Here is a 70,465-nt window from a genome sequence, read left to right on the forward strand (position 1 = left end):
AGGGTGTGGTTTAGTGGAGGGGGGAAAAGAGCCTATTTTCGGTTTCCAACCAGGGCCTCTTTTAGGGAAATGCTTTGCTGGGATGGCATTTTTCCCAAAAGAGGTGGTAGACCGCTGAGACCGCTCAATGCATGCTAGAGAGGTAGGTAATGAGAAACCCCCAAGCCTTATCCATTCAAACAAAAAGGAAAGGCTCATAGCAAGATCAAACAAAAGGGAAATTTGTCATGTAACAAGTAGTGGAAGAAAGAGAATACACTGGGCATGTTTAGTAGTGGTAGCGGACGGGCAACCAATGGGTTGATGGGTAACTCTGAAAAGGTGTCCATCGTAGACAAGAAACAATTGGTGACGTCCTAGGGGTAAAATAGAGAAATCCCATAAGATCAGCCCAGTATAAATAGTGGCGATGGCCATGGATAAGGGGGAGGAACCCAAGGCAAGAAAGCAGGAAAAAAAAAAGTGATAAGAAAAGAGAGAAGAATACGGTAGAAAGGCATGCATCAATAGACAATCTTTTCTCTCTCTCTTCATTAAACCCACTCTTTGAAATCCCAGAAGTAGTAACAAGTAGTCATTTAGGCCCATTCCCCAGAATGCACAACTTTGATGGTATAGTCCAATAGTAACATTGTTCAAATTGGGGTTTGGGCTCTTTTTGGTTCACTTCCTGCGGGAAGATTCAATATCTCTCTATCATTACAAATGTTTGCACACATAACTTTATTTGCTGTATAGTTGTTCTGCTTTAGCATCTTCATTATATTTGTTGTATAAGTGTTTTGCCATAGAATCTTCATTATATTTGTTGTATCGATTGTTCTGCCGTAGCATCTTCATTATGTTTGCTGTATCAGTTGTTCTGCTAACTTAATTTCTCTGCTGTAACTAACCCATTTGCTACGGCTAACTTTCTACCATAAGACATTTACTCTTAAGTCCATAAAAAGTGTGCTAATGTCTATGAAGTAAAGTGAATATGTATTTGTTTATCTTTCTTGTCTCTATTATTGGATGCTATGCTTATGCATAGATGAGCCCACAACATGGTCCTGCTAGAATATTGGGCCAAGCCCAACTTCCCGACCCACAGTGAAACGGACCTAGGCATAGCAAGGCAGGCCTCAGCCCGTTGACACAAAAAACCCACCTACAAATTTATTAAGAGAATTGTATTTGGTCGAAATGAAAAGTTGGTGGATGAAAAGAAGAAAAGGAAAAATGGAGAGAGCACTTGCATTTTTCATCCTTCAGTAACATTAAAAAATGGTGAGGAAAATAAATAGTACTGGATATTTTCCGCCTACATCCACTAAAATCCAATATCTTCGATTCAAAGAGAAGATGAAGAAGGAACAAGGGGTATTGATGTTATATTAATATAACTTATGTACCCCTTTTATTAAAAGGAGAAATTACACTTTGGCCACCTATGGTTTGCCTGAAAAACACTTTGCCTACCTGTGGTTTAAAAATTGGCACTTTATCTACCTGAGGTAAGCTTTGTTTGTCTCTCGTTACCCATATTTGTTAAAAATAGAGGTAAATTCATATTTTTGCTACTCTTTTATATCTTTCTTCTCTCAAAACATAAAAAAACTAAAAAATCAAGAGAAAAGAAGATCTAAAAGCTAGGTTTTATAAAATTTAAGAATGATCATAATATTTACCCCTGTTTTAAGAAGGTGAGTTAAAGGCAAAGCAACATCGACAGCCTATTATCTAAGGGCCCTTTATAAACCTACAACTTTATGGGTGTTATTCTTAGAAGTAATTAAACTGAAATATTTTTTTCTTAGTTGTGAATTAATCTGAAACTTTAAACATGCATTAAGAGCCAAAATGGTCATATACCACTGTTTTGGAAAATTGAGTGGATCTACCACTATTTGTGAAATATTTAACAATCTACTACTTTTTTGAAATTTGATTTTGTGGAAATCAAGTTTTCCCCTTCTTTAAAATTGTTCCATGAACTCGAATACCATGGAAAACTCGATTTCCACAAAAATGAGTTTCAAAAAGGTGGTAGATCCTTACATATTTCAGAAACAGTGGTAGATTGGAAAATATTTTCAAAAACAGTGATATTTGGCCATTTTGACCTGCATTAAGCATAAAGATAAAGTTTCTATATATATATATATATATATATATATCACTTCGTACACATTGTTTCTATATATATATATATATAGCTACTAATGGTTGATGTGAATGATTTACTAATACTAAAGTTGTTACCATATGCGTTGTGGAGCACTCTTCACTGTTCGCCTCATGGAAACATGACCACCGGCAAAGCTCCCAACCTTACGGAGAAGTTTATTAGACTGCTTCAAAGCAAGCTGGCCAACGAATGCTAATCATTGAATGGTGGAGCTTGCCATGATTTACTACGACAAGCTTCTTCTTGTTTCTTTTTTTTTTTTTTCTTTTTTTGGGTATGTTGAAAGTTTAGAAGATGGTGTGGAGAAGCCTATGGAAATGAATGAGAACGGGAATGAGAAGATGTTGTGGATTAGAATAATCTACACGTTGTTTGATAGGCCAAGAATGTATTAATCCCTTGTGATGAATTAACCAATTAATTAGCCAAGTTAATTAATTAATTCAATTAGCATGCAATATGCGTGGTAGCACAAACAAATCACCAACTAAGTAAATATGCAGCGGAAAATAAATTGACACAGTAATTTGTTTACGAATGTGGAAAACCTACTCGGCAAAAACCCTATTGGGTGATTTTAGGTCACCACTCCCAAGAATTCACTATTATCACAACAAGCGGTTACAAGTAAATGAATCCCAATACCTTATACCAATCTACAGTTGAACTCTTACCCCAATACCTAATTGGGCTTGTTCTGTAGTGACAATCTCTCCTTTCAATGCACAGCTCCCAGTACGTGACTAACCAATTTGATGCATGGATCCTAGCACGCGGCTTACTCACCAACTTGAGAAGGATGTTGGCTGCAAAGTTTTTCAATTCATCATACAATGAAGATCATGAAGCTCCTTGGTTACAAAACCCTACGGTGTACAAACACAGCAACTTCTTGAAAAGAAAGATGAACTGGGCACATGTCTCCAGTTTACAATATGCTTGTGAAAAACTTTTGCATTGAGTTGCATCAGCTGTGGCGGCCCTTAAAACAATCTTTATATATGTTTAGGGTTATGAGAAAAGAAAGCCCAAACATCTATTCACGAATTGGAGTGAAATCAGATCTGAAAAACTGATTTTCATAAACCTCGACAAATACCCTATCTATCGAGCAACTGTTGAGCATCAAGCTTAAACAGCTATTTAAACCTCAATAGATACTAGCTGTCAAGCTTTAAAATCCAGAACTTCTTCACTTGATTCTTGGACAGACTTACATGACTTTAACACTTGAAGTTGAAACCTTGTTCCTTGAAGTATTAAACACATTCTAGATCTACCTAATTACAAGTAAAGTGCATTTTGTCAAAGGATTAGCCAATTTTACATTTACATATGTCCTAACATTGTTGAGGGTTCTTTTTACATTTCTTGTACCTGAGACACATGTCTTGATGTTATTAGAAAGAGTTTTGTCTAGGCTTTTTCTAAGAAGGAAGTTGAGGTTGACGCTTTCACAAAATGGGCTCCAAGATCCCATTCTGCAGCTGCCAGTTTATGCGCAAACATTGAGTCCAAAACCCAGGGGATGACGCTGCAAATTGGGCTTATTCTGCCATGCAGTAAAGTTTTTTGCAACGTGAGTGACTTTCCTTCATTTCTACTACAAAATGAAGCTTTTTCCAGATCTGCTGTGGAATTAACTTTCCTTAGCTTTCTGCTGTGTAGTAAAATTTTCTGCACTTTTTAGCAATGTGGATTACTTTTCTCCATCTTTACTGTAAAAGGAACATTTTTCCAACTTTTGCTGCGAAACTAACTTTCCTTAACTTTCTGTTGTACAGTAAAGCTTTTTGCTGCGCAGTAAAATTTTCTGCACTTTTCTATAACGTGAATGACTACTCTTCCTTTACTATTGCAGAAATACTTTTCTGCTTCCGGCACATAAACAAATCTAAAACCTAAAGAAAATACTTATCAAGCAAATGTTAGTTTACATGGGTTAGCATATTCTCAAATACATATACATACATATATGCGTATATATACTTATATGTATTAACATATATATATATATATATATATATAGGGCAGAATAATAATTAGTTTGTGTTAAAAGAAAAACGCGTAATAACAAATAAATAAGAAAGTTTCAGCAGAAAAGTTTAGCTAGCATAATTGCTAACACGGTAAATATGATAAAAAATGTGCTACAACAGAATAATTAATACAGCAAGTAAAGATACCACGACAAAGTAATAAATACAGCAAATATAGTAAAAGATGCCACAACAGAATGGGTAATACAACAAATATAAGTTCTAACAAGTGAAAATCAAATGTATTTGCCACCAACATTAGGTGTGGAATCTTTCTGTGGAAAAAGTGAACCAAGAAGGAACCTGAACTCCAACTTCAACAACCTTGTCATAGGCTTTTGCCATCAAAGTTGTGCATTTTAGAGAATAGGCCTAAATGGCTACTAGTTGTTACTTTTAGGGAACTTTAAGAGTGAGGGAAAAAATGGTCTGTTAAGAGTGAGGGAAAAAATGGTTTATTGATGCATGCCCCCAATTCTGCTGTGTTTTCTATCTTCTTTTTACCATTTTCTATCTTTCTTTCTTTTTTTTTTTTTTTTCCTTTTCTCTATTCTTTCTTTCTCAGTTTCTTTTTTACTACTGTTTTTGCCATGGGTCTCTCTTCTCTCAGTTTTCACTACCTTTTTCCCTTAGGTCCTTCCTCTGTCCCCCATAAGTGCCTCCCTTTTCATCTATGTCTACTGCCCTTCTTTATAATGGGTTAATTCCATGGGATTTCTCCATTTTACCCCTAAGGCTTCACCAATTGCTTTTGGTTGGTTATGGACATCCCTTTAAGACTGCCCACCAGCCCATTGGTTGCCCGACCACTACCACTACTGGGTAAACCCAGTGCATTCTCTTTCTTCCACTACCCATTCCATGGAAAAATCTCCCTTTGTTTGTTCTTGTCGTATACCTCTACCTCTGGGTTCAAATGGATAAGGATCAAGTTACCTCACCACCTACCTCTATGGTATGCATCAAATGATTCCAACCATCTACTACCTCTTTTGAATAAGCTACCATCCTAGCAGGGTATATTACTAAAAGAAGCCACGGTTGAAAACTAAATATAGACCCTTTTTGCCCCTACCACCAAACAACACCCTCTGAGTTCCTTGACTGTGGGCCCACCTCCCTTGTATTGGCTGGGTACAGGTTGGTGATGCTCCGGTCCTTGTGTGTTTGCTCCACTATCTTCTGTTTTTGTCTTCTTTCATTCCCAAGCCGTTTCTGTTGTAGCAAATTGGTCTTGTTTCATCCTGCTGCATGTCTCTTTTGCCCATGTTTATCCTTTATGAAGGAAGGTATGGGTTTTTGAGCTTGCCTTATTTTCTTTTGTTTTTTCTCTGATTTTGTTTTCTTTCTCATTCACGCACTTTCTACTGCTGGCTTTGTCATATTTCTTCATGTGTTTCTTGCTATGTTTGTCATTTCTTTTAGTTTGGCTTTTCTTTCCTTCACACAGTTTTTACTACTGACACTTTTTGTTGTTCCTTGTTTTTTTTTTTCATCATGTTTCTTCATATTAGTTTTCACTCATATCGTTTTATATAAAAGGATTTGGACCTTTGTAGGCCAAATAGTGTTTACTGGATCAGAGGGTATTAGATCCAATTGGCCTTATTTTACCAAAGTCATTCTGCTGAAGAACTGTATTCTGTAGTAGAACTGTATTCTGCTACAGATCACTTTCCTTGCATTTCTTTCTTAGCCTAGGCATAAGTCTAGGCTTTTGTTTCTTTTCAGTTTTTCTTTGGGCCTTTCTTGCTCTTTGGTCTTTTTGGTGGGCCTTTGGGCCTTGTTTTTTATTGGGCTTTTTTCCTCATGGGCTTTTGGGTACAGCTTTGCAAAAAACGAGCATCAACACATGTCAGCACCATCCTATTGGTCCTTATATTGGATGTGGTCCTTATAAAATTTAAGAACAATCTTAATTTTTACAAAACCTAGAGACAAACAGAGCTTACCTCAAGTTAGTAAAGTGCCAATTTTTAAATCACAAGTAGACAAAGTGTTTTTCGGGCAAATCACAGGTGGGCAAAGTGTAATTTCCCCTTAATAAAATCAGTCGTGTGATCTAGGCTTCTTCTTCTTCTTTCTTCTTATTTATTTATTGAAGAAAATGATAAGAGCTTTTCTTTTTATAGTTTTTTTTTTTTTTTTGGTCCTTTTACTTGTTGAATTTATTTATTTTTTCCTTTTTTTGTTCATTTAGTCGCTCTTCATTTTTTTCTCTTTTGGTTCTATTAGTTGTTTTTGCTTTTATAGTGAATTGTGTGTGTATCTTATATACTATTAACAAAAGCAATTCTTTCTAACTTTTTCTCAAAAAAAGAAAACAAAAAAAGAAAAAGAAAAAGAAAGAAAGAAGAAGAAGAAGAAAAAAAAAAAAAAAAAACATCTTATGTAACCTTGCTATAAAACACACGTTGTGGGAGACAATTATCCTACCAATTTTCTCTTCACTCAAAAATTTTCATACTTCCATTTTGTCAACTTTCCAATAATTACAATCTATAAGAGAAAGTCTATGAAAACAATTTTTATGCCACATGTGTAACAGTAAATAATGGAGAAAAAATAGTAAATTTATAAAAAGAAAAAAAATGAAAGTTACGTAATTGAACATGTCATTAAATTGCAGCGAACTGTGTGGTCCTAAAACAACTTATGCCTCTTGTTAGTTGGTAATTGGGTACTCTTTCACAGCCATTTATGAATAAGACAGTTGTCATCAAGATACACAAATAGGCCAATAAAGTTATAATAAGACTCATTCTCAAAAAAAAAAAAAAAAAAAAAAAAAAAGTTTTGTAATAAGACAGAGGGTATGAACAGAGGATAAGACAAAAGTTAGAACAGAGGGTATTGTCCACAGTTCATTGTATTGTCCACAGTTCATTATGAACTGTGGACAATAGCACCTCATTAGTGGATAAGACAAAAGTTAGAAGGCAGATGGAGAACAAAACCTCAAAATCAAAACCAGAAAAAATGTATTGTTAATCTCAAACACCCTCCCCAATAGATCAGCAAGCCATCTTTACAATCCCAGTTAAACACAAAAAACACAAGCCACCCTCTCTCTCTCTCTGTTTGCAAATTGAAATTAGATACTATTAAATATCAGTATTTTTCCCCCTTTCTCTTGGTGTGTTGTTTACTTGTTTTCCAGCTCAAGTTAAAGAAACCCAAAATCAGGCCATTAGAAAAAGTTGTAAAGCCAATCTCCAAAGAGGGAATAAAGCAGGTTGACACCATTCAACCAACAGAACTTGATGGTTGAAGTTGCTTCGGCTGAACCCAGAGAATGCAAAAAAGAATTATCCTCCAATAAATCAGACTCTGAGAACAGTGGAGAGGGACCATTTCAGAATGACTCTACAAATGAAGGTACGGATCTAGACCAAGATCACAGTTTAAGGAATATAGAAAATAAGTGCAACGTTTTAATAATGATTATGTTTTCTGGGCTTCTTCTTTTCCCATGGATTTTCTATTACATATTCACAGAAAACAATGTCCTCTCTGCAGTTTATTCACAAGGGGGCATGTCCGTTGTAAGGATATATTAGTAAATTGTCAATTGGGGAGTTACTTTGTATTTGTAATTTTAAATATCTGCATGCATGACACCATATTAAATCATGGTTATTATTTTAAGGGTAAAAGCCAAGTGTCTTTGGCCTACTGATATGTTTCAGATTCAATTAGAACTTCGTCTTCTATCCAAAAAAGGACAATAGAACATATTTAATTCTGAACAATATCCACTGGCCAAAAAAAAAAACCTAAACAAATGATTTTATGTTATAGAGTAGCCTGCTATGGAATGAAACCCAAGCAAATTGGCAAATTGCTAATGGGATTTGTAAATTACCAAGATATTAGAAAATGTGTAGAGAACTTTGCTTAAGGTATCTGTAAAATAGTGTTCTTTGGAATAATGAATTCTTTAAAAGTTGCCTCTAAAAGCGCATCTGAATCTGTTAAAATGGAAATTGTTAAGCTCTTTCTTAATCAGTGTAGGTGCTCCAAAGAAGGGACGGTCAAAATCACAATTGTATGAGATTTGTGCTGCAAACTATTGGAAACCACCTTTATTTGAATGCTGCAAAGAAGAAGGGCCAAGCCATGCAAAAATGTATGTTTAACGTCTGTTACTTGAAAACACAAATCCAAAATCATGCGAGAATGGTTTCAAATTATACTATAATGTGATTAATTCTAGAATTATAGTTGTCTTATTTAGCATCAATCCTGCCATAAGCAATTCTACTATTGGGAAAATTCATGAAAGAAAGTTTTTACAACATACTACTTGTCTTAGAAGAAAAAGGAACTAAGAAATGCTTGGAGTTGCAACTAAAACCTAATCTTTAGTTGAAGGGAGCCATTAAGTTTAGAAAATGCAGATACATCAAACTAGTAGGTTGTTGTTTTTTTTTTTTTTTGAGGGGGTTCAAAGTAGTAGTTATATCCATAACGGATATGTATCCAAAATAGATACTCCAGATACGGCAGATACTTCATTATTTTTTATCTAGTTTTTCTCTCCCTCTCACAAATTCTCTCTATGTGAAGCAAATAGTTTCTTAATTGGTTGTATTGTTAATATATTGTCTTTTATCACCTTTTCTATCTTTTAAAATGAAAATGAGCACAATCTGTATGAGATGACAATTAGTGGTGCTTCCCTGTATGATGTCCTAAATTTTCAAGAATGTCACATGGGTATCTTGTACCCATTGTGGTGCTTCCTAATGAGATGACAATTATTGCTATTAGCCCCTCACATCGAAACTAGGAGTGAAAGCAGAATTAATTAGCAATAACTGGTATATGATAGAATATTACTTCCAAGGAAGCGTACATTGTTATTGACTAATTTATTGTTCTAAACAGGTTCACCTACAAGGTTATTGTTGAAATAAAAGAAGCCTCAACTACGGTTTTGGAGTGTTTTGGTGCCCCCCGATTGAAAAAGAAAGAAGCAGCAGAGCATGCAGCTGAAGGGGCACTATGGTACTTAAAGCATATTGGTTTCTCTCCAAAGGACAATTAGACTAGCTCCTAATATGTGTGCGCCTTGTCCATTCCCATTACTAAATGGAAATCACATTGTGATTTTAAGCTCTGAAATTTTAAGTTTTGGAATTCCACATTGAAAAGTAGAAAAGTAAAGAGGAATAATGCTTCCTACATAGTACAAGAAGAGGGTTTATAGTTGAAGCCTTATAGGGTCTAACCAAAATGGAAGTTTTGATATAAATGTTGATTTCCATCTAAGTCCTCCCATATGAGGAATAGTGTAATATTTTTAGGTTGAAATACGCCTACACAAAAATATATGCATAGTTACGATTTAGGTTAGGATGAAATTTAGTTATAAAATTGGTTGTAGCTTTATGTTACAATCTTACTCAATATCTTTTTATTAAGGTAAATTTTGATAAATCCATATTTTGATTACATTTTCTTCTTATATCCTTCACACTTGCAAAATTTCTAGAAAATTAAATATCAATAGCTATGTCATCAATAAATTATTTAAATTGCAAGTTTTGTAGTGTTATTTTATTTTATTGTTTTTTGAGAGACAAGTTGAGTTTGTAATTGTTTTGTGTGTGCAATGATGGTTCTAGAAATTTTCTCGAGAGTGGTTATTATAAAACTTAAATTATACAAAATCTAATAAAAAGATAATTTCATATATTGACAACAAAAACAAAAAAACAAAAAATATGCAAATACAAATAATCTTACAAGTTCGTTCTAAGAGTTTTCTTATTTTAAAATTATTGCATGATAGTCTTATTATCAATGTTACAAACTACATATTTTTCAAAATTTTAGTTCAATATAATTTTTCAATGCTATGTCAATTTGGTCAATTAGAATTTCACATTAAACATTTGATTAATGATATAGCTATTGATTTTTTATTTTATTGATATTTTTTAAGTATGGAGGATATAAGAAGAAAATGTAATCTAACAATGGATATGTCAAAATTCACATTCAATAAATTTATATATACATATATATATATATATATATATATATATATATATATATTAAGTGGAATTACAGCCTTAATCTACAACTAAGTTTATTGTCAAACTTTGTGTAAAGTTTATTTATGTTGGGCCTATAAAAATTTAGGGTAGGCACAATTTTTTTTTATAGCTAAAAAATAAAACTAAATTTTATATATAATAATAATAATAATAATAATTCCAAATTAAGGTAGTCTTGTGACCACCCTAATTTAATGTACAGCAGCCCTGTGTGTGTGTGTGTGTGAATTAATCAAGTTTTTGTAATTCATGTCATCTTCAGTAGATTTTAGTTAATGTCACATATGAATATGTGTGTGAATTAATCAAGCTTTTGTAATCCATATCATCTTCAGTAGATTTTAGTTAACGCCACATGAATTTATGTATCCCATATCCTAAAACATGATACTAAAGCCTCTGCCCTTAGAACAAGAAATATATTGCAACCATAATCTTGGTTCTTTTCATATGAGTTTAAATTCAATAAGAATTTATGTAAAACTATATGTTATCATGATCAAGATTCTACGTGGGATCAATGAGAGGGTTGGAGGATCAACAAGAGGGTCATAAGATCCTACTTTCCATTTAAAAAAATTACTAAAAAATACCATAATTATAATTCATAATTTATATTAAAGAAATATTGAAAAAAGTAATTTTTGACACAAGTTAGTGAAATTACTAATAAAAGGCAAAGCACCAAATTTAAAATACATAAATAAAGTTCAAAGTTCAAAATTTACAACTCACAAATACCAATTTCTAAGTTAAACAACTCAAAGCATACATAATGTCTCTAATAAACAACTCAAAACAAATAACAATGTTAGTACCTAATGTCTCACATAAACAACACAAAACAAATAACAATGTTTCGAACAACACCACAAACACACTCAATCATCAGGACCAAAGTTTTTAGTTATCTTGGATGGGTTCCTCAAATTATAGTTGATTAATATAAACAAAATTCTTGTTATTGTTAGTGGAATCACACAAAAATAAAAATCACCTTTGTTGTCGATGGTCTCTCTCACAGTGGTGTCACCATCAGATTTCTCAGCTTCTCATGCTTGCCTTCTACTCGTTTATTAGGTTAAGGTGGTGATTGATGTGAGCTTTAGGAATTTATTTTTATTTTTTATCAATTTGAGCTAGGCCAACTGGGCTAATCTATTTATTAGATTATATATATATATATATATATATATATATATGTAATCAATTTGTGACCTTTGGGCTCTATTTGAAAGCCCGAAATAAGAAAAAGAAATTTGAATTATCCTTTATAGCACAGGATCTTTAGTATCACTATGGGATCGAGATTCTATAAGATTCTAAGATCCGGATCGGGATCCCACAAGGATTTCACTTAAATAGAGATCTTAGTGAGATTCATGACATTTTAGGAATGCAAGATCTTTGGGTTTTGAGATCCTAAGATCTAGATCAGAATATTGATAACCAGTTATCCCCTTCAATAATATTTGGCCACATTAGATTTGTTTAAATCAAACAATAGACACTATCCCACTCATTTCTATTATAGAGATTAATTAAAATAATAATAATCATATTATTCAAACCCTAAGATTTATTGATTATAAATTTTAAAATATTAAAAATAAATAAACCCTTTATAGCTCTTTCAATTTCTCTGTCGACAAAAGCTAAAATCTTCCTCCCTAATTTTAGTGTTGAGACTTACAAACCAATCTTTATTGATCTTTATTATAGCCCTCTATAATCCTTATACACTCTGTTTGTTTTAAAATAAAATATTTTATATGTAAAGAATTTTACATGTAAAACATTTTCAAATAAAATATTTTTAAGTGTTTGTAATGACAAGTAAAAATTTTCAAGTAAACCACTAAAACGGATGGCTCAACATTGAAGTTGTTGGTGTTAGAGGTCCAGTGACTGGACCGTTGGAACCGGCAATTAGAACGGTGACTCCTGTGACCAAACTACCAACGATCACTGTTGGAGCAGTATCTCCAATGATTAGATCACCAACGGTGTCTTTAGTTACCAACCTCCAACACCAATTGTAGTGCAGCGCCTTCGGCCATCAAACCACCAACATCAATAGCAAGTAAGGAGTCTCTTGCCATCTAACTATTTGCACCAGTCACGAAGTGGAGTCACCGTCAACCGAACCATCGGCACCGGTCATGGAGCAAAGTCATCGGACAACGAACCAACGACACTAGTTGTAAGTCGGTGGAATAGAGCCTCCAGCTACTGGACCACTAGCACTGGTTGTTTGAACGATGTCTTTGGCCACTGGACCAGTGACCTAGCGACTAGATGGGGAAGGGAAGCCTCTGTGTGTTTTTGGAAAATGTTTTACCAAATTTTCAAATGTAAAACATTTAACAACGTTTTATAAAGAATGTTATTGTCAATGGAAAATATTTTACAAGTTTGACTATTTTTTACCTACAAACATACACATGAAAATAAGATAACATTTTTCAGAAAATATTTTACATCAAAACAAATTGAATGGTAAAAGCAAATATGCAAAATTTGCAATGACTCATTTTAACTTAGAAGCAATCCAAAGTAGTTTCTCTTCCATTATTAATCTAAAGTCATGAATTCACTTTATTATCTTTTATTACTCTTAAATTGATATATGTTTAAAATTATATGAAAAAATAAATGTTTAATAATGTGAGGATGAGGATCCCAAATCTAATTTAAACGGGCAGTCAAGGTTATTTCTAAGGATGCACCTCGGACCTCGGGGATAAGCACTAGTTATGTGAGATGCATAAAGTTAAAACATCAAAAAGGAAAGAAAGCAGACTTAGTACGAAATATGAGAAGGATGAAGAAAGAAGGGTATAGAAGACATTCCCTCTGCATTAAATACAAGACAACCACTCCTCTAGCCACATTAATGAGGAAATGACCATGAATAGTGGTGGCACAACTAAGATTAGGGTTAAGCTTACCGGTATGCTCTAGATGGGATAGGAGTCCTAGGAGTACAATCTCAAACCTCCAAGTGTAAGGTTCAGATGATTTGTGGCTGGATATAAAAGGAAAAGGAAGATCCAAATGCAGAGGGAGGAGAAAGAAGGAAGAAAACCATTCTGTAACCAAGAACTTGAACATTTGTACAAGTCTAAGAGGGAGATAAATATAAGAACATTCCATCCTCGGACTTGACCAAGAAGTGTTTTTCCTTTCAATTTGTTTGTCTTAGTCATTCCAGCACCAACTAACCTATTGTGACTTACGTTTTAACTCATTGAACGTTCAGTAACAAACCCACTCTCTAACAAATTTATTGTTGTGGGCTTATTGGGCCATTGTCCAAATCTTTTGGTCCGTGGATCGAAACAAGCCCTAACAATTGGTGCTGTCTATGGGAACTTGAACGCTCTTAAGCTCGTTCAGTCATGGTGGGTTCAAGGCCAAACCGAGAAGAATTTATGGGATCGCAACGTCAAGACCATTTTCTTAATCTTCAGCGAAGGAAAGATCGTGAAGTTAGTGTGCACACGACTCACACCAGTGGTAGTCATTCTAGAACTGGGAGTCATATTTCGCATGGAGAAGATACTAGGAACCTGCAATTGATGATAGATCATTTACGTAGAAAGTTACATCGTAAGCAAAGGAGGGGGTCTCCATTGAGCTCAAGGTCCCAGTCTGATGATAATGACAGTAATAGACCTAAATCAAGGACCCCTCCTAGTGAGTCTTTCTCTTATAATGAAGAACACCATCATAAGCAAAGGAGTAGAAGCCCGACCTATAGGTGCTTAGGGAGTGATGCTTTAAGCAAGGCTTTGCGTCAAATCTCAAAGTCACCGTTTACAATGAGGATTGAGAGGGAAAAGCTTCCACAGCAGTTCACATAGCCAACGTTTACCATGTATAATGGTAGGATGGACCTGGTGGAGCATGTCAGTCATTTAACCAGAGAATGGCTGTTCACTCGAGGAATGAGGCCTTGATGTGCAAAGTATTCCCATCTAATTTGGGGCCAGTTGCAATAAGGTGGTTTGATGGGTTGGAGGAAGGATCAATTAGCTCCTTTCAAGAGCTTACTAGAGCCTTCGGGGCCCGATTCGACACTTGTAGTAGGGTTCCTTGTCCCCTGGACTCTTTGCTATCTATGGCTATGCGATAGGGTAAGACTCTGAAGACTTACTCGGATAGATACTAGGAGATGTTTAACGAGATAGATGGAGATTTTGAGGATGTGGCAATAAGGACGTTGTCAGCCTACCCACTAAGCACAATTTGAGAAAATCATTAACTATGAAGCTTGCTCGAAGCATGCGTCAATTGATTAATCAAATTGATGAGTATAAATGGGTTGAAGAGGATCAGCAGTAAGGAAAGGGGAAGGCGAAGGTAATCCCCACTGACCAAAGAGACTTTAGGTCAGAGAGATATAATTACAATCAACCCAAAAAAGATTTTACTGGACATATTGGGCACATTACTGCCCAGGTAGTTAGCATAGTGTTTAGGGAGCCTATACACCAAATCCTCGAGAAGAATAAGAATGAACCATATTTCAAGTGGCCGAATAAGATAGGAGGAGACCTTATGAAGCATAATCAAAGCCGTCATTACCAATATCATCAGGACCGAGGACACACTACAGAAGATTTTAGAACTTTACGTGACTACCTAGAGCAGTTAGTCAAAATTGGGAAGCTGAAGCAGTTCATATACCAACCCTCTAAACAGGGGAGTCAGGTCGGGTTGGCACATCAAAGGGACGCTTCCTCGAAACCGCCCCTGGGAACGATTAGTGTTATTCTCACCGCCCTAGGTTAGACTAGCGCATATCTATCAGGGGTTATGTCCATAGCAAAATCACACACTAAGGATTCGATCCCTGAGTCTAAGTGAGGAAGAATGGAAGTCCAACCAGTTTTGAGCTTCTCTGATGAAGATAAAATTGGAACTTATCAACCACATGACAATGCCTTAGTGGTCACCCTTCAAGTAGGGGGGTATGATGTGATAAGAGTCTTGGTGGATTAAGGTAGCGGGGTAGAGATTATGTATCTTGACCTATACAAGGGACTTACGTTGAAACTTGAGGATTTGGCTAGCTATGATTCCCCTTTGGTGGGGTTTGATGGGAAAACAATTCTTCCAAAGGGCCAGATCAGATTGTCTGTTCAAGCAGGGTCAGAAGTTGTTGAAGTAGATTTCATTATGGTTGACGCGTATTCCGCCTATACTGCTATCATGGCAAGACCTTGGATTCATGCCATGGAGGCTGTCTCTTCAACTTTGCATTTGAAAGTGAAGTATCCCTCAGGAGACTAGGTTGAGGAGTTGATTGGAAGTCAGGCTATTGACAAGCAATGCCTAGTTGCAGCTATTAGACACTAGTCTGAGGGTGAATCCTCGGCCACCTAGAAAGGGCTTTGTAGAAATCAAAGGAAACAAAAACATTCTCGAACGTTGTAGCTGAAGAAGTGAGGTGTGAGGAGCTGAAGAAGGTTATTATAGATATTGATGTCGACAAATATTTTCAAGTGGGAGTTTAGTTGCCTGCTCGAGAGAAGGAGGAGTTGTTGGCTTTCTTTAGAAAGAATGTTGATGTGTTTGCTTGCCGAATTTCATTTGTCATCATCTGAATGTCAATGCATTTGTTACTCCTAAGAAACAATCACCTCGGCACTCTTCTAAGGAACATTCTGAGATTGTTAAAGAAGAGGTGGTAATGCTTAAGCGTGTAGGGGCAATAAAAGAAGTTTTTTACTCAGAATGGTTGGCCAACATGATGGTGGTGAAGAAGAAGAATAGGAAATGGTGAGTGTGTGTAGATTTCACAGATTTAAAAAAAAAACTTGCCCCAAGGACCCCTTCCCAATACCCCAAATAGACCAGTTATTGGAGACGGCAGCTGGTCATCTTCAGATGAGTTTTATGGATGCCTTTCAAGGGTACCATCAAATACCATTGGCTCTAGCCGACCAAGAGAAGACTGCTTTTGTAACGCCCACTAGGAATTATCATTATAAGGTGATGCATTTTGGATTGAAGAATGCAGGGTCTACTTACTAGAGAATGATGACTAAAATGTTTGAATCCTAACTTGGCAAGAATATTGAGGTCCATATTGATGATATGGTGGTGAAAAGCAAGGTAGTGGCCGAGCATGTGGGTGACCTTGGAAGTGTCTTTGAGGTGTTAAGAAAGCATAAGTTGGGCCTTAATGCTTCTAATTGTTCCTTTGGCATTGGCTCAAGCAAGTTTTTGGGCTATATGGTCACCCACCGTGGGATTGAAGTTAACCCTAATCAGATTAAAGCAATCAATGATTTCCAGCCTTCTAGGAATCCCAAAGAAGTGCAAAAAATGACTATAATGACCACAATCTTGAACAGATTTATCTCTCAATCCTCAGATAGATGTAGGCCATTTTTCCAGCTCTTGCACAAGTGGAAAGAGTTTGAATGGAGTGAAGAATGTGCCCTCGCTTTTCAGCAATTGAAATATTACCTTTCTCAGCCACCCATAATGTCCAAGCCTGAAGAGAAAGAAGTCCTTTTTGCCTACATTGTTGTGGCCTCTCATGCAGTTAGTCTAGTATTGGTGAGGGTAGAAAATGAAGTACAGCGGCCGGTCTATTATGTGAGTAAGTCGCTACATGAAGCTGAAGTTCGTTACTTACCCTTGGAGAAAGCCATTTTGGCTGTGGCGCATGCTATGCAAAAACTCCCCCACTACTTCTTGGCCCATACAATTGTGGTTTTAACTCAACTCCCTCTACAATCGTTGCTACGAAAAGCTGATTATACTAGGAGAGTTTCCAAATAGGGGACGATTTTGGGGGCATTTGACATAAAGTACATGCCTTGTACCTCAATTAAAGGACAAGTTCTTGCGGATTTGGTGGCAGAGTTTACCGAGTCTCCAGTAGAGGTAGAAGTCGAGGAACACAGACTAGAGGAAAAGCAAGTTCTGGCAATTTCTCTATAGGGGCCCTCAACCTACTATATGTTGATGGTGCGGAAAATCAAAGGGGATCCAGGGTGGGTCTGGTAATAGTGTCCTCAAACAAGATCACCATTGAGAAATCCTTGAGGTTGGGCTTCTAATAGGGATATGAGGCTCTACTAATAGGGATAGCTATGGTTCAAAAGATAGGAGGAAAGGTTGTTGAAGTGTTCTCAGACTCAAGGTTAATCATAGGACAAGTAAAGGGAGAATTGGAAGCCAAGGATTTGAGAATGCAGAGGTATTTGAGTCAAGCTCGACGTTTGCAGTCAGGTTTTGAGTTTTTCACTACACAACAAATCCCGAGAAGTAGAAATACACATGCTGACTCTTTGGCAACTCTGGCAACCTCTTTTGGACAAGATCTACCTCGAGTCATACTTGTTGAGGATCTATATAGGCCTGCCAAGGAGAAGAAGGAGAAAGTCCAAGTTCACCAGATCAAGGTCAGACCCAGTTGGATGGATATTTTAGTTCTATTTCTAAAAGAGGATGTTTTGCCTCACTAAAAGGGGGAGGCATAAAAAATATAGAGGAAAGCTCCTCGTTTTTGGTTGTCCAAGGAGTAAAAGTTGTACAAACGTTCTTTCTCTAGATCATACTTGCTTTGTGTTCATCCCAATGCAGTGGAGACACTTTTGGAAGAGTTGCATGAGGGGATATATGGAAGTCATATGGCGGGCAGATCATTATCACATAGAGCTCTTACACAAGGGTATTGGTGGCCTAGTATGCAAAAAGAGGCGCAAGAGTATGTTAAAAAGTGTGATCAATGCTAGAGATTTGCTCCAAACATTCATCAGCCTAGTGGTGTACTCAATTCGTAAGGAAATGGGCAAGCTGAAGCAGTCAACAAAGTCATAGTGAATGAGCTTAAGAAGAGTTTAGATGAAGTAAAGGGTAGATGGGTGGAAGAGCTATCACATGTTCTTTGGACATATCGGACCACTCCTCGTCAGTCAACCGGGGAAATACCCTTTTCAATGACATATGGGTCCGAGGCCGTGATCCCTCTAAAGTCTAGGTTTCCAACATTAAGGACAAACTTGTTCACTCCAGACAATAATGATCAGCTATTGGAGAGAAGTTTAGATTTGGTTGATGAACAAAGAGAAGCCGTCATGGTTCAGCTGGCGTATTATCAGCAGAAGCTTAAACAAAGGTATGATACAAGTGTGAGGGCAAGGACGTTAGCACCAAGTGACTTGGTGTTAAGAAAAGTAGTGGGTATTGCAAAGAACCCATCGTGGGAAAAGTTAGGGCCCAACTGGGAGGGGCCATATCACATCACCTCGGTGGCTAGTATAGGCGCCTACTTTTTGGAAGATTTAGATGAAAATGTTGTACCACGTCCGTGGAATGTAAATAATCTACGAAGGTACTATTATTAATGAAAGGCAATCTTGCCATTTTCTATTTCTACTATTATATGTTTTATTCCAATTATTTATTTAAGTGTTAAACAGAACCTTGGTCATGCCTGGTTTCTCAGACCACATACCTTGGGTAAATTAATACTTCCACTTAGATTGTTTTTATGTTAAACAGAACCTCAGCTAGGTTCAATTCCCCGGGTCACCTGCCTTAGGTAAATTAACACTTAGATTGTTTTTATGTTAAACAGAACCTTAGCTAGGTTCGATTCCTCGGGTCACTTGCCTTGGGAAAATTAACACTTAGATTGTTATTATGTTAAATAGAACCTCAACTAGGTTCAATTCCTCGGGTCACCTGCCTTGGATAAATTAACACTTAGATTGTTTTTATGTTAAACAGAACCTCGGCTAGGTTCGAATCCTTGGGTCACCTGTCTTGGGTAAATTAACACTTAGATAGTTTTAACGTTAAATGGAACCTCAGCTAGGTTCAACTCCTCAAGCCACCTGCCTTGGGTAAGTTAACACTTAATCTGTGTTTGTGGTATTCAATCTAACCATGGTTATGTTCAATTTCTCATATGACCTACCTCGGGAAATTAACACCTCGGTACAAATACTTAATTATATATAGGTTGGGAAAAAAGGAGCGGTAATCTTCTCGCCCCTTCTGATGACGAATTTAGAGCCGTTCAATCACGATCTCACCGTAGAACGTGAGAAACAGCAAGCCGATTGTTGCATTTATTGTAGAGTTGGGGATTTCAAAGCGTCAAGAGCGAGTCACAGTTAGTTGAAAAGACATGCTCACGTGGGAACCTATTTGTGAGTGTGCCATTGTCAACAACTTTTATTAGCCAAAATCTCACTTTTCTAGGTTAGGAACGAAAAATGAGGTTCTAGGGGGCTATTGTGAGGACAAGGATCCTAAATCTGATTTAAACGGGCAGTCAAAGTTATTTTCGAGGATGCACCTCGGACCTTGAGGACGAGCACTAGTTATGTGAGATGCATAAAGTTAAAACATAAAAAAAGGAAAGAAAGCAGACTTGGTACGTAATACGAGAAGGATGAAGAAAGAAAGGTATAGAAGCCATCCCCTCCGCATTAAATACGAGACAACCACTCCTCTGGCCGCAGTAATGAGGAAATGACCATGAATAGTGGTGACGCAACTAAGATTACAAGGTAAAGCTTACTGGTATGCTCCGGATGGGACAGGAGTCCTAGGAGTACAATCTCAACCCTCCAAGTGTAAGATTTAGATGATTTGTGGCTGGATATTAAAGGAAAAGGAAGATCCAGATGCAGGGGGAAGAGAAAGAAGGAAGTAAACCATTCTGTAACCAGGAACTTGAATATTTGTACAAGTCTAAGAGAGAGATATATATAAGAACATTCTGTCCTCGGACTTGACCGAGGAGTGTTTTTCCTTTCAATTTGTTTGTCTTAGTCATTCCAACACCAACTAACCTAATGTGATTTACATTTTAACTCATTGAACGTTCAGTAACAAACCCACTCTCTAACAAATTTATTGTTGTGGGCTTATTGGGTCATTGTCCAAATCTTTTTGGCTGTGGATCAAAATGAGCCCTTACAAATAATATTCAAAAATAGAAATGAAAATATATTGGGTAAACTACGCATTTGGTCCCTATCTTTAAAACCATATTTCAATTTTGTCTCTAACCTTTCAATTGTATCAATTTGGTCTCTAACCTTTCAATACCGTATCAATTTAGTCAATGTCGTTATCTTTTAGAAGAAAATTGTTGATCTGCAAACAACTAAAATAAAAAATTAGTTTATTGTCACATCGACAGAAAAAAAAAAAAAAAAAAAAAAATGGCCGTTAATCACGTCACCAATTTCCATCTAAGAAATAATGACTAAGTTTAAATTGACATAACACTGAAAAGTTAGAGACCAAATTAAAATATAATGTACTAGATAGAGACTAAATACGTAATTTACCCAAATATATTTAATAATTAATTAATATGCTCATCTCCATCACACCCGTGCCCTAAATTTTCAAATATTTCTATGTCACTATGTCGTACTCGTGCCCGTACCAGTACTCGAGCTTCATAGTCTCTGCTCTTCTTCAATTATTGTAGCTAGCACCTGTTGTAGGGCCCACCAAAAAAGTTCCTTGCATAACCTCTATAAAAAGTCCTTTGCCATAGAGTCCAGGATGAGATGGTACCATGTGTACTAAGTGTATGCATAGAGATACTTGTGTGTGGGGTTCACAAGCTGTTAAGAGGTTTGCTACATATATCTGATAGGTCGATACACATGATACTTTTTCCGCCAAGAGTGGAGAGGGCTATAATTATTTTTTAATTATTATTATTATATTAATCTGTTAATAGAATAGAATTTTGTGAGAATGTATGTATTGCTTAATTTAAAGAAATCTTATGTGAAAAAATGTTATTGGAGATTGTAAACATAGAATTTTACACTGAATCTATATTGAATTTAAACTCTTTTCATTTTCACTTTTGCATCATGTTAAACAAATCAGTAGTGAAAAATGCGTTTAGCAAATCCAGTACACGCATTAAGAGAGCATAGTTTAGCCAAATGAGCTAATGATTGTTGTAACTGGGTTCAACCGAATCATAACTCTTGCTTACTTGAATCAATGTGCTTTGAAGATGATATGTCTCTTCTTCTTCTTCTTTTTTCTATTCTTTTTTTTTTTTTTTTTTTTGGTTTCTATATGTTAAAATAGTGAGGCATTATTCAAAGCATAAGAAAAGCCTCCTTAAGAAAGTTGAGAACGAAAATGTCTCGCGAGCATTAGATTTGTCAAAATTGGACCTGGGCCTATTAACCTACTCAAACTCAAACTCAAAAGGAAATATGGTTATGGATCAGAATTTGAGTAAAATGAGTGAAACAGCTACCCGATCCTTTGAATGTCCAAATCAGGTTGATCTGTTTATTTTTTATGGAAGGGAATTTTTGTTTTCACTTTTGCTTCTTCTTTGTTTTTTTTTTTTTTTTTTGGAATCATCTTCTACGTCTATGACGCTATGTAATTAATGCGTTTCAAATTACACTTTATATTCACTCACAATAATAGATCTCGATTTGTTGTTTATTTTCCTTCTCACAGAATTTAGACACTACAGAGTCAAGACACAAACTAGCTTCTTCCTAATTTGATCTCTCTTCTTTTGCGGCTGAAAATTGATTACATTAAATATGATATGGGGATATCCGGTTGACTTTTTGTTTGGTCGTATGAAACGGTGGGTTAAATTTGTGGACGAGTTATTTGATTTGGTGTAGGGATGGCAATGGGGGGTAGGTCCGAAAGATGGGGTCTTCGTCCCCACCCCGTATGGTTTTGTCTTCCCCCATCCCGCTCCTTGGGGCCCTGTAAAGTCCCGCCCCACCTCATAAAACTCTACTTCTTGTTAATTTGTCCACAATTATTACAATTGTTTTTAATAAAACTTGTTTCGTTAATAAAAATATACTTGAAATTACAAATAAATTTATCTCATCAAATCAAACTAATTTTTAGCAAAAATTGAATAATATAATTAAAGTGTTTAACAATATAATATCACAACAAAAACAAAAATCTCATAATACAAAATCAATTATTCAATAGTATATAAATTTGTTTATAATAAAAACAAAAGAAAATGTTAAAATTGGTACCTTATTTCCAGCATTGCTAAAAAAAAAAAAAGAGGAGGCAGAAAGCTTTGTTGGGTAAAATAAAATAAGATGATGATATGTTTGTTTAAATAGTAGGGTTATAGGGCATGAAAAATTTACAATTTATCCCTTATCAATGCGGGGCGGGGATGGGGTGGGGTGAGGCAAGTTGGGTCTAAAAAGTTTAAGGTACCAATTATTTTAGGTGTGATATACTACTTAGTTGCTGTTTCATTCATAAACTTATATAATAATATACTACTCTCTGAGCACGTATGTGCTTAAAGACTCTTTTATTATTTTAGGAAAAAGTTAATAATTTGCATTCATTATAATTTGAAATTACTACATTTTCCAATTACAAACTACCCAGAGGCGTGATGAGTATTATGGGTTTGTGGGTAAAATAATTTTTTCATCACACCTATAGGTATTTTGTGATTGGAAAACGTAGTAATCCCAAATTGTAACGGATGCAAATTATTAATTTTTTCCCAAAATAATAGAAGAGTCTCTAAGCACGTGCTCAAATGCTAGTATACATTTGTGTATTTTTTGTTGTGCATATGATTTTTTGTTTGATTTAATTTGTATAGCAATTTATTTAAATGTTTGGTAAGATTAAAATTGATTGGTAGCTGATTTTGAGTGTTAATATGTAATTTTCATTGTCTTTCACATCCTCAAATTTAATTTTCACAAAGATGGAAATAGGATTAAGGCTCAGTTAAAGTAAAAGAAAATTTAAGTAGTATTAATTTCTTAAAACACCAAGAATACAGTTTGAGAAGTCCACCTATTCTGTAAGTTTAATATCAAGCAATGTATTTTTTTTTTTTTTTTTTTTGAACCCTAGCCCAAAGTTTAATGAATGAAATTTATTCATTTTGTGTTGTGAACTTTGTAATGACATAAAAAGATATATTGGTCATAGAGTGTCACAATTATCATTTTTTATTTAAATGAGAGTTATCAATTTTTTTTCTTTAAATCCTAAAAGGTAGCTAGTTATTGCTCATCCATAAAAAAATTTTCAAATGCAAGAGACTCTAACGTTGTAAACTCAGAATTTTTTTTTTTTTTTAAATGGTAGTTATTTAATTTTAAAAGATAGGCACTTAATACACATTCATAACTAAAGTTTAGGATGCTTAAAAAAAAAACTAAGAAGGGCTGTAAATGTTACCATTGCTTTAATTTTAAGAAAAAATGTATTTTCTTTTTAATGAGAGTTATCAGCTTTTTTTCTTTTTTAATTCTAAAAGGCAACCACTTAGTTCTAAAAGGTAGCTAGTTGTTACACATCCATAACCATAACAAAAATTTCAAGAGCTAAAGACTCTCACATTGTAAACTTAGAATTTTTTTTTTATTCAATTTTTTGAAAGCACATGTCGTGCCCATGTAAACTCTAGGGTACAAAAGCATTGGAGGAGTCAATTCAAACCTAATTTTTTTAATAAAAAAAATCTATATTTAAATTAGGGAGGAATATCAAGGGTTGCTTGTCGTTCCAAAGAATTTTCATGCCTGCATTCATACTTGGAATAGTCTTTATTGATAAAATACTATTATGAATTGTATAATTCTAGATTCGTCCAATAAAAAAAACAATGTATTAATGTTATATATATATATATATATATATAAATCATGAATCGTGACCATAATCTAAGCGAGGGTGTTTCACTATTTCTCAAATATAAATTCATCCAATGTGTCTACTATGCAATTTAACAAAATTTTTGATATGTTACCCTAAAAAAAAATAGAGAGTAAGGCTTAAATGTAAGAAAAACAATAGAAAAAAAAAAAAAAAATTCTAATGAAGAGAGAGCACCACTTAAAACACATATACTAAAATAATTAGTCAAACCCGAGTTCATTCATTAATACATAAAATGATCTCACGTGTTGCGCGGGTTAAAAGCTAGTATATACAAAAGTGGAGACCTCATGAGAGAGAGCATGAGGTTCTGCTAGGTGGAACATTCTTCATTTACGCTTCCACCTCAACAAAATTACATTTATGTCAATTTAATTATGTATAATATTAGTTCATTGCATGTGTTCCAGGATTAAATGCACATATTAATTATTGACCATTTTTTTATATAAGAAACAAAAAAAATCTAATGTGGGAAACCACAAGGTTTTATCATGTGGCACTCTGTTACATTATTTTTTTTTATTTAGCCTTCCATCTAGCATTTTTTGCACTGTTCTCCAAAAAAATTTACAAAAAATATATATAAACTTAAAAAAAAAAATTGATATTTTCTTTCAAATCAATATATATTTATATATATATATATATATATATATATATATAAGTAGACAACACATGGGAGAGAGTATGAGGTTTTGTCCAATGACACATTCTTCATTTAGGCTTCCACCAAAACAAAAATTACGTTTATGTCAATTTAATTATGTATGATATTAGTTCATTAAATGTGTTCCTAGATTAAATGTAGATATAAATTATTGATCATTTTTTTTATATAAGAAAGCAAAAATCAAATGTGGGAGACCATGAGGGTCTATAATGTGGCACTTTACTATATTATTTTTTTTATTTAGCCTTCCATACGGCATATTTTGCACTATTCTCCAAAAAATTCACAAAATATATATAAACTTTAAAAAATTGATCTTTACTTTCAAATCAATATATATATATATATATATATATTTATATTTATATATATATATATATATATATATATATAACACCTCATAGGATTATAGGAGAGAGCATGAGGTTCTATCCAGTGGCACATTCTTCATTTAGGTCTATAATGTGGCACTTTACTACATTTTTTTTTTTTTTAGCCTTTTATCTGGCATGTTTTGCACTATTCTCCAAAAATTTTCACAATATATATATATATATATATATAAACTTAAAAAAATTGATCTTTTCTTTCAAATCAATATATATATATATATATATATATCAATCAATCAATCAATCAATCAACATTAATATATATACAAAAGTAGAGATCTCATGAGAGAAAGCATGAGGCTCTGCTAAGTGGAACATTCTTCATTTACGCTTCCACCTCAACAAAATTACATTTATGTCAATTTAATTATGTATAATATTAGTTCATTGAATGTGTTCTAGGATTAAATGCGCATATTAATTATTGATCATTTTTTTATATAAGAAAGCAAAAATCTAATGTGGGAAACCACGAGGTTTTATCATGTGGCACTTTGTTCCATTATTTTTTTATTTAGCCTTCCATCTGGCATTTTTGCACTATTCTCCAAAAAAATTTACAAAATATATATATAAACTTTAAAAAGAAATTGATCTTTTCTTTCAAATCAATATATATATTTATATAAGTAGACACCTCATGGGAGAGAGCATGAGGTTTTGTCTAGTGGCACATTCTTCATTTAGGCTTCCACCACAACAAAAATTACATTTATGTTAATTTAATTATGTATGATATTAGTTCATTAACTATGTTCCTAGATTAAATGTAGATATAAATTATTGATCATTTTTTTATATAAGAAAGCAAAAATCAAATGTGGGAGACCATGAGGGTCTATAATGTGGCACTTTACTATATTATTTTTTTTATTTAGCCTTCCATCTAGAATTTTTTTTGCACTATGCTCCAAACAATTTCACAATATATATATAAACCTAAAAAAATTGATCTTTTCTTTCAAATCAATATATATATATATATATATATATATAAACAGAGACCTATTGGGCGAGAGCATGAGGTTCTACCATGTGGAACATTCTTCATTTAGGCTTCCACCTCAACAAAATTACATTTATGTCAATTTAATTATGTATAATATTAGTTCATTGAATGTGTTCCTAGATTAAATGCACATATTAATTATTGATCATTTTTTTTTATATAAGAAAGCAAAAATCTAATGTGGGAGACCATGAGGTTCTATCATGTGACACCATGTTACACTATTTTTTTATTTAGCCTTCCATCTGGCAATTTTTGCACTCTTCTCCAAAACAATTTACAACATATATATATATATATATATATATATATATATATATATTTAAACTTAAAAAAATTTGATCTTTTTTTCTTCAAATCAATATATATATATCAATCAATCAATATATATGTAAATGCGGAGACCTCATGGGAGAAAGTATGAGATTCTGCCAAGTGGAACATTATTCATTTATGCTTCCACATCAACAAAATTACAATTATGTCAATTTAATTATGTATAATATTAGTTCATTTGATGTTCTTGGATTAAATGCACATATAAATTATTGATCATTTTTTTTATATAAGAAAGCAAAAATCAAATGTGGGAGTCCACAAGGTTCTTTAATGTGGCACTTTGCTACAGTAATTTTTTTTTATTAAGCCTTCCATTTCGTATTTTTTGCACTCTTCTCCAAAATATTTTAATATATATATATATATATATAAACTTAAAAAAATTTGATTTTTTCTTTCAAATCATTATATATATATATATATATATATATAAATCAATATCATATATATAAAAGCAGAGAGTTCATGGGAGGGAGCACAAGGTTCTGCCAAGTGGAACATTCTTCATTTAGGCTTCCACCTCAAGAAAATTACATTTATGTGAATTTAATTATGCATAGTATTAGTTCATTAAATGTGTTCCTGGATTAAATGCACATATTAATTATTTATCATTTTTTTATATTAGAAAGAAAAAATCTAATGTGGGAGACCATGAAATTCTGCCATGTGACACTTTGTTATATTATATTTTTATTTAGCCTTCCATCTGTTATTTTTTGCACTCTTCTCCAAAAAAATTTACAAAATATATATAAACTTTAAAATAAAATTGACCTTTTCTTTCGAATTAATATATATATATATATATATATATATATCAATCAATCATCAATATTCAATATTATATATAAAAGACCTGATGGGAGAGAGCATGAGGTTCTGTCAAGTGGTACATTCTTCGTTTAGGCCTCCACCTCAACAAAATTACATTTATGTCAATTTAATTATGTATGATATTAATTCATTGAATGTGTTCCTAGATTAAATGCACATATTAATTATTGATCATTTTTTTATATAAGAAAGCAAAAATCTGATGAGGGAGACCATGAGGTTCTATAATGTGGCACTTTGCTACATTAATTTTTTATTTAGCCTTCCCTCTTGCAGTTTTTTCACTCTTCTCCAAGAAAATTTACAAAATATATATATAAACTTAAAAAAAACTGATCTTTTCTTTCAAATCAATATATATATATATATATATATATACTATTATTATGCTCGTGCGTTGCACGGTTTTAATTATAAACTTTTAGTATAATTTTATTAAGAAATAATAAATTAATAATCACTTGAATATAGATTATATAAATTGCATATAAATTATTGTTCTTAAAAGTATCAAGCAATCACACAACATATTTATATGAAAAAATTCATAAATTTAATAATTAAAAACCTATGGAAACTTAACCAAAGCTATTTCATTTGCCAAAAAAATAAAAATAATTCTCTTCTAATCAATATAAGAATACACTAAAAAAAACTGTATATATAGAAAATTTTCAATTGTGAAGATGTTAGATTTCTAATCAATTTAGGAATTATAAGAGAAATAGAATTATTAGGAAAAAGATATGTATTAAAAAAATTATCACAATTAACATTTTATAAAAAAAAAAAAACGTAAAACTCATCACTTAGGATGCATATTTATCCAAAAAACTTGGAAGTTAGGACTTGGGAGAGTTCTATTAGACATAGAATTTCAAAATATATTGAAGTTAAATTATAAGAGAAATTATTAGATGGTTTGGAATTAAAGAAACACCTATCCTAGTGAAATTCTAATCAATTATATATATATATATATATATATATATAATATTTTGTTAAAATATGTTTCTATCCAAAAAAAAAAAGCGTATATTTTTTTTTTAAATTATTTTTTATCTATAATTTTAAATTTTAAATAAAATACTAATGGTTACACGATCTTAATCTAAGTAAATTAGTTATTTTATCCATGTTTCTAAGGTTTTTTTTTTTTTAATTTTTTTAAATTTTACGTGTCTTATCATTTTAAATCTTTTTTTTTTTTTTTTTTTGCTATATGGATTAGACCTTGTTTTTTAGTGTAGTATTTAAAAAATGTGAAGAATTAGATTACACTATGTCTGCATCGCTGCAATTTAAGATGAATTAGACCTCTTTTTTTTTAGTGTAGCATACGTCGCTGCAATTTAAGATGCATTAGACTTTTTTTTTTTTTTTTTTTTTATAATACACTACACGTAAAAAATAATGATTATATGGATAAGATGAAGAATTTGGATCGTAATCAAATAAAGATTTTTATCAACTTAGAAATTATAGGAGAAAAGAAATTATGTATATATATATATATATATATATTCATATCAGAGCCATGTTTTGGCTGATAGTCAGTTGTAAGTTACTGTATTTATTTTCAATCAAGTTGGCTAGTTCAACCGCCATAGTTATCAATTATTTTGTGGTTATACATTATTTTGAGTATGTTATCTCTAACAAACATTATTTTGTTTTACATCTATTTTTTGATAGCATTACCACTCCCATACATATCATTCTTCATCTATTATTTCATCTTAGTCAGTGTTTACAATTTTTTCTTTTGGTGGTAGGCTGAGCCTCCCGTTCATTCTTTCTGTTTATTATCCTGTGATTACTGTTTAAGCTAATCAATTGTTTCCCAGTTATCTTCTTTTTCCTATCTTTGTTTCTTACCCAAAGTTTGTTGCAGATGTGTACTATTGAGAAGTATCAGTCCGGTTCTGTGTTTACTTGTTGCCCAGTAAGTCTAATGGCCTAAGTGTGTTTGAACTTGAGCCTAACAGTAATTCCCGTCAAGCCAGGAGAGCGTTAGGGTATGAACGGAAAGGTTTGTGTAACACCAGAATAGGAATAAGTGGCAGTAAGTAGTAACAAGTATTCATAGAAGGCATCAGTCTCAGTGAGAACACACTGTTTCAGATCTAAGGTTAGATCTAGAAATTGGAAGATAAAGGTAGCCTAGGTTATAATTGATTTCTTAGATTTTTAATCCAGAATGATGAATAGAATGTTTAGAAGGAGTGATTCATCCTCTAGCATTAGATCTAGCAGTACATCCCTCCCTGAGATTCCTCAAGATGATGGAACGATAAACTCGGAGTCGTACCAGCTTTCAGATCTAGATCAAAAGTTAGGAGATTGGAACATACCAAAAGTACCCATAAACCAGGTCTATAAGTCATCATCGTGGTCCTTGAAAAAGACTTTCAAAACAGACTACCATGTTAGGACTATAAAACAAGTTTACAGCATCAACAAGGAGTATGAAACATGCTACTTGTTATCCCCTGCAGCAGTGAAAGCCCACAGGGAAAAAGATCACAGATTCCTCCATATTGGTCTTGTCCAAGTAGGAGTAAAACCATTGATCAGAGAAGGGTTGAACAACTCAATCCTTATGGCCCTTAGAGACACTTGTCATGTTAGATTTGATGATAGCATCCTAGGAACCATGGAATCCAGTTTTAGCGGCGGACCAGTCCACTTTGATTGTTTCCCCAATCTCACTGTAGCACTTGATGACCCTCACATCTTGAAGGTCCTCACCCTCAACATCAAAACCCATGGAACTCTCATGTTACATGGAGCCAGACAACTTGCCCTTATATATAGAGTGTATTATAAGTGCATGAGAACAAACATGTCTATCAAGGCTATAGACAAAAGAAAGGCTGGTGAAACCACCCTTATCCAAACTCTAGACGTTAGATCCAAAGTTCAAGTACCCAGAACCCTGAAATGGTCTGAAGTCACTTTCCCTGCACATTGGACTATAGATAATGAGAACCATCATCTACAGATCCAAAACCCAGTTAGAAACCCAGATCTAGATTTTGTCCAACAGCTAGCCGATGGAACGGTTAAACTTAGCTTTGACCAATCTAGGTATAGGACACCTTTAGAATATGTTGAACCCAGGCCCAGATCTTTCATAGATTTGCACCAAGATCCCAGGTCTCGATCCTCATTAGATCTACGCCAACCCTTTAGACAGCCAACTATCTTTCTCAAAGATAGGCCTTCATCCCATTGTAGTTCATCTAGAAACCTAGCTCCTAGATCTAGAAGAGACCTAGGCATGAACCAGAACTCCAAGGTATAAAAACCCATTCCCAGGTTAGTACCCTTTGTTACACAGCCAAGCAAGACTCAGTTGCTGATCAAGAAAATGACAGCACTAATCAAGATAGCCAAAAGCCTCCTTCACCATCAGGAACTGATATGAGAAATCCTATTCAGCAGGAAACTGAATATGACTATCAGCTCTTAGTGTTAAGGAAAGAGTTCACCCCTGATATGGATGCTCTAACCAAGGATTTTAATTCTAAAGGAAACAAAGTTAAAAGAGAAGCCTATAGAGCTAACCATACCAGAGAACAAAAAGAAGAAGTTTTGGAGAAATGAAAACTATTCATGAAAGAGGTATCCAGTGATTATCCTTTCTTTGAATATTTTGAGAAACATTTCAAATGGCATAAAAAGTCTTGTGTCATTTCCAAAACCAACTGGAAGTTACTCCCTAAGAAAGATGCACCAAGTTCTAACAAACCAGAAATTGTTAGGTCTAGTCATCCTCCCCAAGAAGCCACACTCTTTAACCACCGTGGTAGTGAAGATGTAATTGCCTCTCCCTTTAAGTGTGCAACCCCAGATGAAAAGGTTGTCAAGAAGGTGATAGAACAAAACAACTATACCAACCAGTGTTTAGAAGTCATAGGAAAACAGATTGATAGGATAGAAGATAGGATTGACAATAAGGTTCTCCTTCAGCCAGGAAACTCTAGCAAACCTATCCAAACTCTAGAAAAGTCTCTAGTCAAGCTCCCCATAACCAGACAAGCCAGTCTCAAGCCTAAGGACCAAACAGCCTTAGAAATAGTGGTCCAAAAGCTTGAAGAACTTGTGAAGAAGGAACCAGTCACCCCTTCACCAGATCACACCACAACCAGTAGAGACCCTAGGCTTAGAACCCTACATGCCCACACGGCTTTTAGCAGTTCTAGTAGAACCTCCTCAGAAACTGAAAAGGAGATAGAACACCTAGAATACCAATTTCGAGGATTACAGGTAAATAGGCTTTACCAACCCAAGGTAAACCCAACGAGCCTTACCAAGAATTGGTATCCCAGACCTACACCTCCTGACCTCCAGTATGAGGAAAGGGCTACCTAATTCACAGTATCCAGTGGTAAACTCTATGAATGGAACATAGATGGTTTATCCGAACAAGAAATCCTAAACAAGATCCAGCATATAACCATGGTAGCCAATAACTACCTAAATGATGGACTTCAAAATACAGAGGTCGTAGAGCTCATAGTTTTAGGATTCACAGGGAAACTGTTAGATTGGTGGAATAACTGTCTGACAGAAGAATCTAAAGAAGACATCAAACATGCTGTCCAAAAAGATGAGGAAGAGAACCCCATTTTTGATGAACTCATAGGAAGAGGAGTTCCCGACGGAGTCAATACCCTAATCTATACGATCATGAAACACTTCATAGGTAAACCCAACAACATCACATCTAGGATTTACGACCAGTTGAGTAACCTTAGATGTAAGAACCTTGGAGAATACCTGTGGTATGAAGATATGTTCACCACCCGTGTCATGCATGGAAGCGATGTAACTCTCCATTTTGGAAGGAGAAGTTCATCAATGGCTTACCCACATTATTCGGACAGAAGGTCAGAGAAACTCTTGCTAGCCCTTTAGGTGTCATAGATTATGATAACCTAACCTATGGAGACATCTCTAGCACAATCCGAAATGAAGGCATGAAGATGTGTAGAGATTTCAAAATCCAAAGTCAAGCCAACAAGAGCAAAGCCAAGTACGAAATAAGAAATTTATGTACTCAATATGGCTTACCTTCAGTCATCCCCAAAAGAAAATCCAAACACAGAGGAGAAGAACCCTCTGAGAAATCCCATAGGAAGAAAACAGCTTCCAAGTATTATAGGAAACAAAAGTTCAAGACTGATGATTTCTATAAGAAAGGAAAACCCAAATCCATAGGAAAGTTCATACTTAAAACATCAGGAAAATGTTTTACGTGTGGAAAAAGAGGTCATTACCAGAAAGAGTGTAAAGCTAAGGCCAAATCCCTTATCAATACCCTCATTAGTGACCAAACTAGTAAAGAAAAAATCTTCAAACTCTTAGAACTTGACCGCTCAGATAGTGAGTCTTCAAATAGTTCTAGTACCGAAGAGAAACACCAGTTGTATAAATCATCTTCTGAACCCTCTAGAGTCTCCTCTAGCTCCTCTAGTGGCATGGATGAAATCCTAGCCTGCACAGATAAATGTTGTAGAAACAAGACTATAAGTGTTCTTTCTAAACAAGAAGAACTGCTTTTAGATCTCATAGAATAGATCGAAGACCCAGTCACCAAAGCTCAAAAACTCAGTGAGTTCCACAAAACCCTAGTTAAGGAAGCCAGTACATCCAAAGCTAGGATTCAGGAACCCAAAGTTGATTTAGAGAAAATCTACAATAGGTTTACCAAATCCAAAAAAGAGATAACAGTCCAAGATCTCCAGAAAGAGATTAAGGATACCAAATCAGAAGTGAGAACCCTTAAGCAAGAATTAACCATCCTTAGGGTTGATCACAATCTTATAGACCAGAGAATCAAATAGTTAGAAAACACTTCTCATCAAGGCAATGAGGAAGGCACCTCATTACAGAACCCTTCTGATGAAGAAATAGATGAAACGGTTAACCCTACTGCAGATATGGAACAAGAGCCAACCAAAGCATTCTTGCAAACCATCAGTAGAATTAATTTCCAGAAATGGCACTCCAAAGTTAGGATTGTCATTAGCAGAGATTAAGGTTGTAGCCTTAATTGATTTAGGCGCTGATCTCAACTGCATTCAAGAAGGAATCATTCCCTCTAAATACTTCCGAAAAACCAAAGAAAGGTTAACTTCCGCAAATGAAGGAAAAATGCAGATTGAATTCAAAATCCCAAAAGCATATGTTTGCCAAGACAATGCTTGTTTCAAAACCACATTTGTTCTTGTCAAAAACATGACAGACAGGGTCATCCTAGGAAACCCTTTCATGTGTTTATTATACCCTTTTATCACGGATAGTGAAGGAATCACTACCCATCCTTTTGGCCAACCAGTTAGGTTTAAGTTTCTTAGAAGCCCAGAGCCTAAAGACATCAATTGTCTCCAAGAAGTCTCTATCTCTAAGACCCTTAACCTCATCAATGCCAAAATCTCTTCAAAAAATCTAAATCAAGAAAAGAACCTTGATCACTCTGTATCTTCTATCCTCCTCACAAATGATGATTTTTTGAACCTCAATCAGTTTCATAAACTTTCATCATGTCTCATTACATGCACCCAGCATAAAAGTATTTGCTCCTTGGCATCTCATGATTTTAACAAAAATGTTTTTAAAAATAACCATTTTGTTAATACATGGCAGGAAGAAAAGCAAATAACTCATTATACTTGTACCACTAGTGAGTGGAAAATGGCTTCTTCAAGCAGGAACAAAGGAAAAGCTCCTATCCAGGGTTTTCCTTATCAAAGACATGAAGGCGCTTCTTCTAGAACAAAACCCAGGGAAGCAACATCCCTTTAAGAATCTGTTCCGCTTACAATTATATTTTCCAGTGGTAATGTGGCCATCACCTTACAAGAAGTTTTATCTAGGAATTTCCAATTTACAAATGGAGTGTACACAAAACTTCCACCCTCCATCAAAATTATCCTTGATAACCTTCAAAGAGCCTTTATCCAAAGCAACCACCGCCTTTTCCAGAAAACCCTCAGAGCACTAGAAATACACCTAGTAAACCTTGAGGCAGAAATTGAAATGAGCCGGATTACTATTAGTCAACTCTTTGGCAAAGAGGAGATCCATTCAATGGATAAAACGACTATCATGGGCACCGATTATGCTAGGTTAAGTCTTAAGACTCAAAACTAGCTAAGAAGTGTCGTTGCCAACTTGCCGACCGACATACAAGTTCGTATCTTGGGAAGCAAGGCTATGTCTGAATCGTGTGACCTATGGTTCAAGCATTTCAGAATATTGGTCACCACCCATTTCCTAGTTTATGGTGAAGACTCAGATGATATTGACAATGCCTTCATCCAATCAACCTGGGAAGAATACTTTGGAAGCAGCCACAGGGTCTATGAAAAGAAACATCCCTTCCCCGGTCTAATAATCAGTTATGAAGATTGGTCCGTTGAAGAAGATCCAAGCTGGCTTTCACAGATGTTTGAATATGGCTTTATCAAGCTCATCAAGCTAACAAGCCATAATCAAATCAACCAGTTTCCCCAAATTATACAACAAGTTGTTTCAGAAATCAAAAGTCCTTTTGTCTCCATCAAATGCTAGAGTACTCTCCCACAATGGGACAGTAGCAATTGGATGATTGTTCAACCTGTGCACCATCTCGTACTCATCAATGGGTACACCCATAATGGCCCCTAGTATGAAGGAGACTCTTATCTCTCTTATGAAGACCCCTATGCTCTTGCAGATTATTGGAGAGGTTACTTCAATAATGAGATTATAGATGTCACCAGTGAGCTATGGCAGAATTACCATTTTGTTGGAAATACTGGCAGAATTTCAATATTCACCACCAGATTGTACTCCACAGCTCTCCATACCGAAAGAATTGATTACATTGAGCCCAGACAATTAGTAACACAAAAGGCAGATTTTGAACCTATCCTGTACTGTGGTTTTTGTAATCAATATGCCAAGTATCATGAGCATAATTGTGATTACGATCCTCCATGAGATCCCTTTGATGGATACCCATCCGGCCATGATACTGATTAAAGACTAAGAAGATAGAGCCAAAAGAAAAGAACTCTCCTACCTCAACGATTAAGTAATTCCAGAACAGCTCCAGGATGCTCCAGAACAGCTCCAGAAGCCTCAGAATAACTCAAGAACCACCTTAGCAACCCAGTTACTATTCCAGAAACAGTACCCGCACCAGCAAAGTTGCCGACAGACTACTATTCACCCACAGCACTAGAACACTGTGCAGAAAAGCAAGGGGACAGAACACTGTTCATGAACAGTGACCGTTACTATTCACCAAATGGTACCCCGACAAAATCCTTCAAATCACTGTTCACTTTCGGCTAAAAAGATTTTCACCTGAGAGTAAAAGCAATTCACCCTCTGTGATTCCAGCAATCTCCTGAAAGAATCCAAGGCCTCCTCCAACTATTTAAGGAGCCCTTTGCTTTAGTCTTCAGCAGGTCCAAAAATCTGGAAGGTCCAATTTTCACACTACCTCATAAACCTCCCCTCTCTTTACTATTGTAAATAGATGGCTTTCTCAGTTTGTATTCCAGTTTACACTTGTAACGCTATAGTCTTAGTCTTCACAACTGTAACCTGTAGTTTATGCTTCTGCATTGTAACGGCCTCAGTATATATATATATATATATATATATATATATATATTTATAAGTGTAGACCTTATGAGAGAGAGTATGAGGTTCTACTAAGTGGAACATTCTTCATTTAGGCTTCCACCTCAACAGAATTACATTAATGTCAATTTGATTATGTATAATATTAGTTCATTGAATGTGTTTCTGGATTAAATGCACATATTAATTATTGACCTCAACAAAATTACATTTATGTCAATTTAATTATGTATAATATTAGTTCATTGAATGTGTTTCTGGATTAAATGCACATATTAATTATTGACCTCAACAAAATTACATTTATGTCAATTTAATTATGTATAATATTTGTTCATTGAATGTGTTCCTAGATTAAATGCACATATTAATTATTTATCTTTTTTTATATATATAAGAAAGCAAAAATCTAATGTGGGAGACCATGAGGTTCGATCATGTGGCACTTTGTTGCATTATTTTTTTGATCCAAGCCAATGTGCCCACGAGGGTCTCATCAATCATTATATTCTATAAACTCTTAAGAAACCACAATCTCCATCCATATAAACCCTATCCCATTTCACCATACCTCCACCAACCCAAACCCATCCTTAATTACAAACATATAGCCTTGGCAAGTGTGTTTGAAAATGGCTCCCAAGGCTAGTGCAACCATGGCTTTTCTACTCTCTCTCAACCTTCTCTTTTTCACAATGGTCACTTCAACTAATGTCGCTTGTCCACCACCATTGAAGACTCCAAAACACACTCCACAACAGACTCCACAACACTCTGAACCCAACCTTCCTACTAATAACCCATCCACTTGCCCCAAGGACACCCTTAAGCTAGGCGTGTGTGGTAACTTGTTGAATGACTTGGTGCACCTTGTTGTGGGAACCCCACCAAAGTCCCCTTGCTGCAACCTCATCCATGGTCTTGTTGATCTTGAGGCAGCTATTTGTCTTTGCACTGCTATCAAGGCCAATGTTCTAGGCATCAATCTTAATGTTCCCCTCTCATTAAGCTTGCTATTGAATTATTGTGGAAAGAATGTACCAAAAGGCTTCCAATGTGCCAAATAATGCTAAGCTAAATCTCTCATTTTTCTACCAAGTTTCATGTTATCTAATTACTTTCACTACATCCTTTGTTGATAGGGTTTGGTTTGAGCTGATATGTGTGAGAGACCTTGAAAAAAGTGTCCCTCAAAAAAGAGATTTGGATACCTTTTAGGGCACCTCTCTTTTTGGGTAAGTGGTGTGGAATCACCACTTATTTTTTTATACAAAAAAATAAGAAAAAATGAATACATGATTGAATTGTTCTCTTCATGATTGGATAAATATTACATATTTGAAAAATTGAAAATTACATAGCTTTGGGTCCTAGTTACAATCTACCAAAAATACATGGCTTACTGTCCTAGTTACATTCTTCCTAAAATAAACAAAGACAAGGCTAGATCTACTTAACCAAAAAACCTAAATCCGGAGGCTAGGTTACGGAATGGGAAGGTGTTAGGCACCCATTCCGCCCAGACAGAGTCTGGTCTTCTAGACTCTTATGACCAACGTACCATTTTATGCATGTCATGAATGATATGTTGAACATGTGAATTAAAAATTAAATCACATAAATTTATTTATGAATGAAGTCTCTCCTTTTTTTAAAAAAAAAAATTCAGATTTGTTTTGATGATTAAAAAAATTGATTTTGATTTGTCAAAATGCCAGATTTGTTTTGTAGTATGTAGAAAAAGTGGTTTTTGGAGATAAAAATTCAGATCTGTGTTGTAATGATAAAAAAATGATCTTTAATGACAAAAAATCATATCTGTTTTTATATGTTTTAAAAGAATGAAAAAGATTTTTTAAGAAGAGAGTTTCACTCATAATTTAAATTTTTGCAACAAACACAAAAACAATCATGTTTTATCTTTTTCTTTATTTCAAAAGTTTGCATGTTCTAAAAAATTCAGATCTGTATCTAAGGAAGATACAAATCAATTTTGATTAAAAAATTCAAATCTACATCTAAGGAAGATGAGATCCGTTTTATTTTGAAGAAAAATTCAAATATGCATCTAAGGAAGATGAGATCCATTTTATTTTGAAGAAAATTTCAGATCTGAATCTAAGGAAGATGAGATCTGTTTTATTTTGAAGAAAAATTAAGATCTACATCTAAGAAAGATGCAGATCTGTTCTTATTTTAAGAAAAAGAGTTGATTACATGCAGATCTTTAAAACTAAGAAATAGATTATATCAATGAACGTATTTTCATAAACTAAATTAACAAAGTAGAATATGAATATCTAAAACAATTAAACATACATCATCATGATAAGAGAAGCATTAAAACAAAAGGGTTAGAAAGCAACCTCTTGCATGAGCACGCTTCTTCTTGAAAGAATGTTTTAGGGTTCAAAGAAATTTATGCAATTCTCTTTGAAACCTAAAAACCCTAATTTAAGCAGCAACACTCAGAGAGGGGAACAGAAAATATGAGCAATTTAAGAGCCTAAAACGTATGCCTCCTAGAGCGTTAAAAAGAGATGCTGAATTATGAAGTTCAGTCTCTATTTATAGAGGTCAGAGCACTCTAAAAAATAGGCACAGACAATTAGAGTGTGAATCCGGACGCATCCTTTTGCGAAAAGATCAAAAAGGGTATGCATTATTGTCACTTGAAGGCCGTTAGTCCAAAGCCCAACAAAGGAAAATTTGGCCCTTTTAGAGTGTCGTTTGACACTCCAAAAGTGCCAAATTGGCCTTTGGACGCCAAACACTCTTTCGTGTTCGGGTGTCGTTTGGACTCCTAGGGTTTTTTGACCGATCCTTGTTACTAGATGTGTTTTCATCTTCCATCTATGATTTTTCACCTCTTTTAGGGATAATTTAGGCTATTTAAGAACAATTATCTTGTAGATAAATACCCTAAAATAAATCTTGATAAAGTTATATTATCCACAATTTTTTTGTTGTCCAATCACCCTTTTTATTCCTATGCATGCATCCTTATTTTAAACACTAATTATCAACCAATCATAGAATTATTTAATTAATTTTAATAGTTTAACCAATTAGAATTAATTTAAACTAATCATGTGTGGTCGACCTTACCTAGACGCAATGCATGTTGACCATGCAAACTTGATCATGCGATATCTTTCGATCCAATGGTTCGATTTGGAAACCGGAAACACCGTTGTGACCATTAGAATCTCAAGATCATTTTTATAGCATGCAATGAATGAATTAATGCAAGTAATGCAAAGAAAAGTTGATGCATGTAATGCAAGAACAAATTGATGCATGTAATGCAATCATGATTTTTGAGGTACATGGATGGTCATTCAAATCATTTTCCTTCATTAAATCATGGGTGCGAAATTGAGTGCCTACAGAATGCCCCTCATTGACAGAACTTGAAAAGTGAATGTCAATATAAAACAAAGACACTGATTTTAGCGACCATGATTTAATTGAGGTTGAATTTTCAAAGATTACCTAGCCCTCGAACCTAAAATCTTGGAACATAGAACTAGCCTTATCTTTTGACAAAAAAATGAAAATACCGGACTTAGCTGGTAGTTGATGATTCTAGAAATGATTCTTGACAAGTGGGGTGACCAAGAAACTTTCAATTCTGATCTTTGAAAATGGAGTTGTCTGGGATGGTGATCAAAGGTCCTCTTCTACTTTAATCTAGAGTTTGTTGGAATGACGATCAGAGGTCTTCTTCTACTTTGATCTGGAATGGAAATGTCGATCAAACGTCTTTTTCTACTTCAATCAAGAGTTGTTGGAATGAAGATCAAAGGTCTTCTTCTACTTTGATCTGGAGTTGTTGGAGTGATGATCAAAGGTCTTCTTCTACTTTGATCTGGAATTGTTGGAATGACGATCAAAGGTCTTCATCTACTTTGATATGAATTTGTTGAAATCACGATCAAAGGTCTTCTTCTACATTGGTCTGGATTTGTTGAAATGATGATCAAAGGTCTTCTTCTACTCTGGTCTGGAATTGCTGGAATGACGATTAAATTTCTTCTTCTACTTCGATCTAGAATTGCTGAAAGGGCGATTAAAGGTCTTCTTCTACTTCGATTTGGAATTGTTGAAATGGTGATTAAAGGCCTTCTTCTACTCTAATCTGGAATTACTGGAATGACGATCAAAGGTCTTCTTTTACTTTGATCTGGAATTTTTGGAATGACGATCAATGGTCTTCTTGTACTTTGATATGGAATTGCTAGAATGACGATCAAAGGTCTTCTTCTACTCTGATCTGTAATTATTGGACTGATGATCAAATGTCTTCTTCTACTTTGATCTGGAATTGTTGGAATGACGATCAAAGGTCTTCTTCTACTTTGATCTGGATTTGTTGAAATAGCGATCAAAGGTCTTCTTCTACTTTGATCTGGAATTGTTGGAATGATAATCAAAGGTCTTCTTCTACTTCGATCTGGATTTATTGAAATGGTGATCAAAGGTCTTCTTCTACTCTTATTTGGAATTGTTGGAATGATGATCAAAGGTCTTCTTCTACTTTGATCTGGAGTTATACTGTCGATATCTAGAATTGTTGGAATGATGATCAAAGGTCTTCTTATACTTTGATTTGGAATTGTTGGAATGGTGATCAAAGGTCTTCTTCTACTTTGATCTGGATTTGTTGAAATGGCGATCAAAGGTCTTCTTTTACTCTGATCTGGAATTGTTGGAATGATGATTAAAGGTCTTCTTCTATTACTTTGATCTGGATTTATTGAAATGGCGATCAAAGGTCTTCTTCTACTCTGATCTGGAATTGTTGGAATGACGATCAAAGGTCTTCTTCTACTTTGATCTGGAGTTATAATGTCGATCAAAGGTCTTCTTCTACTCTGATCTGGAATTGTTGAACTGTCGATCAAAGGTCTTCTTCTACTCTGATCTGAAATTGTTGGAATGATGATCAAAGGTCTTCTTCTACTTTGATCTGGAATTGTTGGAATGGCGATCAAAGGTCTTCTTCTACTTTGATTTGGATTTGGAATTGTTGCCTACAAAAAGTCAAAATTTAGAATTAGACTTTAACTGATAGGTGCTTCGTGGTCCCACTATTTCTGATATGTGTGATTTTCATTTGCTCATTCTTGATTTGAACTTTATCAAGAAAAGTTTAATTGACAAAAGATTTTTCTTTTGAGAAACATTTGATTTTTTAAACTTGGAAGTTTTGAAATTTTTTTTTCAAATTTTGAGACTTTGGAACCTGGAAACTTTTTCTTGAAATTAGGAACTTAAGATCTGAAATTTTGAGCCTTAAAATTTTGAAAACTAAGGTTTGGAATTTTGATCATGAAATCCGAGCTTTGAACTTTTTCTTTTTGAAAACTAAAGATTTAAGTTTAAAATTTGGGCATTGAGAATGTGAGATTGAAAATTTGGATTTTGAAAGATACTTGAAAACATTGAAAAAGATTTTTTTTCTTTTTTTGGGTTGGTTGAGTCAACTCAATTTGACTGAGTTGACTCAACTTTGGCTAAGTTTAAGTGTGTGGGGGCCGAAATTTTGCCCCCCCCCCCCCCCCCCGGCGCACTTCCTTGTCTCCTCTCTCTTTTCTTTTTTGCTTCATCTTCATCAACTTTTCTTCCTCCATTGGCACTATTCACCTCCTTCTTCCTCTTGATTTTTCTTCTTCATCTCACCATTTCTTCTCACAAAAAACACTTTTCTAAGCTTCTCCACCTTCCCTTATCCATCTCCATCAATATTTCTTTAGATCTTTGTATTTTGAGCATTTTCATCACACAGCCATTTTTGGTGAAACCCATTTTCCAAAACCCATTTTCTTTGCATCAAAATGGCTTCTTCCTCCAAGGGATCTTCTTTTCTTGCTTTTCATGGTAAGAAATATGATCCAACATTTGAGTGGCATGATGATGATGGGCTTCTTCAAGACCCTAGGACCCATTCTCCATATTGTCACTTAGACACTAAGGTGAGTTTTTCTTTGGTTTCTTTGCTTGGAAAAATGTTGTTGCATGTTTTATTGAAAGTCTCATGGTTAGATATTGTCATTGTTGAAATTTTGGGGCATTGTGTGATTGATCATGTTTGAAAATGTTGGCTTTAGAGCATTCTTGAAGTGTTGCTTTTTCTTTGATCATGGTGCACCTTGGACAATGTTGGTAGCTTTTGGAATTTTGACAATTTAGATAAATTGTGATGTTGTTGGATGAATTTGGTTTGGATTTTGCGAGTATTGGCATGGTGAAAATTTTGGGTTAGGCTTATATGACAAACTTTTGTGGGTATGTGCGTGGATATATTTGTGGAGATGGGCAAATTTTGTGGGTATGAAATTTTGACTTGTGGAAAAATTTTGTTGGGTATGTGATGTTGATTCTTGGAGAATTTGTGTGGTTATGATTTTGGCTATACGAGAAATTATTTGTGCATGTACTTGTGGGAATTTTTATCTTGGTCATGTAGGAATTTTTCTTTTTGCATGGCTATGGAAAAATTTGGTAATTGTGTATAGATATATGAAAAAATTTGATTGTGGTGAAATTTTGGTGGGGCATTGATCTTTTGTGGTGGTGGGGCATTGGTTGTGAGAATATTTTTTTTGTATGGATTTTTTGGTCATGTGGGTTTTAGTTATGGAAATTGATAAGCTAAACTTTTATGTTGTAGAGTCTCAAGAGTTGAGGCAATCTCCAAATGTTGAAAAGTGCATGGGCACCATTGTCTCCTTGCATCAAAAACATCATCAATGAAGTAGGCTTCGGTACTTTCTTCGAAGTTTTATTAAATCATGAGACACATGAGTACAAAGATCTTCAGTTACTTCTCGCCTTGGCAGTGCGCTTTTGGGACACTACCTGTACCTTCCATTTTCCAGGCATTGGGGAGGTAATGTTGACACCTTATGACTTCTCTGTTATCATCAGTCTAAGATTAGGTGGTAAAAGAATTCTTGTCAATGATTCCTTTACTTCAACTGAGCTCAAGAAACTTCTAGGTGTAGTGCCTTCTAGAATGAGGAGTAACAACATCCCTTTGTCTTGGCTATGCGAGAATATTCCCCAATGTGAGACTGTGGCAAAGGGTGCCCGCATGTTCATGCTTCCTTTTATTGGGACCTTTCTGTGTCCGGATTTAGGCAGTATTGTGAATCTGCACTACTTGGGGAGCTTGAGAAAAATTGAACAAATCCGGAATTATGACTGGGGCGGCATGGCCTATGCTACTCTGATGCATTTCATGATGGTGGTATAACGATCAAAGGTTGATTTTAAATATAGTTTTCTTGAATGTTGGATTTACTTTTTACTTATCTCATACTTGGTATTACATTTTGTTCATTTACTGTAATCCTGTTTCAATTTGCTTTGATTTGCATGTTTTAGCTAGCTTCTGTCTTTACAAATTGATTTCTTCAGCCAATTCTCCCTTCTACTTATTTCACATCCTCACCGCTAGCTATATATAATAGTAGAAGCTGAGAGAAAGTTGATTCCTACAATTAAGGAGGTGCTACCATGTAGGATAATTGCCTATCTAAAATTCAACCATGTTTAAGTTAAAAAAATGATACATTATATTGAAATGGCGATCAAAGGTTTTCTTCTACTCTGATCTGGAATTGTTGGAATGACGATCAAAGGTCTTCTTCTACTTTGATCTGGAATTGTTGGAATGACGATCAAAGGTCTTCTTCTACTCTGATCTGGAATTGTTGGAATGATGATCAAAGGTCTTCTTCTACTTCTATTTGGATTTATTGAAATGGCGATCAAAGGTCTTCTTCTACTCTAATCTGGAATTGTTGGAATGACGATCAAAGGTCTTCTTCAACTTTGATCTAGAGTTATAATGTCGATCAAAGGTCTTCTTCTACTCTGATCTGGAATTGATGAAATGGCAATCAAAGGTCTTAAACTACTCTGATCTGATAACCACAATATATATATATATATATATATATATCATTCCCACTCTTAAAAAAAAGACTCATTAATGGGGGAAAATATTAAACACTCATCAAACTGATCAAATAAAAGAAAAGAAAAAAAAATAAGATAATGATACGGAAAGGATAATGATAATAAAGTAAGGAAACAAAATATAAACAAAATACTGGGAAAAAAAAAATACACTCATTTTAGACCAAAAGTAAAAAACCACGAACTATTTTGACCCCAACAACACCGTTCTATTACTGTGAAGAATCCCTCAATCTCTACCTTTGGTGGCATTATCGTGGTAGGAAATATTCTCCGATGACTCACTAATTGGAGTAGTTGATTGAGTTAGTGGCTTAGTGCTTAGTGTTGATTGAGTCAATGATTGGTAGAGAAGTTAGTTAAGAAGTTAGTTAGGATGACAACTGTGTACAGTAGTTAGGATGGCAGTTATGAATGAGCTAATGATTGTAATTAACTGAATTGTATATAGAGAGCAGATGTGAGAATTTGAGGGATAATCAGAAATAATACAAGAACATTCTTTGTTTCTTTTCTCCCTAATCTCTCAAAATTTTCTATTCCCTATTCTAATTCCTTAGGAGGCTAGTTCCCTCGAAGAACTACTGAATAAACTCACCACCGGCCATTAAGGTGATTCCTATCACTCACTCCCAAGGGCTTCTTTGTCGAAAAGTCCATTTCAACTGAGTATTCCCATAACTTGCTTGACTATAGTGTTGCAATGCTGAAACCATTATGAACCAATTAGTTTTGAATTTAAATAATTTAAGAGCTACCTTAAAAAAACCTGAATTTGTTGATGTAGTCAGAGTGAAAGATTTCAAACGTATTGGTTTGTAATGCATATTCATGATAAATTGGTAGGTAGTGCTTTGATGGGATAAGGAAATGGTAATTATAAGGGTGTGTTTGGATACCCCACTTATTTTACTAAAACTAAAAACTTATTGTTGAAAGTACTATAGATAAAGGTAAAAGTTAATTGAAATAGTACAGTGGGGTTCATGAATAGTATCAAAAAGTGCAGTGGAACCCATGAATAGTAGCAAAAATAAACTGAATAGTAGCAAAAATAAACTGAATAGTAAAATAATTTTAAGTTTCCAACCCTATCCAAATGCACGCTAACTGTACGCGGCTAATCCTCATTCCAAATTTGAATCGGACTTGTACGTGGGTAATCCCCATTTTGAATTCAAGTGCAGATGGGTGGGTTAATGGCATTGGGAGTGGAGGTGGGTTTGAAAGATTGAATAGGGGCAGTTTTTATTTATTTATGAATTTGATTCTTGTACTACGTGCCTATGTGGGTTTATAACATTTTCACTTTTCTTTCTTCACAATTTTTGTTTTGTCAAGGGAAACCGGGGATTCAAAAAAAAAAAAAAATTAAAGTCCTTTTTTTTTAATGCCCCAAAAAAAAAAAAAAAAAAAAAAAAAAAAAAAAGAGTAAGTCTTAATAAAGGAAAAAATATATAAAAGATAAAAATTAAAAAATAAAGATAGAAAAGTGAAAACATGGAGTAATGCTTAAATGTGAGAGTTAAACATTGCCTATTTTGTAGGCAAGGTTACAGGTGGGAGTAAAAAATATGTTTTTACTATATTATTCTCAAGTTTTATTTCTACTTAAACGTAAGGTGTAAAGGTATTTTGAAATAAAAAAAACCCGATTCAAACAAGAGAAGCCTCTTAAATAGTAATATAAACAATTGAATTGAGAAACATTAAGTAAATGAATATTAATTATTACATAATTTTAAAATTCTCATCTAACGTATCAACCATCTTATAATGACATTTGTAATTATTTGTAACAAATTTTTTGCATTGAAATTGTAAGAGAAACACTTTGTTTAAATCTGATTTTTTTTTTAAAAATACAACAACAACAACAACAACAACAAAAGCATAAAAACAAAAAACAAAAACAAAAAATTTGCAAAGTCCTACACACACCATGGTTAAATCTAGAATTAGGCTACATAATAAAAAGTAGATCATATTATCATAAATATTAAATATAATACCAGTAAAAGAAATTAAAGTATTACGTCCACGGTATAAAAGAGAAAAGTTGTGAATTTTGTCATGATTAGTTTTTAATGATGGAATACCTGCTTGTAAACAATTCATCACGTTTAGAGTTAGAATATCTGAAAATTAATTCAAAATACACAACCCATCGAGATATATCATGCATAAAGTAAGGATGAATAATACTAATAAGATGGTATAATAGTGAAACTCATTCTTTAAATCAACATAAAGTATAAACACTCATTACCATGTGGTGTGTATAAAATACTTTCTTGAATGGTTCTGATTCACGGATACTGTTTCCTCCGATTCTTTTGAAACCATTTTTTAAAATATTAGATATAGTATATAAAAACAAAAAGAGATTAATAATTGGAAACAAACCCATGTGGTGGTTTTTGTTTACTGAATAGGTTGTAGGCAACTTTGGGTATGAGTATTGTTGCGAAACCATTGATGCTATGCTTGTAACTGCAATTAAGGGAAGTCTTGGCTTTTTCCTCAATCTTTTTCACATGAGCAAATATGAATGATGTCGTCAATCAAACTCAATGATTTTTTTTTTCTTTTTTTGTGGTATGGCCAAAATTAAACATGGTGGAAAAAAAAATAGTAGAATAAATCCTAAGAAATCTCATTCAAAGGTTTTGTTACTTATTGTTAGTTAAAAGGGAAAAAATTGCCAAATGCCCTTTTCGGGCAAAAATAGCAGCTCTTTGCCCCATTTCCCAAACTAATTAAGGAAATACCCTTCTTTTGAAACTCGATTTGTGATAAATCGAGTTAGACCCTATAGAGGTGTTTTTAAGAAGCCTATAGTGACGTTTTAAGGACCTATAGTGGCGTTTTGTAACTTGACCTCTATGAAATCGAGTTATAGGTAAAAAAAATAAAAAATAAAATTGCCTATAACTCGATTTCATGGAGGTCGAGTTACAAAACACCACTATAAGTTCTTAAAACGTCACTATAGATCCTGAAAAACGCCACTACAGGGCTCCAGATTTTTTTTTTTTTTTTTTTTAACTCGATTTATCTCAAATCGAGTTACAAAAGAGGAACATTTACCTAATTAATTTGAAAAATGGAGCAAAACGCTGCTTAGTTTGGGAGAAAAGGGCATTTGCCCATTTTCTCCTAGTTAAAAGGGAAAAAGATTGTGTGCATCCAAAAAATAAACTAAACCCTTCAGCAACAAAATTTGAAGATTTCCGCCCTAGATAGATAACCGAAGTACCCAAAAAAATTAAAGCTAGAAATTTTGAAAGCACAAATTCAAAGAAATTTCAATAAATAAAAAATTATACCTCATCTTACTATTTCTTCTCAAAATTGGTTGCTTCAAAGGCTTTGCCTTTTCACCTAAAAAAAAATTAAATAAATAAAAAACCTTTAATTTTTAATTAATTGCGCAGAGTGTAATCAAGATAAAAGATGACCAATCTAGGGGAAAAAAAAGTACTTTGTTGTAGAAAGGTCCTAGAGGCTAGAGTGTAATCAAAATTGAAGACGAACAATCTTGGAAGCACTGGGAACGTCCTATTAATATTATCTGCATAGCCTTTGCCATCACATTCTCAAACCTCCCATTTCCTTTTCTTTATTTTGCAATTTAGGGTTTCAACTTTATTTATTTATTTTTGAATAAAAGGTAGAACTTTATTACAAAGAAGTATGACAAGCTTAGAACTGCAAAGTACAAGCAGTATCTAGGCTAAGTTTATGTTGAAAATATTTTAGTGAATAAACAAGTTTTTGATACAATAGATAATAACTCAAATAATTTGCAAGAACATAAAATAAAATAAAAGTTTAAAACAATCTCACAATGCTATAGAATTACGCTACAAAAGCGTTGTTCTTAAGGGTTGATCCGTACCACCCTGAATAAAACATAGTATACCTGGTTTTATTGTTTAAACAACCTCCCAAAATTAGACTATAACGTCAATTTTCGTGATGGACGACGCATTTCCACTCACGGAAATTCAAGAACAACCTTCAAATATTGCCTTTTTATAAAACAAATGAAATTGTAGAAAAATATATGGGAGAGAAAGAACATAGAGATTGTGTATTCGGAAATATAAAATAATCAAAAACTTAAATTGTGTTGTGATATGATATTATATAGGCTATTCATGACAATAATGGTCTATAGTTATTTTTATTTTTATTTTTTAGTTTTTGAGAAGGTGGTCTATAGTTATTGGTTACTAGTAACCCATGAAAGTCTAATAACTAGTTACCCATTATTGTTCAACGGCTATTTTCCTCATAATTGTTCAACGGCTATTTTATTCTTTATTGCTCAATAACTAGAAAATATATAATAATAAAAAAGTTTGGAACACACACCCACACCAGCAGTTTACAAAGAATTGATGCACTTAGAAGACCAAGTTTACTCCTTTCTTTCATTTTTTTCAACCAATTTGCAAAGAAAGCTTTACGTTATTGGAATGTCACAATTGAACCACAAATAAACTCTTCATTTCAAAAAGATCAGCCACCTTCCTCATCAACAACAAAATAATATGGAAGTATTTACATTTGCTAACAGAATGAATTATACAACATAAGAAACAAAGCATTATAATTATCCTAAGTTCCAGCTGGATATAGACATATAGCTTTGACAAAATAGGGAAAATTACATATTACCACCTTAAATTATACACCAGATTACACTTTGCACCTTAAACTATTCGAATGCACATTTTACACCCTAAACTATCACATTTGTTACACTTTGCACCCCAATGTTAGTTTTACCATTAAGTTAGACAGAAATTAATAGCATGTAATTGGCATGTGATTTTTGTTTGGGTGGCACATAGTTTAAAGACAAAAATACCCTCTTCACAGACAATTAAAAGTTTAAAACAAAACACTCTCACATGTGTAGCATGACTAGCATCTCCTTCTCCCCCAAATCAAAATCTGTCTAACCCTAAAAATCCCCAACAGCTCTCACGCAGTTTTGACACCAAAGATTCATGACTATCCGTGGACTGTGACTACAAATTAAATAATAAGTCTATGGAATTTGATATGTAAGATGGATTATTGTCTTTGGCTAACAGAGAAGAAAATAAATTTAATAATAAGTCCTTGGAATTTGATATATATGATGGATTATTGTCTTTTGCTAACGGAGAAGAAAATATTCTATCATTAGATTTCATGATGGATTTCAATATGGGAGTGCTTTGCTTCTATAAACTTCTCGTAAGCTCTTACCTTTCAAACTCATCATGTGTCTTCGGATGCAGCAATAACTATGATAATGGATTATCGCCCTCTTCAAAAAAATATTTAATCTATATATATATATAAAACCGAAGCTTTTGAAACTCCAACAATTTTCCACGTCAGCACAATATCACAATATTTAAATTAAATTAAATTAAATTAAATTTTCCACCTCATCACTGTTTTCCTTTTCCAATGCAAATTAGACTTCTAGCCAAATAAGGACACTCTCCCACCGCCTCTACTCTCTCCTATTTAAGAATTGCTTGCGTAGAAAACCTAAACCCCATGGTATATCATCACCGAATTGCTATTGGTGCGTATTATACAGTTTAAGATATATTGCAATATAAACTGTATGCAGATTATTAAACTTTTACAGTTATATATATAATTTTTGTGAGAATAGTAGTATTGTGTTCCTAATTTTTGTGCGTATTATACAGTTTAAGATATATTAGTAAATAAACTGTCTAATGTGTCTCTTGGTTTTGGTGCGTATTGGTGCGTATAATAACCCTAATTTTTGTGCGTATTTTTGTCTGAATCTTTTAATTGCTGGGCCTCATCACTTTATGGTGCGTATTGTGTTTTTTGATTAGGATTATTTGATATAACAAATCAAATAATCCTAATCTTGATGCATTGACCGAAGAAGGAGAGGAGTCCAATACATAAGTGGAAAAACTATAATCATGGATTCCCTTCTTTCTATTGTATTTTTCTATTGCGTAATTATATATATATATATATATATATTGTTTTATTTCAATACTTTTGAAGCTTTGAATTTTCTGATTTTTTTAAAAAAATTTTTTTTGGCCTTTTGGAAGTTTTAACATCATAACTTTTGGGTTTTATTTTTTCTATTATCAGAAATTATCTAGAAGATTTCAATGAATATCCATGGATTATTCTTTTTGAGGGTAACCCATCTTTATCTTATATTTCTATTCCTAACTTTTTTTTCCTATATTTTTTCTTTAATTGTCCGTGTTTACGTCTCTTTTGTTTTTCTTATTTTTTCTTTAATTGTCCGTGTTTATGTCTCTTTTTGTGTGAGTATGTGTCATCGTATCTGGGTACTTAGGCAAAATCTATAAAGACTAAATATGCTTTTTTTTTTTTTTTGGGTAATGAATTCTGTGTTTTTCATGACTTTAGTAAGTCATATTCTTAATGATTGAAATGGTTTTGTTTGACGTGGATTTTGTTCATATTGGTTTCAAAGTTTATTTCTTGGCTTTTATTATAGATTGTAATATATTTATTCATCAAACTGTTTAGTTGAGTTTGTTTTCGAAATTGTTTTCAATGTTGGACATTTTCTTGAAGCATGTTGGTATCATATATTAAAATACTATTAAGTTGATAATACTAATAATAATAATAATAATAATAATATAGTTTAATAAATGTCTGAAACGTATAGCTGTTAACAAATGTTTTAGCTATATGATTTTATTTTACAAATTCAATTTTGGTGTTGTAGTAAAATAAACAAAGATTAAATTATATATTGTACTCAATATATTTCCCGTGCATCGCACGGGTTAGCGACTAGTATTCTCCAATAGATGTTTAGCAAGATTTGGGGAGAGAAGCAACTGAACATGAAAGCTGCTGGCCTAGAAAGAGGGAAGAGCTGTTGGCCGAGAGAGAGGGGAAGGTCTGTTGGCCATGCATGAGAGTTGTTGGGGATTTAGGGTTAGATTTTGATTTGGGGGAGGAAGAGATGTTACTCACGTGAAAGAGAGCTTTTATTTTAATTGTTTGTGAAGATGGTATTTTTGTCTTTAATCTATGGGCCACCTAAACAAAAATCACATATGCAAGTCACATGTTATCAATTTCTGTTTAACTTAACAGTAAAATTAACATTGTGGTGCAAAGTGTAATAAATGTGATAATTTATGGTACAAAATGTGTATTTGAATAGTTTAGAGTGTAAAGTGTAATCTGGTGTATAGTTTAGGGTGGTAAAATGTAATTTTTCCCACAAAATATCTAGCGCAAATGGAGATTAATTGAACTTTTTTTTTTTTTTTTTTTTTTTTTTTTTTTTCAGAGGGAGAGAGATTAAATGAACTATAGGGAAATAAATATTCTTATTAGTTAAACAATAAAATACTTTGTAGCATGGGGAGGCCTTATGGTTTCCATGCCAATAGAAATATATAACATCTTTTGTCTCCAATTCTGGAAGATGGGTTTCCCTTTTTTTTCTTTTTTCTTAAATAAATTCCAAGATATTTAAATCAAATTTTATTAGCCTAAAAAAAATCATGATATATATATATATATATATATATTAAGCATGATAAAAGATGACAAAACTATTTTAAATTAATGGAACAGTCCCAGACTCCCATTTCAACTCTTTCTAAAGAAGAAACCTCAAGTTCTTCTCAGGATTTCGTCCCTATTCAATCAAACCCACAACATATAATACATACACCAATTAATTCTTGAGAGAAGTAAAAAAAATAAAAATGCATGCACTAAATTAAAGAACTCATTTGTCGTCTATCCGATCATGGAACTCTCCCCATAAAATTCTGAATGTTCTCAGTTTTCACATATACATCCTATAAAAATGCGAATCTTTTTTTGATAATCTTCTTTTCTTTTATTCTTTTTATAAAATGCGAATCTAGATCAAATGTAATATAGATAAAGTTTTTTTTTTTTTTTTTTTTTTTTTTTTTGAGAATCATATAGATAAAGTGATATGCACAAAATATATCATCTAGCTTTTTTCTTTTGTTGAATATTATATCTTGTTCGTAAAAATGATATAAATTAAAGTGATAAACACTAAAAATATCACTTTTTTTAGAATAAAAAATATAACCTAGTTGAATTTTCTTTCTTTTTGATAAACACAAAAGTGAAAGTGATAATAAAAAATTATTATAATTTGATACAGCTACTTGACGGAACCACGACTTCTAAACCTAACTATAATTTGGGTGTAGCACAGCTTCTAAACACAACTTTTATTATATAGTATATCATTTGGGAAAAATTATGTTTTAAACTCTATAATTCATATTTAGATAATTTCAAATTATATTATAAAATTTATGAATGCTACAAATTTTTATTTGTTTCAAATCGAATTCTGAACTTTTATTTTTCTCTTTTCTATATTGAAAGAAAGACAGAGAATATTATTATTATTATTATTATTATTATTATTATATATTATTATTATTATTATTATTATGAAAAAGATAGAAAGTTCTACTATTGTTGACCCATTTCTCACATGAACCCAGCTAGATCAAACATAAACCTGATTGAACCGACCGCCAGGTGTGACTACCATATCTATATGATTAGAAAATAAACCAGCATGTACATTTGGAGCATTTCACTTTGTCAGCTACAATTACTGTATATAGGCCAAAATACATTTTAAGGAGTAAAAAGGGTCATTTAAAACATTAGAAACAAAACAACAACGACCAAAAAAAAAAAACTCAACATGTAAATTTTATGGGCCGATCCTATATGTTTGTATTGCATATATTATTTGGACGCTAATAAGGAATGGTTTTTATTTATATTTTTTTAAGTGTGGCATTAGTGGATCTAAAGCCATTCAAGCAATTTTTCATTATATTCTCTCTTTGATTCCCCTATTCCTAATAAAAGTGTTCCTAATCTTGATTAGAGTTGTTTCATGGTAAAGCCTCTTGTTTCCAGGATCAAACGCAATGTTGGTGCAGCTTGAAAAGCAAGTAAATCTTGTGCTGCGATTATAGAAAGGAGGCCAAAGGTGATGCCCTGAAAGCTTTTGCAATTCATTTAGCTGTGGAAAGGGGCCATTGATACATGATTGTATCTCATGTGGCGATTATTGAATGCGACTCCCAATTAGTGATGCTTAGCTTCATTAATCCTTTCAAGAAGGCTGATTGGGAACTAATGCAATTAGAGGAAGTTGGTAATATATACCATATTTTTCCACCCTTCCTTTGCTAAATGCTGGCTTTTAACTGTGTTGGCGACCAATCTTTGATTCCTTCAGCATTTCCTCTAAACCTCTGTTTACTTGGGGTGAATCGGGAGAGGATGAAAAATAGGGAAATAAAAATGTAACTTTACATTGTTTAATTAGAGTGAAAAGGGAGATGAAAGAAAATAAGAAGGATAGAATTTTACACCTGGACTCACCTGTTTCTTTTCTTTTCTTTTTTTGAGAGAAAAAAAATAGCAATGAGAAGAATAGTACAAAATTAACTCTATATTTTCATGTGTATAATTTTAATCAAGGATATAATAGAAATTTGCTTTTTATCCTTCTACTTTTTTATCCTTTCTATCAAACCTAATAAAAAACACAAATATTTTATATCCTCCAACTTCTCTATTTTTGGGACATTTTATTTTTCCCACTTTTTCATCATTCTAACCAAATAGGGTATAAGAGAGGAGCATAAACTTGGTTGCTAAATTTTGTAGAGTCTCTATTTTACGAGTAATTCTTAAGTATTATCGAAGTATAGAAAATGGTGCTTCCTCCTTTCATATTTATGTTGAGATCTACTCATTAAATTCTTGGTAAGGTCCACCATGAATGTGAGAGAAAAAAATATCATTTTTCCTTACTTTGAGAGTACCTAAGAATTTTCTCTCTTTTACCGTATATTTCCCATTCACATCTTTCCACAGTACAGCAAGTTTGCCGTCACACTAGCAATTTTGATCAAATTGCCGTCACATCGCAATTAAAGCTTTAGAATTGGAAATCTAATCAAATAAGAAGCGAATACCTATCTTTTCTTTTTTGCTACAGGAACAAGGTACCTAATTAGTTAATGGAAAATCTACTGCGTAGACACATACATTATTGCTATATTTAGCAAATGAAGCTTGATACTGTCGTGTTATCTTTAATTCAAAATTGAAACTCTTAAATGGCTTTGATTAAAGGGAGCTGTTTCTTAAAAATTACCAGCCAAAGCTTTTTCCTATATTTTTCAGCAGCCACTTCCTCGGCTATAACAACACAACCTTTTCATCATTGTTCTCTATAGCTTATACTGTTATACAAACTTAAACTCCCAATCAGCCTATCATGATACAATTTGAGGCTTAAGATGATAAATTTAAGTGAATTTTTTTATATATTTAAATATAAATTAAATAATACAATTTGATGCAAAATGATTGTATGTTGGTTTTGCTAACAACTCTTTTTTAATTGGTGATAGCAATTCCACTCTTTTTTTTCTTTTCTTTTTTTTTGGACAATCCATTCTTGTTGTATTTTGACATTAAAAATTATTAATAGTATTAACTGGGCTTCAAATAGGTTGGGTTAATATTGGTCCAATATTTTGTGGCCTGTTTGAAATGGTGTCCTGAGGCTTAGGCCTAAATCTAGCCTTGCAGTCTATCATTGAGGGTTTTTATTAATACTAGGGATGGCCGAACCGCCGAACCCACCCTGCACCCACTGATACTTTCTCTTCTAATTGTGCAAATACCCCTCCAGCGTCCTCAGGATGTTTTAGGTCTTTGAAACCTAAGTACTTATCGAAAAAATGCACCAAAGGACTCTAAAATGTTGAAGTCAATTCTCTCAGAAAATACAAAAAACAGTGAAGTCGATTACAATTTCATCTCTAATCTAATAAGCGCACACAATTTCTGTGATCATAACAAATTATAAAACGTTTAGCTAGCCCCCCTTGTGCGCGCGGCGCCCCCTCTCCCCTCCCAACAAAAGAATAAAGAAACTCCCAATATCATGTCAGTGATTTCACTTTTAGCACACAGGTGGAAAAATGTTTATATAAATCAGCACTGATTCTAACAAATCATACAAATAAATCCATCATGTTATGTATTCAGCTGGGTCAAAGCTAAAGCTCCAATGCTCCATTAGATGTACTTGGTATTTTCATGGTCAGCTGGCCCCTGGTTAGGGCCAAATTGCAATAGTTAATAGGATCTGAAATGAGCATCAAATTGAAGTAATGCCTATATATGTGTGTGTGTTCTTTGGACTGAAGGGCAAACCATTCGATTTTACTCTTATCTATTTTGGCATACTTGGGCTCTGTCATAATAAGCTGGAAAGAGAGCCCTTTGACAATTGCAATTTGACTTTGATGATTGAATGTAGAGTTTACAAAGAACTTATAGAACTTATACTTGGGCTCTCTCTCATAGATAGGGAAGTAACTATACACTAAAATCATTATATCTTTGCCAATGAACTTCACCTCAAATGACATTATAATGAGCTCTATCTCCCATAGATGTAGAGTCTGATTGATTAAGGTTTTAAGAGCTTAAAAGAGTATTTTTAAAACGCAAAACTTTGTTTTGCAATTACAATTCTTCTTAGTTTTTCACTAGTGCTCATTTTAAACTCAAAAAGTCATTGTCCAATGGTTTATACAAACGCATCCAGTGTTGGTAGACTTAGGGGTGTCAATGTTCGACCCAACCCGCGAACACGACACGAACCCGACACGAGTTTTTTCGGGTTAGGGTTGGGCCTTAATGGGTTTGGGTCATAAACGGGTCGACCCGAAAGTGATACGATAAGAAACGTGTCATAAGTAGGTCAATCCGTATAACCCGCAATAGACACGTTTGACACGCCAATTTATTTGTGTCAACCCGAAATGACCCACTTAACATAACCCGTCTAACTCGTATAACAAATAAATTTTTATTTTATTTTAAATTTGTCAAATACCTTTTATATCCAACATATATTTTAAATTTAAAAAAGAAAGTGAGTAATTACAAAAATTTACAAGAGATATAATTGGAAATTGAAACTTTACAAACCCTAGAACTAATAATACCTTTTTTTTTTTTTTTTGGCATAGAACTTGCACATATGAAATTGGATGAGCTTGTGGAAGATGTTATGAATTTAGACATCAACAAAGAATCTATGGATGATAATCGTGGTCATATTCACGATTAGTTTACTGTTTGCTCAAATTTTTTCAATATTGATACTTAGCATTTGGCGAATTCCAAGGATATCATATTTTTGTTGAACTATGTTATTTTATTTTTGTTAAAATTTGTTATTTTGAATTTGGGTTGAAGTGTATACACTTCTTTTGAAGTGTAAAGAACTTATTTTTAGATGAATGTTATATTTTTTGTTGAACTATATTATTTTGAATGTGGGTTGAAGACTTGAAGTGTATGCATTGCTTTTTGAGATGTAAAAAAAATTATTTCTAGATGGATGTTATATTTAATATTATGCAGGTTGAAATAGGTTGTGTTACATTCATGTCAACCCAACACGACTCGTTTATTAAACGTGTCAAATGGGTTGGGTCAGGTCAACCTGCCTTATTAACAGGTCGGGTTAGGGTTGAAAGATCATGACACGATTATTAAATGGGTCGGGTTAGGGTTGAACCATTTAGTAGAATACCCCTACCTCGACACGATACGAACCCGACACGCTAACCCGAATTGACACCCCTAGGTAGGCTTATTGCTCTTGCCAAGTAGCCATTGCTCAAATAAGTTACTATTAAAGTTGACAACCATTCTAATGTCTATATTTATTTATTTTTGTTTCTCAAAAAAAAAAATATTTATTTATTTTTAAAATTTTTTTTTTAAGTTAGTATTCAGAGAGATAAGAGAAACATTAATTACATTGTTTTAGCAGAGAGTAGACAAAGCCTTTATCAAGCCTAGAGCACCAGCCTCCGCCTCATCACGAACCCGCTTGCTCTTTTCGATGGTCTTTTGCTTCTCCTCCATTTGCTCAGCCAACTCTCTATCTTCCTTAATAGCCAAGTGAGACTCAAGGCATTGGTCCCATTCTCTTTTCCGATCAACAGGCAACACCTCTTCCCACGCCGATTCATGCTCAAGCTTTTTCAGCACCTCTCGGATCTCAGAAACCCGACTTTTCAGACCACTAACACGCTCTATGGCTTTCCAATAATCGACTTTGGATCTAGCCACCGCTTGAATAGACGAAACGGCGTCAGATTCTTCGTTTTGGTGGGTTCGGAGCTTGGACTCAACAGAGGAGATTCGAGTGCGGCGAGAGAGGACAGCCCTAATGGCGTCGTAGAACTTAGTGTCTTCGCGTAGTGTTCACGCGTCGTCAGAGCAAGTTGGTTGAGATTGCTATTGGCGGAGAAATTGTTTGGAAACTTCCGGAGTAGTGAGAATGGGCCCGTACTTCTCCGGACATGACACCGGTGGTGGTCCCCACTGCCACTGTAACAACAACGTCGCCGTTGTTGTTGTTGTTGTTGTTACTGTTAGTCTCCTCTTCGTCTTCCACTTCCTCTTCTTGTTTCTGTTTCTGTTTCTTTCTCTTGTACAGATTTAATTTTGTTCTTGTACGAGAGGGAGGGTATTTGGTTTTGGTTTTGGTTTTGGTTTTGATATTGGTATTGAGTTTAACTCTCACTGCTTGTGGGAGTGGTGGCGGCTTATACAGACTCTAACCCGCTTTCAGACAACCCATTGCTCCGCCACCGAAAGAGTTTGTGTTTTTTCATTACTGGGGACTGAGGCTTGCCGCTCTTGATGGGAACACAAGGCGCAGTTAATTGGCAGCGTCTACCAAAGGTACTAACCTGGGCTAATCTAATCATATTATGCAATTCGTAATATACAATCCTGTGTTATGGTCTTTTATTAAATTGCACGGTAGTTGGTGTGTGCGCTTTAGCATCATGCTGCTGGATTTCTATTAGCAACTGCTCTGCTTCATGTTTAGGGTTTTAAAGTTGATTTGCAAACACCTATTACATTTCCTTAAGTGGGCTGAAATTTGATGTCATAGAACTATTTGAAGTATCGTTTAGAAAATTTTTCTTCTGTGTTTCCACTTTGCTCGGTTTTATATTATCCCTTCAATAGGTCATTGTTGTGCCACTCGACAACTAAACTTTACATGATGTAGGGCAGGGGATAACAAACCTTTCAAATTATACAACTACAGCCAAGCCTGCCTTAGTCCTAAAACTTTTTGGAATTTGCTACGGATCTCAACGCATGCATTAATATCAGGGTTGATTACATGTATTCTTTTCCGACATTCTATCCTATCCAAAATCATATTTTTTGTTTCCTCCTTAATTGACATATATATCATGTTCTATTGCATAGCTGTTCTTATAGCAGTCTCAAAATTTTCTTCTACCCTTTAGCTGGACCATAACAAAGAAAAAAAACTTTGATTTAATTTGACTTAAGCCTCGAAATCTTCATTGGGTTTCGTATGGTTCTCTTGGTTATTGGAGGCATGGAGACGATGATGATAGGTTGACAATGGCAAAGCAGTCTGTATTTTACATGCTGTTCCTGCATTGATTGGACATCATGTGCATTTGACTGACCATCTTTTATGTTATTTTGTAATATGGAGCAGAGTATGCATTCTCTTGTTGCGTGCCTCCTGAAAGAGATGTCACTTAATCAGTTTGTCATTGTTATTTTTGCAAAATAAGCTTATCAACAGATCTGAATTTCCATTCCCAAGTCATGTCCATAATCATTTTGCTTAATTGCAGTTTCTTTATTGTTTCTATGTCTCTCTATTAAACATTTTCTGATACAGACTAATATTTCAGCTTCTATAGGAGAAAGAAAATTTGCAAGTATCATGGTCAATGGTGTTTTGTTGGATGGAATTGAGTGATTGGCTGTCATACAGGTACTTCAAATCTACCAGTCGTGAGTAAATCTTCTTTAAGTTCAGGCATCTTTCTTAAGTACAAGTCAATTTGGAATTTAACTTGATGATAATCGGGATTTGTTTTGATTCTTCTAGGGCAAAAGGAGATGATACTTTTAGTCTGTGCACCACGGTGTGCAAATGGACATATCTTGGTCATGGATATATGCAGAAAGTCAATGAAAAAGATTCCTGAGATATGGAAGCTTGTGGATGGGATGATGACTTCTGGGAGTAGATTGGATTAGGTGATCTTTCAGATGGGCATCATGCTAAGATAGGTATGCTTGTTGGCTACTTATTGATTTTATATTTTGCTTATTTTCTTTGGTGATGGGAGTTCAGGACAGCTTAACATGTAGCATATTTGAAATATAATGATTTTCTTGAATGAGTCTTCTTTCTTGGTTTTTAAAAACTTACACGTAAATTTTGAGTGTAGTAATTAATAGCAATAATCTTTTATTGCCTGGTCATTATTAAAAATTTTATTTTTAAATTTCAAATTTAATTATTTATTCTACCCTTTGCATTTTCTGCTGCAGTTTGTTACTTGGTAATGAATAATGTCAACAGGACTGTGTAGCTTTTCCTGACCATCTTTTGGGTTCTGGTCTTACTCCAGCTGCCGTGAAGGCAAGAAATTTTGTACTGAAGATTTCACATTGATTTACAGTGGCATGCCTTGAGGTCCATTAGCAAAAAACATATTTATTTAGTTGCAAGAAAATATGAGTCACACTATTTTCCTGGCCTTTGGTGGGTGATTTAACTTGATACTAGTATTGACACCTATTTGTAGCTAATTTCTTATGTATTCATGTGATTTAAATTTCCTGGAACTGGGACTTGTAGCAGGAATTCATTTTGAAACTTCACATATTGATGCTCATGCTGTTGGCGGTGGGTGTAATGGAAAGTGTGCCACATTTGGATTCTGAAGCTAAAGGTTATTATGGCTAATCAAAAAATTTTCTTATTAGCATGATTTAGTAGCGTAACTTTGTGTAATATGTTTCTTATAACAATGATATTTTTCAGAGTGTGATATGGAAGCTATATGCCACCATATGGTGTTAGTCTGTGGAACTTCTACCTGCCATATGGCCATATCAAGGGGCAAGTTATTCGTTCCAGGGGTCAGGGGACCGTTCTGGTCTGGTTCACTTCTGGAACTTATGTTCAGTATTTATCTCATGGAATTTGGATCATAACGTGTTGTTTAAAATTTGACAGGCTGAAGAATCATTGTTGAGGCGACTAATCTTTTACATGTATTTTGCATTACTTAAAAAGTAATTAAGAGTGCGTTTGGATTGGGCGTTTTCTGCCCAATCCTGCGTTTGCGTTTTTTTTTTTTTTTTTTTTTTTTTTTTTTTTTTTTTTTTCAACTGTTCACACTGTTTGAACAGTAACCGCAAAAAATTTGATCAATCACAGCACATCGACACGGAGTTCATGAACGATACTTAGGTCAGTACTGTATCCAAACGTAAGCCAGAAAGTTGAAAGGCATACAAAGTTAAACAGTTACGTTCTAAATTCAAGAGGCAATAAAGTTCAAGAAAGAATGAGTCAAATGAAGTTGGAGTGGTATGTGCAGTTTTATTTTAAGATTTTTTAAAATTGCCAATGTGAGATTGGGATCTAACAGGCAATCTAAGCCCATCCCTCTCCAGATCATTATCACCATTCACCAGAGCCTAGGATTTTGGGGCTAACTTGTCGAAAGTCAGTCATCCTTTACTTGTTATGCTGCTGCAGTCCAATTCCTGTTACACATTCCAAAACTACAACGACTGGCATAAGTGCAAACCTTATCAACGACTGCATTAGTCAATTTAGAATTTTGTTTTTTCTCTTTTGGAAGTTCCTTCCATCACATCATTGTTAGACTTATGTGAGAAATAGAACCCACAGAAGCATCAACATGATTTTGAAACTCCCTCGGCCTGGTGGAGGCTGGGCTGCCTGTCCTGAAAAAAGTTAAAAGATCTGAAAGGTTAGAGCCTGAAGTGAATGACTTAATCTGCTTTTGGTCCTCCCTCTTGCTTGAAATATGGCAAGGGCTTGAGAAGGAAATTGCCAATAAATTAAAGCTCAAATAGCAACTCCTTCCCTTGTAATTGCAAGGGTTGATGACCCACCAAGTGTGTGTGTAACTTAACCAATAGAAAAAAGAGGGGGGGGGGGAGAGAGGCTTAGAAAGAGATTATAAAGGGAAAACACTTTTTGTTGCTTTAACTTTTATCTTCCAAATGGACCCTGATGTAGCTATTCAATTAATTGGGCCAACATTACACTATGGTGCTCCTGGAAAAAAAGTTGAACTCTGGAGATTGGTGATAAAAAAGAGAATAAAGTTGGCATGGCACATGCTAGGGAGTTCTACCTCCTATGATAGTTCCTTCTTTTGTTATAACAAGTCGGTGGGTGAGTTTGTGGGTTCAAGACCCATTTGGTGCACGGGTAATCTACCAATAAAAAGAAAAAAAAAAAGAAGTTGGCAAAACTATCCTGAATGATTTCTGAATAAAAAACTCGACTTGCACAGGAGTTGATTGGATGATTCATAGTTGTTGGAAAATTCAATTGATAGGATTGTATGGGCAATTTCAATGTTTAGTTTCAATTGAATGGTAAACAAGATCAACGTGCAAAGAATAGTAGTGTGTAGCAATAAGAATAGTGTGTTGAGAAAAAAGTTTAGGAAGAGAAAAGAAACAGTGCCACAAGCAAGAAAGAGAAGAAGAGACTGAAGAAACCCTAGGCAAATGTGTCTTTAAAATACTCAAATGAGTTAATCTCTCCCAATTGTTTGAGTCAAAAAGACTTGCTTGCCAAGTAAAACTCTCCTAAATGTAGACAAAATAAAATGGGAAATCAAACCAAAATCTATATTTACCTAATAGAGCTATTAACTTAAAGACCAAGAAAGCACACTTAGTGCTATAAGGAAACCCTACATGAGATATTACATGTGGTCCTATACGCATATACACACACACCAAAATAATAATAATGGTAATAATTCAAAATCTGAATATATTAAAAGACTGCAATTCCTTCTCCACCACACTAGTGACAACCACCAAGCCTTAATCCCAAAGTTAAATGACCTATTGGTACAGAATTTTCTGTTTAATAAACAAATGAAGAAATTCATGAGAAAGGTCTGGATGCATTATTTTAGCTTCTCTTAAGCATTAATCTATACATATGAAGTATTGGCCTACTTATTCATGATTGATGTAGGTTGCCTTATAATTGTTCCATGAGGGAACAAGTTTGTGCTTTTGGGTGCTGCCATTCTCAGATCTCGATGCAGTTTCTGTAAGGAAGTTTTAAAGTTTGAATGAGGTCATGAGGGCCATGAATGCAGCTGGTCAGGTATACAAAATGGTTCTTTTTATATCATTTTTATTCTTTAATTCAATCCTATTTCTTTAAATTCAAGATGAGGTGAGAAAGGTGTTCAAACTCGGCAAGGGACTTGAATGTAGTTCCGGAGTAAAACCTTCCTCATGGTATGCTATTCCATATAGATGGAATCTTCATTGTGTTTGGTCTTTATTTGGAAGCAGGACCTCAAAAGGTTTTGATATGTCAAACTTGCACAAATAGCATGGTATCGTTTTAGATATTAGGGCGCGTTTAATAACGTTGTTCTAGTAAAGTTGTTTGTATTTTTTAGAAATACGTATGGGTGAAAAAGTATATGAAAATTCATGTAATGTTGTTTAAAAACAGAAAAATGTTGCTTAAAATGCCATACCAAAGGCTATTTACAATGCTTTGTTTAGCGAGACTACATATGAGGCCTAGGCTTATATTTTCTCCAAGATTGACTTTGGTGTAAATCACTTCCTTTTTTCTTTTGTGAGTTTTGGGGATATTCCCTTTTTTTTTTTTTGGGGGGGGGGGGGGGGGGGGGGAGGGGGAGCGCTTGAGATTTCATGAAAAGATATCTCTAAAACATTTTATGAAATAGCATTCCCCTTTTGAGGTTTGAATAAATACAACAATGATGTCCATACTTTCTCAAACTCTAACTTAGCGTCCGTTTGGATTGCACTAAATGTCTGTGTTTGTACGTTTAGCTGAAAAAATGTGGGTCTCACAGCACTGTTCATGAACCTACAAAAGTCATCCAAATATAGATTTCAATATAAATTTGGGTCTTACGGTACTATTCACACATTTAAAAATTATTTTGTTATAGTATTTTCAGCAATAAACGGTGTCCAAATAGACCCTTAACTAAAGGAACATTTCATTTTTACTAGGATTCCTATTCAAATTGTGCACACTTAAGTCACAAATCCTACCAGCGAAGATAGTATTGTTGATTTTTAGGGTAAATTAAACCAATCTTATAAATTTAGTGAAGGAAATTTTGTTTGTATGACTATTTTTCATACATTTCTTGCTTGCATCTTTGGTCCCTATAATAAGAGGCCAGTTCGATTTTAGCCCCCTCAAAATAAGGGGTACTTTAGCATTCAATAGATACGTAAATGGAAAAATAAATAAGAGACTAAATTGTTACACTTGAAATAGACTTTAGAGGGACAAAAATGGAACTTTCAAAGGTGGAGTTACCAAAGTCGAATAAACTCTATATTTGAGGACAGTAATGTACTTATGTTAGTTTTAAAATACCATTTATAATCAGTGGTGGAACTCAGAAGGGGCCAAGGGCACTAGGATTTTTTTTTTTTTTTTCTTTTTTATAGAAAAAAAAATGATTCTACATATTAATAGGTACTATTTGAGAATTTTGTTTCAAAAAATTCTTGGCCCCCCAAAAATTAAAAATCAGCCCCGAAAGTTGAAATTTGTCCTTAAAAACTCAAACATTGAAGTGGCCACTTAAATTATATTTGGTTATACACTATAACTATGTATTTGGTTTGAGAATTTGGCTGGTTGCTTATTTAGACTACAAAATTAAAGTTTGGGATTTCAATATTTGGGTATGTGTTGTCTAACTCCATCTAAAAGATTGTTTAGTTTTTTTTTTTTTTTTGGGGTCCTCAACAAGATGACTTTGCAATTGAGTGTCATTATCAATTATTAATTTTCTATGTTATATTAAATTCTTAAGTAAAATATAAATTAAATATCAATTTAGTGAACATATAATGAAGTTATTCTTAGTTTAGCTCTCGATCCTCAAGATCTACATGAACTGTTTTTTTTTTTTTTTTTTTCTCCTTTTAAAATGATGATAGTTTTTTTTTAATAAACAATTTTATGCATTAAAATTCACAAATAATGAAAAATTATGGACAAAAAATAGAACTTCACCATGATAAGTGTGATGTGCAGTTCATAAAACTAGAAAAAAGGGTTTAGGAGGAAACACTTGATGGAGAAGCAAGCAACGTGCTTACTTCTCGATCAAGATTTTGTTTTTGAGAAAGAGAAGTAAATCATCAATAAAATTAGACCCTAAGGTCGGAAAGTACAAAAGAAGAAATGGCTGAAGGAACATACTCCGTCCAAGCCTCAGAGGGAAAATATAATCTAGCTCTCTGGGCTAAGGCATGCGCCACCGCATTACCTTGCCTACCAACATGAGAGAAAGAACAACTCACGAAAGAGTCTAATTTAATCTCCACCAGCTGCATAATCTAGCTCTACAGTGCTTACTTCTCGATCAAGTGGTTCCTCATAATCCAAAGTAAATTTAAATTTTTATTAATTTACTTTAGATTCAAACTAAGAAGCAAGCAATTAAGCCTAACTCTTATATATAAATAATATATTTGTACCGAGACGAATTTATTCAATTGATTCTCTATTTTTTTTAATCTAAATGTCTTTTTCTTCTTAGTTTCCTTTTCTCTTTGCTTCTCAAACTCTGTTATTTCTCTTTTCAGTTTCTTGTTCGTTGCTTTTGACTCAATCATTCATCAACCTTGAAAACGCACACTGGTTAAAGACAAAGACTATAGCTTCCCAAGTCTTGTGGAAATTTCTAGCAAAGACCAAAAGACTTAATGAAACACATAGTGGTTGAATGAAAGATATTTGCCATCAATTTGTATGGGAGAAAACAAAATACGACTGTTAACGTGTGGTTTAGATTAGTAGACTTATTGTTAACGTTTCATAAGTCTCTGGTCATTGTTTGGAACTCCCAAAGACTTTGAAAAGTTGAAAGTCTTGGAAGTTTGGACTATATAGTAAATTGTTCTCTGTCATCACCTCCCTTGCACGAATTGGCCATTTTTTCCTCATCATGTACTGTACAAGTTATTTCTATTCACTACTATTGCTAGCGCTAGCTCTTTGCTTTGGCATTTACTCATAGTCATGTTGTTGCGTGGAAGTATCCCATTTAAAAAAAAATTGTGTAAAAAATTTGTCTCTTATCTTATATATATACTAGTATTATGCCCGTGCGATGCACGGCTTAGTAAAAAAACTTATATATAAATTATTATTATTTTTGATAATATAATCAAATTTAATAACAAATAAAATGGTAAAAATGTTTTTAAAATTAAGTACATGGAAAATGTATATTATGTAAGTATTTTTTTTTTGCAAAAAAAGATATTATCAAATATTTTAAAAAAATTATGGCAAGTTTTAAATTTTTAAAAGATCTTAGTATTAAAATTGTAATTTGATTATGTGTGTGTGTGTGGCACTTAAAAATCTTTCCATTCTAATTATAGATAAATTTCTTGCATATATGGCCAAAAAAATATCCATAAACTACCCAAAAAAAAATCCATAAATTACAAAAAATGTAAGTATTTAGACTACAATATAAATGTAAAATTTTATCTATAAATTACCAATCATAACCACTTTAATGTTTCCATAAGGGAGGAGATAATATGTATAATCAATTAAGAACACCAAATAAAAAAAAATAGTATCAATAATTAAGATAAATTGCATTATCTAATTTTTTTTTTTAAATCATATAATTTCAGCAATAATTGAACTACTTTAATAGAAAAATAGAAACTAAAAAAAAAAAATGAAGATAGCTCTTCTCACATAAATCTCATAATTTCATATTGTAGATGAGCTCCATCCCAAATAGATTCAGTGATAACATTTTGACCGAAACAAATATTCCATAAATTACAAAAAAAAATATAAGTATCTAGACCTTCTGGAGTATCACAATCAAAATAATTTAAAAAATAGATAAATGAGAGTACATAAAGAAAAAGAAAAATTGTATTGCAATGTAAATGTGTAAAAGTTTACATATAAATTACCCGTGTCTAACTATTTTGATGTTGTCATTTGTATCTAGCTATCTTGATATTGCTATAAGTGAGGAAATAATTTGCACAATCAATTAAGAACACTAAATCAAAAAAATACATCAATAATTAAGATGAATTGCATTATGTAAAATATTTTTAAAAAAGCATAAAATTTAAGCAATAATTGAATTACATTAATAGAAAAATGTAAAAAGTAAAAAGTAAAAAGAAGATAGCTATTCTCATTGAAGAAGCCAAATCCTTCATTTAGTAGTTTTTCACTTAATTAATTTTGGTTTTTTATGTATTGATTTTAGCATTCTTAAATAGTAGAGTGGAGTAGGTTTAGTAGAGTTTTAGTTCAACTTAATTTCTCTTGGATTCAAGAGTTTTAGTTCAACTCAATTTCTCTTTGATTCAAACTTAATTGGTAGAGCTATTTTCTTTTTACGTGTATTATTATATGTTTTTTTTATTGGCTATTTTCTTTTTAAGTGTAGCTATATCGATTTTTTTTTTTTTTAAATCATAAAAACGTGCTCTATGTTGCGGTTTTTTTTTTTTTTTTTTTTTTAATTAAGATTTGTTTTTCAACTTCTTTTATTTTTTTATAAGATTTTTTTTTTTTTCAACTCAAACGTGTGCTATGTTGCAAGTTTTTTTAAAGTAAATTTTTATTTTTATTTTTATAAAGGATTAGATAAAGAATTTAGATTGAAACCAAATAAAGATAAAATTTTGATTGTAATTAAATTATGATTTTTATCAACTTAGATTTTACCTTTTTTTTAATTAAGAATTTTTTTATAAAGGATTATGTAAGGACGCGATTCATGGCGGACCGTAACAGTGTCGGGTTCACACGTAAAAAGGCCCCTAACAATATCATTTGTAGAGCGTGGGTTTGGAAGGCTAGGCCCAGGTTGACAGGCGGTGGGTTTTTCGCGGTGTTCGTACAAGTTTAAGTTTTCCTTCACCCCTGGAGTCTTTTTCCTGGAGGTGGGCTGGGAGGCTCTAGTTTTTGGCCATTTTTCCCAACCCCCCTGTTGGTGCACCTTCCTTTTTATTATATAGTCCGTCTTGGTTGATCCTGACCCTCCACTTGTAGGTCAGGCAGGAGCTTATTTCTGTATCCATCCCATCAACCGTCCCTTCTCACTTTCTATTAGTTGCATGGATCGAAGCTTACACCGTCCAAACGTCTTTTCTCATTTAATCAGCTCTGGGTATTGGCAGGTGCATTTACTGAAGAGGGGACGCATTTTCCTTGGTCCAATTTCACACCCTGCTTCCCTATGGGCCCCATTTCGTTCACATCCCCTTAAGGGGGCTGTTTGGGGATTGCCTACACCATGGTGTTGGTCTTCCCATTGAAGCTCTGGAATGACGAGAACAGGGTAAGTTCTCAGCCGTTCCCCTTGCTACCTCGGCCACTGATCATTCGTCTTCGGCAAGATACCTCCTCGGCACGGGCCCTGGGCCCAGATAGAGTTTGGGCCGAATTGCAAACCTCTCGGACCCACAGATTAGATGAAGAATTTGGATTGTAATCAAATTAAGATAGAATTTGGATTGTAATCAAATTATGATAGAATTTGGATTGTAATCAAATTATGATTTTTATCAACTTAGAAATTATAGGAGAAGTTAAAATCATATAAATGTGTACTATGTTGTTGGTTTTTGTTTTTATAAAAAATAAGGTTCTTTTTACGTGTAGTATTATTATTATTATATATATATTTTTTGCTATTTTCTTTTTAAGTGTAGTTATATCTGTTTTTTTTTTTTTTTAATATCATAGGTTATGTACTATGTTGCTGGTTTTTTTTTTTTTTTTAATTAAGATTATTTTTTCAACTTTAACGTGTACTATGTATGTATTTTGTTTTTTTGTTACACGTGATAATATAATTTAAATTAAAAAAAAAAGGATTAGATGAAGAGTCTATTGATTTTAGACTTTGTTGATAACATTTTAGATAAACACAACTGCTATAGTTGTAAATCAAATATTACTTTATTTCATTACTTGATTTGTCATATTTATCCAAAAAATATGTATATATCTATTCTTAAAATCTAAAAATTTATTAAAATTTCTGCAATTTGGTAAAGCCACTTGGCGCAACCACGGCGTCTAAGCCCAACTTTTATTATATATAATATGATATATATATATATATATATATATATATGTGTGGGTCCGAGAGGTCTGCAATTCGGCCCAAACTCTATTTGGGCCCAGGGCCCGTGCCGAGGAGGTATCTTGCCGAAGACGAATGATCAGTGGCCGAGGTAGCAAGGGGAACGGCTGAGAACTTACCCTGTCCTCGGCATTCCAGAGCTTCAATGGGAAGACCAACACCATGGTGTAGGCAATCCCCAAACAGCCCCCTTAAGGGGATGTGAACGGAATGGGGCCCATAGGGAAGCAGGGTGTGAAATTGGACCAAGGAAAATGCGTCCCCTCTTCAGTAAATGCACCTGCCAATACCCAGAGCTGATTAAATGAGAAAAGACGTTTGGACGGTGTAAGCTTCGATCCATGCAACTAATAGAAAGTGAGAAGGGACGGTTGATGGGATGGATACAGAAATAAGCTCCTGCCTAACCTACAAGTGGAGGGTCAGGATCAACCAAGACGGACTATATAATAAAAAGGAAGGTGCACCAACAGGGGGGTTGGGAAAAATGGCCAAAAACCAGAGCCTCCCAGCCCACCTCCAGGAGAAAGACTCCAGGGGTGAAGGAAAACTTAAACTTGTACGAACACCGCGAAAAACCCACCGCCTGTCAACCTGGGCCTAGCCTTCCAAACCCACGCTCTACAAATGATATTGTTAGGGGTCTTTTTACGTGCGAACCCGACACTGTTACGGTCCGCCACGAATCGCGTCCTTACAATTGGCGCCGTCTGTGGGAAGGGCTTGTGTGTAGGTATAGGATGTGGGTCGATAGAGTTTCTTCGTTATTTCTAACCGTTGGTTATAGAGTTCTAGTATAAAGTTCTGCTAGGGGCTACGTTTCTTGACTAGGGGCTCGGCTGAGGAGCTAACACCCTTAAAGCCAAGGTCCCCCGTAAAGAGCAAACTAGGTACTTGATAGCGTTAATCGTATGGATAAACTTTAGGGGCTTGGTTGAGGAGCTAACTCCCATAAAGCCAAGATCCCACACAAAGAGAAAACTAGGTTTTGGACAGAACCAGGGCATTGCATGGTCCACGGACTCAAGCCTATGGGGAAACCAACTACTTGGATGAGGAAAACTAGGTTTTGGACAGAACCAGGGCATTGCATGTTCCTCGGACTCAAGCCTATGGGGAAACTAACTACTTGGATGAGGAAAACTAGGTTTTGGACAGAACCAGGGCATTACATAGTCCTCGGACTCAAGCCTATGGGGAAACCAACTACTTGGATGAGGAAAACTAGGTTTTGGACAGAACCAAGGCATTGCATAGTCCTCGGACTCAAGCCTATGGGGAAACCAACTACCTGGATGAGGAAACTAGGTTTTTGGACAGAACCAAGGCATTGCATGGTCCTCGGACTCAAGCCTATGGGGAAACCAACTACCTGGATGAGGAAAACTAGGTTTGGACAGAAACAAGGCAATTTGCAATGGTCCTCGGAATCAGCCTATGGGGGAAGGAAGCCTAACTACTTGGATGAGGAAAAACTAGTTTTTGGACCCAGAACCAAAGGCATTGCAAATAGTCCTCGGACTCAAGCCAATGGGGAAACCAACCTACTTGGCATGAGGAGAAACTAGTTTTGGACAGACGCAGGGCATTGGCCTCTGGTCCACGGACTCAAGCTTATGGGGAAACCAACTACTGTGGATGAGGAACTAGTTTTGGACAGAACAGGGGCATTGATGGTCCTCGGACTCAAGCCTAATGGGAATACCAACTACTTGGAATGAAGGAAAACTAGGGTTTTGGACAGAACCAGGGCATTGCATGTCCACGGACTCAAGCCTATGGGGAAACCAACTACCTGGATGTGGAAAACTAGGTTTTGGACAGAACCAAGGCATTGCATAGTCCTCGAACTCAAGCCTATGGGGAAACCAACTACCTGGATGAGGAAACTAGGTTTTGGACAAAACCAAGGCATTGCATAGTCCTCGGACTCAAGCCTACGGGGAAACCAACTACCTGGATGAAGAAAACTAGGTTTTGGACAGAACCAAGGCATTGCATAATCCTCGGACTCAAGCCTATGGGAAAACCAACTACCTGGATGAGGAAAACTAGGTTTTGGACAGAACCAAGGCATTGCATAGTCCTCGAACTCAAGCCTATGGGAAAACCAACTACCTGGATGAGGAAAACTAGGTTTTGGACAGAACCAAGGCATTGCATAGTCATCGAACTCAAGC

General features: G+C 34.2%; 2 protein-coding genes and 1 long non-coding RNA gene across 7 annotated transcripts; all 3 read left to right on the top strand.

Moving 5' to 3' along the window:
• Nucleotides 1-7,063: 7,063 nt before the first annotated feature.
• On the top strand, nt 7,064-9,621 carry LOC115992508 (ribonuclease 3-like protein 1). Its single transcript, XM_031116715.1, has 3 exons — nt 7,064-7,587; nt 8,224-8,338; nt 9,100-9,621. Exons 1-3 carry the CDS (start codon nt 7,473-7,475, stop codon nt 9,257-9,259), a joined length of 390 nt encoding a protein of 129 aa, XP_030972575.1. The 5' UTR covers nt 7,064-7,472; the 3' UTR covers nt 9,260-9,621.
• A 26,885-nt stretch (nt 9,622-36,506) lies between these two features.
• LOC115990387 (14 kDa proline-rich protein DC2.15-like) lies at nt 36,507-36,941 on the top strand. The gene has a single exon (XM_031114226.1). The coding sequence runs from the start codon at nt 36,507-36,509 to the stop codon at nt 36,939-36,941; it is 435 nt and encodes a 144-aa protein (XP_030970086.1).
• A 19,861-nt stretch (nt 36,942-56,802) lies between these two features.
• On the top strand, nt 56,803-60,191 carry LOC115989318. 5 transcript variants are annotated; one of them, XR_004091884.1, is made up of 6 exons: nt 56,803-57,729; nt 58,737-58,819; nt 58,937-59,121; nt 59,386-59,599; nt 59,696-59,789; nt 59,882-60,191. It is a non-coding gene; the product is annotated as an uncharacterized LOC115989318 (long non-coding RNA). The 5 variants fall into 5 exon arrangements; XR_004091883.1 differs by having other exon boundaries at nt 59,699-59,789; XR_004091882.1 differs by having other exon boundaries at nt 58,724-58,819; nt 59,386-59,789.
• Nucleotides 60,192-70,465: the final 10,274 nt, after the last annotated feature.

Source organism: Quercus lobata, chromosome 5 (assembly GCF_001633185.2).
Source record: "Quercus lobata isolate SW786 chromosome 5, ValleyOak3.0 Primary Assembly, whole genome shotgun sequence".
NCBI classification, from domain to species: Eukaryota; Viridiplantae; Streptophyta; class Magnoliopsida; order Fagales; family Fagaceae; genus Quercus; species Quercus lobata.

Bases quoted from the DNA above. Each gene is read 5' to 3' on its own strand.
- LOC115992508 (XM_031116715.1), top strand. From the start codon at position 7,473: ATGGTTGAAGTTGCTTCGGCTGAACCCAGAGAATGCAAAAAAGAATTA. The intron at 7,588-8,223 runs GTACGGATCTAG...TAATCAGTGTAG, and splicing joins GAATGACTCTACAAATGAAG to GTGCTCCAAAGAAGGGACGG. The intron at 8,339-9,099 runs GTATGTTTAACG...TGTTCTAAACAG, and splicing joins GGGCCAAGCCATGCAAAAAT to GTTCACCTACAAGGTTATTG.
- LOC115990387 (XM_031114226.1), top strand. From the start codon at position 36,507: ATGGCTCCCAAGGCTAGTGCAACCATGGCTTTTCTACTCTCTCTCAAC.